This window comes from Trachypithecus francoisi, unplaced genomic scaffold (genome assembly GCF_009764315.1).
Source record: "Trachypithecus francoisi isolate TF-2019V2 unplaced genomic scaffold, Tfra_2.0 Lachesis_group10, whole genome shotgun sequence".
NCBI classification, from domain to species: Eukaryota; Metazoa; Chordata; class Mammalia; order Primates; family Cercopithecidae; genus Trachypithecus; species Trachypithecus francoisi.
This window is the reverse complement of record NW_022681455.1, coordinates 29,910,573-29,976,927: the sequence shown is the minus strand read 5'-3', so window position 1 is coordinate 29,976,927 and position 66,355 is coordinate 29,910,573. Positions and strand designations below refer to the sequence as shown.

At 44.2% G+C, this 66,355-nt stretch overlaps 1 long non-coding RNA gene and 1 pseudogene across 1 annotated transcript; both read right to left on the bottom strand.

Annotated features, from left to right (window-relative positions):
* Positions 1-30,740: 30,740 nt before the first annotated feature.
* Positions 30,741-32,374, bottom strand: LOC117088435. Its single transcript, XR_004439223.1, has 2 exons — positions 31,929-32,374; positions 30,741-31,730 (listed from the first exon to the last, which is right to left on the bottom strand). It is a non-coding gene; the product is annotated as an uncharacterized LOC117088435 (long non-coding RNA).
* Positions 32,375-53,100: 20,726 nt separating this feature from the next.
* LOC117088515 lies at positions 53,101-55,825 on the bottom strand (annotated as a pseudogene).
* Positions 55,826-66,355: the final 10,530 nt, after the last annotated feature.

Here is a 66,355-nt window from a genome sequence, read left to right as displayed (position 1 = left end):
TTTGTCAGATTTTGTTGCAGATCACATGCTTGCAGATGTGTAGTCTTATTTCTGAGTTCTCTATTCTGTTCCATTGGTCTGTGTGCCTGTTTTTGTACCAGTACCATGCTGTTTTGGTTACTGTAGCCTTGTAGTATAGGGTTTTTTTGTTTTGTTTTTTGTGTTTTTTTTGACGGAGTCTAGCTCTGTTGCTGAGGCTGGAGTGCAGTGGTGAGATCTCGGCTCGCTGCAAGCTCTGCTTCCTGGGTTCAAGCCCTTTTCCTGCCTAGCCTCCCGAGTAGCTGGGACTACAGGCACCTGCCACCATGCCTGGCTAATTTTTTTGTATTTTTCATAGAGACAGGGTTTCACTGTGTTAGCTAGGATGGTCTCGATCTCCTGACCTGGTGATCTGCCCAACTTCGCCTCCCAAAGTGCTAGGATTACAAGCATGAGCCACTGTGCCTGGCCTAAACTTTTAAAATAAGTGTGTAATACTTGATATTGATGACGTGTTCTGAAAACAGAGCTGAAGGAATTGAGTTAAAAGCCACTGTCCTGGCTGCAGAATCATAGCAGGGAGTTTTATTCAGACTCTGTTAGTAACTTCCTGTTGGTTGTTTCTCATACACCGTGGCAGTGTACTTTTGACATCTAGATTCAGAAAATGCTTACTGATAGCACAATCACATAGGGTTATTTTATATGCTAGGAATATTTCATAATAAAAAGGAAAAAATGGAGGAAGGGAGTGAAAGAAGGAGGAAGAAAGGAAGGAGTGAAAGAAGAAAAGAAGGAAAAGGAAGAGGAAGAAAAGGGAAGGAAAAAGGAACGAGAAGGAGGGAGAGTAAGAGCTTAAATGGAAATAAAGAAGAAAGAGAGGGAGGGAGAGCAGAAGGAAGGAGAAAGGGAAGGAACGAAGGAGAAAATAAACTAAAATAAAGAAAAGAATAGGTGTTGAGAAATGAGAAACCCTATGTATGGTTAATATTATCAAAGTGGGAGGAAATAAAACAGGTGTAGTTAACCTCTATAGAATAATGGAAATGTAAGAGGACTTCATTAGTTATCCATTGCTGCATAACAAACTACCCCCAAATTTAGTGACTTAAAGTAAGAAATATCGTCAAACTCAAAAACATAATACAAATACCAGCCAAATGGAGCCAATGCAGGTAGAAGAAGTTCAATAAACAAAAGGATTTTACAAATTGGAATAAATAAGAGATCACTGGTGTGCAGATGAAAATGATTTTGTAGTACAAATACTCCAAAAAGCAAGTGCCATCATGAAATTAAAGTTATAGCATTTTATTAGGGGACACACCTGACAGAGATGATGTGGCAAGGGAGGTAGGTTACCCTGGGAAAGTCAACAGACCAAGATCCAAGTGTCAGTGACCCCCAGTGATGGACAGAAGGAGAGAAGGTTTAACGGACGTGTCCTAGACCACAGGCAATCTAAGGAGAGTTGAGCAAGGCCATGGAGGAGTCCTGGAGCTACAGCTGGCCATCAGAGGAGTCCCGTGTCTCCCAAGAATGTCCTGCCTTAGTGTCACTGGTATGACCCATCACTGTTTGGGAACAGCCCATGGAAAGCAGAGCCTCAGCACCAATGCTACTGAGGGTGTCAGAGCACAGGAGCACGGCCTTGGAGGATTACCCAAGAGTGTGACTCAAACCTTCTGCCCTGACAGGTCTGGGGCCTTGGAAATCAAATCCTCTCAGGCTGAATTGCTGGATGATTCTGCTCATACTTACAATGGGGCAAGGGAAACCAGAAGGCTCACAGGTGGACCTCTGGTTTCCACACACACTTCTACCCTCATTGTGTGAAAGTAGCCATGCCTCCTCCTGGGGATGAGGATGTATTACCTGGGCCTGGAGAGGAGGAGAATCCTCTTCTCACCAAGTGGTCTCTGGGCACACACTGTCCAAACTTCTCTGGTGACAACCGTAATGTGTATTTCTGTGAGCTGTCTTTTGTCTCCTTTAAAGGGTACCCTCCTTTGGAAACCAGAACCTTGTGTCTTGCACAGCCCAGTGTTGGGAGATAAAATATGCAAAATACCCAATTGAGTGAATCTAAGAGATTGGACATGGAGCCAAACTTGCTTCCACCTTTTGATTTCTGGACCCACATGTTCTTCCTATTGAGATCACAGCACTGTAGAGATGTCTCTGATTCAAACAATGCACCGTGTCCTGAAAGATGGCACCCACCCCTCAGAGTGCTTCCTTCAGGCTGGCACTGGGTTATGCCTGTAGAAGACCTGTCCAGCATTCTTTGTGGCTGGCAGCCCCTGTGGTGCAGATGGTGATAGGATTAGTGGAACCCATAGCCATGGAAACACTGAAACTTTCCCTGCCAAGTGGGTCCTTCAGGCAGATAATGGGCTAGGAGCACTGCCTAGCCTGCGGATCAGGAATGTCAACAGCACCCAGAGAGTGGTGCTGGCTGAGTGTCTGAGAGCAGGACAGGAAAACCCACCCATAGAATAGGTGCCTAACCCTGTGAAGATGAACCTCTGGCCCTGCCAAGATGGAAGTAGTTAAAAGTAGTCAACTTGTCACTTAGTAGGTAGTCACGTAAAGAAATAGTGCCCCACTGGGGCACATCATGGGACTCAAATGCTGATGAGTTGGACATTCAGAGGTGGCAGCAGCTGGATCTGCAGTAGTGGGGAGTCAGTGCTGCTGGCCCCATATGTAGCCTGATGCCTGCCACTGTGGTTGCTCCATTCATGCGCCCATCCTACCAGGCCTGCACTGACCCATGGTGAAGGTAGCTAACTTCCATTTGTCTGTTTGCTTGTTCAGTGCCACTTCAGACTTGGGTGTTTTCTGGGGTGTCAACATGGGATTCAAGCACAACCCAGCTGGACCATTTTCACCTCATAATGGATGCTGTTGGGCCTGTGCAATCTATGACTTTGTGGGTCACACAGGCACTTGGAACCCCATAGTTGCTTGGTGTCCCGTGGTCAAACATTCTATGGAATCAGGGCAAGGAACACTAAAAGTTGCTTCTAACATGTGGCATATGTCTCTGCCATAGATGACATGATCTTACTCCAGAATCCCAGGCCAGAGACCCTACTGTCCTCTCCTGAAGGGCAGATGGTCACATTCCAGAATGAGCGAGTCTCCTACCACTTCTGTTCAACTGAGGAGGAAACATGACACAGTCAGAATAAGGCATGTAAAGGACAAAGCAAGGCAGGAACACACAGCACACATGCAGACACTGGTGTACTGCCTGGGTTCAGAGGATGGACTTGCAGGTGGGGGGAGAGATGTAATATGATGAGAGAAAACAGAGACCCCACATGGAGGCCAGGAAAACATCCCAAGACAGCATCAAAGGCCAGGGGGCATGAACCAGTCAAGTGTCCATGATGCATTAGGTGATCATGCCCTACATGATGGGATTGAAGACACAGTAAGGAATAGGGAGGACCTAAGGGTTTCATGAAATCAGCACTCACTGTGGAGGAGACGTCTGTCTCATCAGGCAGCTCCTAACACTGACCTCAAAGCGATGCGGCCCATCACTGAGAATCCTGCATCATTCTCATCTGACACAAACATGATGGCCAAGCCCTGTTCCAAACCAGCCTACTCTAGTCACCTGGAAGGAGACAGGTGGTAGAACTAGAAGACCCCAAAGTAGGAAGACAGCCAGAGGGAGGGATGATGATGTGAAGTGTGAAAAGACACAGAAAATAAGTGGGTAGGAGAGTGGATGTCCCTATGTGTGGAGCTTACCTCATTCACACAGGTCTCAGAATCCTCAGGCATGTCATAGGTAAAGGCAGTTTCACCTGCTCCATGTCCATGCCTGGGCAAAATGGGGTTGATAGCCAAGAATTAGTCTTTAAAAATCTTTTGGGGTCATTCTCAGACAAGTGCAGAACAGCAAAAACTGTTAGTCACCTGAGGTTCATTCTCCTTCTCAGGTTCAGAAATGAACCACATGTAAGAGAAACCAAAGGCTGTAATTCTCATGGCATCCAGAAAACTGGACTAGGGACCTGGAGAGCCATGTGCTTCTCATTGCTCCACGACTCACGTGCTGTGTAACCTCAGGACAAGCTCTCTACTCCCAGGGCCTCTTTGATTCATCTGTGAATCATGGACAAACACCTCCATTCTAGCAACCTTACTGAAATGCAGGGAGGGCCAAGTGATCAATGCGGAGGAAAAAAGTGATGACATTTACTCCTAGACAAGACTCTTTAGGAAAATGTACTTTAAAAGCAGGAGAAAACATAGTACCTGCCATCCCCTGCCAAAAAGCCTCTTTGTTTAGCAATTATGATTGTTCATCATCTTTCTATAAAATTAGGGCAAAACTAGCTCACTCAATATCTCAAATAACTTAAACACAATTGTGATTCTATGTCCACAACTTTTGCTCTGTGTGAAACTGAAGAGAAATGGGGACACATCCATGTTTGTGTGGTGGCCACAAAGGCTTGGAAATGACCCTGTATCATCCATTTTTCATTGTCTCACTCTATGCTTGGAGTCCCAGGTAATTCATACTCTTAAAAAAAATCACATGTTGATACATAGGACAGGGTAGAAAAGGTAATATTTCTGTTTTAATTTGTTAGGGCTGCCATAACAAAGTACCACAGGCCGGGTGAGTGAAATAATAAATATGTATTTTCCCACAGTTCTGGAGCCTGCAGGTGCAAGGTCAACGTGCTGCAGGGTTGTTTTCTTCTGAGGCCTCTCTCCTGGGCTTGTAGATGGCCACTTCTCTCTTCTCAACATAGGACTTCAACATATGAATTTTGGCTGGGGAGGGACACAATTCATCTCATAGTAGCGTGGATCATACTGGTGGTGGATATTCTAAAATATAAAAAAGAGTATATCCTTTGGCCTGATGCTTCTCTTAGTTTTCTGAAATTGTGGTCTTACAAAAAAGGACAAGAAGCAAAGTTTTGTTTTTCCCAGAAGGTGAACCCTCCCTAAGTCTGGGTAATCCCAGACACCAAGAAGAGGTGTATGCAGTTCTCCAAAGTCTTACTTTCTCCAGGAATTCTGTTTCTGCCTTTTTAACTGGGAAGAAGATTCTCTCAGGAGAGCCACCTCTTCTGATGCTGTATGGGCTTCATTCTGCTGGGACTTACAAAAGATAAAAGTTGATATTAATAAAAAGAAAATATTTGCAATTTTTTATCATGGTCATATTTTCGTACTGTTTAAAATGTCCCATATTGTGTTGAGTTTGTTGTAAAGTAATACATAACATTTGTACATGTTTATGGGGCACATGTGATCATTTGACACATGCTCAGAATGTGGAGTAATCAAGTCAGAGTGTTTAGGGAATCCATCGCCTCAAGCATTTATCTTTTCTTTGTGTCGGGAACATTTAAAATCCACTCTTCTAGCTATTTGAAATACACATAAGTTTTAGCTTTAGTTGGCCTGCTGTGCTTTAGAACATTAAAACTTATTTTTTGTATATAACTGTACATTTGTACCCATTAATCTACCTTTCTGCATATTCCCACCCCTACATTCTTCCCAACCTCTGGTAACTGTCATTCTACTCTCTACCTCCGTGAAATTAACTTTTTTAGCTCACACATATGAGTGACAACATGTGATATTTGTCTTTTCTTGCCTGGCTTATTTCACCTAACATGACCTCTGGTTCCATCCATGTTGCTGCAACTGACAGGATTTCATTCTTTTTTTTTTTTTTTTAATGGCTGAATTGCATTCCATTGTGTATATACTGCAGTTACTTTACTCATTCATCCATTGATAAATTCACCCATTAATTTCACATCTTTGCTATTGTGAATAGTACTTCAACAAACATGGGCATGCAGGTACTCTTTTGATATGTTGATTTCATTTCCTTTGGATAAATACCCAGAAGTAGAATTGTTGCATCAGATAGTAGTTCTATTAATAGTTTCAGTTTGTTGAGAAATCACTCTACTGTTTCCCATCATGGCTGCACTAATTTACATTACCACAAACAATGTATAACAGTTCTCCTTTGTCCACTTGCTCACCAGCATCTATTTTTATTTTTTAACAATAGCCATTCTAACAGGGTAAGATATATCTCATTGTAGTTCAATTTACATTTTCCTGGTATTTAGTGATGTTGTGTGTTTTTCACACACCTGTTGTCCACTTGCATGCCTCCTCTTGGGATATGTCTATTCAGATCCTTTGTCCACTTTTTAATTAGAGTATTTGTATTTTTTACTGCTAAGTTTTGAGTTCCTTGTATATTCTAGATATTAGTCTAGAATATAGTAATTGGATGGATATACTAGTTGGATGAATACTTACTGAATATTTTTGCTATTCAACAGGTTATTGCTTCATTCTGTTGGATGTTTCCTTTGCTGTGCAGAAGCTTTTTAGCTTAATATAGTCTCATTTGTCTATTTTTACTTTTTTTGTCTGTGCTTTTGAGGTCTTAGCCATAAAATCTTTGCTGAGACTCATGTCCTGTAGTGTTTCCAGTATGTTTTCTTCTAGTAGTTTTATAGTTCTGGGTCTTGTGTTTAAGTCTACAATCCCTTTTGAGTTGATTTTTGTATATGGTGAGAGACAGGGGTCTAGTGACATTCTTCTGCATTTGGTAGCATTTTCCCAACACCGTTTATTTAAGATATTGTTCTTTCCCCAGTGTATATTCTCGGTTCCTTTGTCAAAGGAACTCCTTTGAGAGTTCTCATTAAGAAGCAATGTTTAGTTTCACCAAATACTTTTCTGCATCTGTTGAGATGATAATATGGTTTATGTCCTTAATTCTGTTGATGTGGTATATCACATATTTTGATTCACATATGTCAAACAATCCTTGCATCCCTGGTATGAAACTCACATGATTATGATGTATTGTTTTGATGTGTTGTTGGATTTTGTTGCTAAAATTTTCAATTGCCATTTTTTATTACTAACATTTAAATTTTTATTGTAAGCATTTTAAACTTGTAAAATTTACATATACTGAAATAATCAGATCTGTATCAAATTCATCAATGAATTTTGACAAATACAGTCATATCACCCATGCCACTGTCAATATACACAATATTCTCCTTTTTCTGCCTTCAACTTAGCCCCCTTTCCCCAGTAGCCATTGATCTGATGACTATCATGATAGAGTAGCTCTTCCTGTTTCAAAACTTTATACATATCCACTCATCCCAGATGGCCTCCCTCATGTCTGGCTTTTTGCAGTTGGTGTAATATCTATGTGGTCTACCCAGATTGTTGCATATATCAGTAGTTCATTCATTTTTAATACTGGTAGTATTCCATTGTATCATTGAGTCACAATTTTTTTGTACATTGTGGGGATATTCCCGATTTTTATTGTTACAAATAAAGGAACTATGGACATTATTGTACAGGGATTCTTGCACATAATCTTTATGTCTCTTGAGTAAATACCTAGGAGTGGAAATGCTAGCCATAGAGTACTAGCTCGTTTAGCTTTATTAGGTGATATAAAACTGATTTTCAGAGTGGCTGTTTTATATTCTTATAGGCAACGGATGAGACTGTTTCACATCCTTGCCAACATTTATATTTATTAATCATTTAAATTTCAGCCTTTCTAATAAGTGCTTAGTGGTTTCTCACTGTGGTTTTACTTGGCATTTTCCCCTGATGACTATTGGCTATTTGTGTGTCTTTTTTGTAATGTTATAGAAGATTTCTCTAAAGATTGTGGAAGGAGCTAGATAAACATTATTTCTCTTTCCCTAAGTGCTAGACCTAAAGCGGAATGTTTAGAATCCATCCACACTTCCCAGTCTGGCCCCCCACTCAATCCTATATTTGCCCCCTAAAATCCCCACTCCTTCATCCCTCTTTTATATTCTATCCTCTTCATTCTGGCTCCAGCTCACACTCCTCCAGGAAGTCTGTTACTGTGAAGGTCACTAACATGCTCACTATTGTCATCTCTCCATCTGTCTGTACCTCTCCACAGCTTTCCTCACACTCAATAACTCTTTTCTTATTTTGCTCAGTTCCTGTGGATTCACTTCACAAATATTAATTCGAAGTAGTCCTAGCTGGAAGAAGGAATAGAAAATTATAAAAAATCTTTGTGAAGGCACCACCCAGGTTTGTCAATTGGTGACATTTTAATGTTATTGGCTGTATGTGGTATACACAGAAGAATGATAGAAATGTATGTAGATAGCCTTGATTTTTCACAGTTCTGACATGCATGTGTTTCAGTTAATACTGTACTGAGCAAATCAAGAATTGCAGGTGGATGTGTGTCTTGAATTTGGTGTATTCTGTTATATTTTTACTAAGTTTTAGGAAGTCTCCTTGTTTGAAGTCTTTTAGACTTGTTATTTTAGACCGGTCTCACTCTGTCACCCATGCTTGACTGCAGTGGCACAAACACAGCTCACTGTACCTCAACCTCCCAGGTTCAAGTGATCAACCCACCTCAGCCACCCAAGTAGCTGGGAGTATAGCTGTGCTCCACTACACCGGGCCAATTTTATGTTTTTTGGAGACAGGGGTTTTTGCCATGTTTCCCAGGCTGGTCTCAAACTCCTGAACTCAAGTGATCTACCCACCATGGCCTCCCAAAGTGCTAGGATTACAAGTCAAGGCCATCTTGCCTGGCTTTGCTTTTAGACTTCTTTTAAATAGTTTCTTTCTGATTTTATCATTCATTTGCTTGCTTTTTCAGTTAACAAGCATGAATCCATGTTCTATGGATTGAATCCATGAGAACTATGGATGATGGTCTCCATATCTATGAGATATGATATGAGATTAATCCATGTTCATACAAACAGTTAATTTGTTTTCATTGCTGGATAGTATTCCATGGGAGGAATATGCTACAATTTATCTCTTTCCCTCTTCATTGACCTTTAGGTTGTCTCTATTGTAGACCTCACTGCAATGAACATCCTGGGACATTGCCTCCTGCTCTCAGGGATATGTGAGCTCCCCTAGGATATGCATCTAGGAGTGGGCTCACTACAGTTTTTCACATGATGCTACATGATGCAGAATTGTTCTGTGAAAGAAATAATCCAAATGCTTATCAGGAGGGGGCTGGTTAAAAAGCACTGCACTCAAAAGGAGCAATCTCTACTTTTAAATATTGCATATCTATACAATGGAGTATCATGAAAATTTCAAACGAAGACATGAAGATGTAGGAAAGCTTTTGGTATTTCTTCATGGGATGGTCTTTGTGACACAATGTAAAGGGAAAAGGCAAGTTGCAGGAAAGCAGATGTAGTTTGCTAAAATTTCAGTGAAATGGGAGAAAGATTATATACATATACATTTATATTTGCTTGCATATGCACAAAATGTCTTTGAAAGAATAAGCAAGAAACTGATATAAATGGCTACCTGTCAAGATAGGGTAGAATAAGAGAGAGTCTTTTAAATTTTGAATTTTGAGCCAAGTCAAAACATAAAATAAAATATAATTCCAAAGGAGAGAAAACAAACAAAACCAAATACTTCAAAATAAAAAAACTTAAAAAAAAAAAAAAAAAAAAGCCTCCGGCCACTGCACTCCAGCCCGGGCGACAGAACGAGATTCTGTCTCAAAAAAAAAAAAAAAAAAAAGCCTGACAGAATTAATTCTTTTACCCGTTTCCTGCCACTTAATTCAGTATGTTGTTTTCTTTTTTATTGCACTATCTTTCTTTATATGTGTGTCTTTCATTCATTAAAAGGCAAAATGAGGGCATGGTTAATTAACAAATGCAATTGGCTTGGTAAAGGAAATTTTGACCAAATCCTGATGTAAATGGTGAAGCCCAATCTACAAGGAATTTTTTGGGGTCCAGTGCGCCAATTGTGGCTTCAGCGTGCTCAGAACTCCCTCTACTGTCCATGTGGGCTCAAGGATGTGATATTTAAAAAAGAGAACACTTGGGTAATTCTCCTGGAAAACACGTGACTGAACCCTTTGCTGAATTTGGAAGGTCCTCATTATGAGCCCATTCTAAGTATGTGTCATGTGAGGTCACCCTGTATTTGGATCAGAAGGTACAGTCAGAGCTCCTAGGGTCACATCCCAGGCCCAAACATCCCAGGACAGCAGAGCAAGGCCCATAGGTCAGTTTCATAAGGGGTGTGAAGGATTGAGGGTGTGGGGGCCAGTTGTGAAGTAGTGGGAGCCCCAGATGCTGTGTGAAACTGAGCCTCTGGATTGCTCTGTAATCCCACATTTGGTTCATTCCTGGATGTCTGCCATTCCCGGGATCCCAAGGAAATCAAACGCTGCAGCCTTGCCTTGGGTGGGGTGCTGTCCAGGATGGGCCAAGCATGTTCTAGTGTATCCTATACCTCTGCCTCTCAGCCCTCTTCTGATATTAGAAACCAATATGGATTGCCATAGGGTACTGATTCTCAAAGTGTGGTCCTGGGACAAGTACCATTGACATCACCTGAGAACTTGTTAGAAATGCAATTTTCAGTCCCTGCCTCGGACCTACTGAATCAGAAACTGCATTTTAACAGGCCCCCAACAGAATTCTGCATTTCAAATCAGGCCTCTCTCTCTCTGTCTCAAGACTCAATATTGAGCAGCTGTGACTTCTGGATGGTCAGAGGTGGGACACACTTCCTTGCCAGGAAGCTTCTGGCTCCTCAGTTAGCTTAGTCTGAGTCCTGGCCTGGCCTAGGGGAGAAAAATTCATGTTCCTGGGTTCTGAGCAATGCTCTCCTATCCTGGATGCCTGTCGGGCTCCTACTTATACTTCAAAACACAGCTCAAATGTTGTCTCTTATGAAACTTCTGTGACTCGTTGGTCAGAGCAGTTGGTCTACTTGTGCATCTGCAAAGCAAGTTGCATGTTCTGTCAACCATTTGTGTAAGAATTTCCTTACCGATCTCTGCCTGAGCAAGACTGGCTCAACCGTGAAGACAAGGGTGTTTGGTTCCTCTTACCTCAGCCCCAGCTCCTTTAACAAAATGCCTAGCACATGGTAGGTGTCTGATAAATGTTTACTAAATGAAGGGATTGCCTGCAATGACCTGGCAGACAAGAAGGAGGAATAAAAACCCACAAGCTGGGCCAGGTGGGCCACTGTAATCCCAACACTTTGGGAGGGTGAGGTGGGCAGATCATGAGATCAGGAGTTTGAGACCACCCTGGCCAACATAGTGAAACCCCGTCTCTACTAAAAATACAAAAAATTAGCTGAGCATGGTGGCATGCACCTGTAGTCTCAGCTACTCGTGAGGTTGGGGCAGGAGAATCGCTTGAACCCGGGAGGTGGAGGTTGCAGTGAACCGAGATCATGCCACCACACTTCAGCCTGGTGACAGAGCAAGACTCCGTGTCCAAAAAACAAAAAATAAAAAAATCCCACAAGCCAAAAGTGACTGGGAGAAGATTTTCCAAATCCCAGTGCTGTGTGAGCACAGGGCCCACTGAAATCCACTTTTAGAAGCTTCCCAGCTGTCTTGTTCTCTTCTCATCATAGACATCTATGCTCCCCCACCAAGGCCCACTTAATAACACATTACCTTTCAGGAACAACTTTCAGATTAGCCAGGTGGAAACCCCACACCAACTTCCTGCCTAGGTTCCAAATACTCAGCGGCAGGCCTGGTGTGGGGCTTCATGCTAATCCTAACACTTTGGGAAGCTGGAGTATCAGATCGCTTGAGGCCATGTGTTAGAGACCAGTGCGGGCAACATGGCACAACCCCATCTCTACAAAAAACACAAAACATTAACTGGATCTTGTGGCGTGTGCCTGTAGTGCCAGCTATTCAGGGGTCTGAGGTGGAAGGATCGCTGCAGCCAGGGAGTTCAAAAATTTACAGGAAGGAAAAGTTTATTTCTTCTTTCTGAAGTCTCCATCATCTGGAGATTTTGCCCTGTGAAGTAGACAGGAGAAGTTGCGTGAAGTTGACAGGAGAAGTTGCTTGAAGTTAAGTTAGGACTGGGCACGGTGGCTCATGCGTGTCATCCTAGAACACTGGAGAGGCCAAGGCAGAAGGATCACTTGAGCCCAGGAGTTCAAGATCAGCCTGGGAAACATAGTGAGACGTCTTCTATACAAAATAAGTTTTAAAAATAGATGAGCATAGTGGTGCTTTCCAGTAGTCCTTACTACTCAGGAGGCTGAGGCAGCAGAACCACTTGAGCCCAGGAGTTTGAGGTGGCAGTGAACTATGATCGACTCACTGCACTCCAACCTGGGTGACAGAGCAAGTCCCTATCTTTAAAAAGAAAAGAAAGTGACCTGAGTTGGGACACGACATTGGACTTTTTCATTAAAATTGTATTTCAAATGTTATAAAACTTCATAATCAGCATTTTATCCTTTTAGAAAGTAGAATCTGCTCAATTACAGAAAATATTAAAAATGTGGAGAAGCAGAAATGTGGAAAACACTTGCCTCCCCACTGGGAGGATCAGGATGAACCTCTGCCTGGCAGAGCCTCAAAGCCTTCAGTGAAGAGGGGCCCTGGAGCTGTGCTTTGCAGCCGCCCCCTGAGTTTCCATCCCTGGTATCTGTGCATGTGGTGTCTGTGCAGGACGACTTAGTGTAGTCACACTGTGTGAGTTACTTTGAATCTTGCTTTTTCAAACTTCATTATTATCAAGAAGCAACTTTATATGTTATCACAAACTCTTCTTAAACAGTACTTTTCCTGGCTGTATACTATTTCCAAAAAAAGACCTAGCTACTTTTCTTTTGCAAGTTTTTCTTCCTTATTGTAAATAATAATATCTGATTAATATCCTTATACCTAAAGATTCTTCTATATTTTGGATTTTGTTTTGGAATCATAGATTTCTGAAATATAAATTATATGGTCAAAGGGCATGAATATTTTAATGCTCCTTATACATATTATGAAATTGCTTCTCAAAAGCAGCATCCCGATTGAATTCACCCATCATTCACCCCTTATCTGTCAAGCCCCTCCTCTGTACTGGGATGTTCTAGATGCTGGGGATTTTGTGCAAGTGGTGACTGCACAAAATGCTGGCCTCAAAGAATATGTCTCAGTGATACAGACAACAACTTTAAAAATTATTCTAATATCAGTGGCAATTGTTATGGAGAAAATATACCTGGGTTAGAAGACTGGCATTGAGGTGAGGATGGCAGGAGATACATTTTGTTGGGTAAGAGGTTCCTGAGAACTTGACCAGGGGACATTTGAGCAGAGACCTGAAAGGTGTGAGGAGTGAGCTATGTACATCACCCGGGAGCAGGTGCATGTGGGAGTCACAGTAGGGGCCCATGGCAGAGACAGGATGGAGCAGTGACAAGAAGTTTGTGTGAGTGGAGACAAGTGAGCTGGGCTGACAGTTGTGAGATGAGGCTAGAATGGCCAGAAGGGCCCTGTGATGAGGGGCCGATAGGAAATGGTGAGAGGAAGGGAAGAGGCTGGAGCGTCTCTGGGACGTGGTGTTGAGGATGTGCTCTAATTCCCATTTGAAAGGTTCACTTTGCCTGTTGTGTGGGTGATGGACAGCTGCATCAGAGGCCACAGGCAGCCCAGCTGGAAGGCCCTTCTGGTTTACTATCCTACAGAGGGTGGCTCTGGGGAGGAGGCAGTAGAGGAGCGAGAAGTGATTGGATTTGGGGTTAATACATTTTTTCAGATGGTCTTAGCAGTTGTTTAATAGAGAACCACACATTTATTTACTGAACTTCATTCCACAGTTGATTCCAGATGGCTTACTGCAACAACTCTAAATAATAAATGTACATGAATTATTTAAAAACCAACAGCTAGGAAAATATAGACTTAAAATATTAAGACTGGGGTAAAGCTAGAACGTTACTAGGCAAGAAGGAACATCTGAAACATCTGGTGAAATGGAGTTGACTGTTTACCTAGCCGTGGATTTGTTGGCTCACAATTTTATTGCATCAGGGAGCCACAGAGGGGGGTGACAGTGCAGGTCACCTGGCCCTTGTTTCCTGTTTCAGGAACATTTTCCTGTTTTACACTTAAAGTCAAAGCAAACTACGTAACTGTAATTTGTTCAAAAATGAAGTCAACATCTAAAAAGTCAGAAAGTAAATGTACAAACCCCAGGGGACTAAGGAGAGTCTACATTTCTCACCGAAAATTGCCTCACCCTGCACTATCGAATGGAGAGGGTCCTTTTCAGGGGCCCTAAGATGCAGGGGCGATTGGGCTGCAGCCCTAGCTAGAGGTGTCCTTCTTCATACCTGCAGTTTCCTTACGCCTGGCAGCCAACTTCAGTGATCTCACCTGAGCTAGGAATTCATTTTTTTGATAGTGGTTCTATTTGAGCCATTGTGTAGATTTAAAAATGTGACATGGAAATTTTGCTATAATAGTTTTTCTTTGATGGAATTTGACATGCACGGTGGCTCTGGCTTCCCTGTTGGTCCCAGGAGGGAATGTAGTGTCCTGCACTTCCTGTGTAGAAGGAATCAGGAGACTTGGAGTCAGGGGCCCCTCCAATCTCACCCTCCTCTCTAATGCTTTCCAGTGTGGGGGCCTTGGCTCTCTGCACATCTGATTAATATAATTGTCCCAGCTCCTGAAATAAAAGCACAGGTGCACATAACACTGACTCCTGCCTGCAGTGCCAAGGTGGGGAGGTTTCCTGGATGCCAGTTTAACACTTTGACTCCCATTCACAGACACACACACACACACACACACACACACTCTCTCTCTCTCTCTCTCTCTCAGACACACATGCTAACTCATACACACAGGCACACAAAATCGCACACACATTCACACACATACTTAGATTCACACACAAGGGCACACACACAGAGGCACACACTCACACAGCCTGGAGGAGCGTTGCGGGATGGGCTGACTTCAGGGGCGGAGTAACAGAATGTCTCAGGTCCCTCTAGGTGGCCTTTGTCTCTTTTCCCTGGAAGTGGAGGAGTCTGTACTCCATGAGGGGACGTCCTCTGAAGAAGGGGGGAGATACTCAGGAGTGGGGTCCAGAGATGGACAGGGATGGGGAAGTGGAGACAAAGTGGAGGGGGCGGGGCAGGAGAGAGCACGCGAGGAATGGGGAGGGGGAGGACCTTCTAGCGATCAGAAATATCACATGCAGAATTTGGTTCTTGGTTTTTGTGTTTTATTAAGATGGATTTAGTAAACCAGCCGAAGCGCGAGATACGGAGTCTACATTGCAAAGGACGAGTCTTAGTCTCCCCCTAGTTTGAACTAATCAGGAGTAGCTGGGAGAAGGGTGCCAGAAGCCTTGTGTGGGGCGCGCAATGCCGTTTTGCAGCGACCCCATTCTCTGCACCCCACGGACCATGCTGGTCCCCTCCAATCCAACTGGAAGGAAAGGAAGGAGAAATCTGAAGGCTTTGGATCCTTCCTAGCGCGCCTTTTTCTCTGCCACTTATTCCCAGAGTGTCCTTGCCTCTGCTCCGCTACCCCAGCCTCACTATAACAAAGCACATCCTGCGCCCTCTGGCCAGAAATCCTCCTTTGGCCTCTGACTCACTGGTGCCATTTCACTGTGTACTGGCCATTGTCACTGGGTGAAGCTCCAGAGAGCTTGGAGCCCGAGAGAGCTGGATTCTTAGAGCATCGCTGTCTGCACAAACATTCTTGAGATTCTTCAGATCTGAAAATCAGCCTGAGTTTTTAGACTTGCTTGGAAAGGCTTTGGCCCTTGGAAAAAGGAAATCAACACTCCAGGAACAAGATTTTCCTCGACTTTGTCTCAACCCAAAGACACCATAGCAGTGTAGTTTTCAAACTTGCTTTGAAAATAAATGGGACAGTCAGTGTTTCCCCACTGGATTTTGCGTTTCCCTTTTTATTACAGCCCCCCACTTTTGTAAAATTGTCACATATCTCCCTACTGCACTAAAAACAGCTCTATCAAAGACACTTTGAGGAAGATTTAATGACATGAAAATATGAAGTCCCCTTAAAAGAGAGTTTCTGGAGTTGTGTTTTAATTAACACTTCGGTTTTTAAAATCCTGTAACTATTTGGGTGTGCAGCTTACATTCATAATATTTTCAAACAAATATTTTTCTTAACCACCATACAAATCCAAGTTTATTATTTTTATTTTTAAATTTTCTTTATTTATTTTTGAGACAAGTCTCTTTCTGTCACCCAGGCTGGAGTGTAGTGGTGAGATCCTAGCTCACTGCAGCCTCGAACTCCTGGGCTCAAGCTACCCTTCAGCTTCCAGAGCTGGGATTACAGGCCTGAGCCATTGTGCCTGACCAAAATCCGAGTTTATACTGTAATATAAAATTCCAACATTTCAGAGAAAGCGAAAGTCACAATGTTACCCCAGTTCCTGGGGTCCCTGCCAAAATTTTGGTGAGTAATCCTCCGGGTTTTCCCTACTTAAAATATATATTATGTGAGTGGCATTACTGGTACATCCTTACATCCATACATCCTTATCCTTTTTAAAATGGGTAAAAGTAGGCAGGGCACAGATCTTCTCATAACAATACTTAAAAATTCATCCTCCTCTTTTTAAGGACTGCATGGAATTTTAACGCATGACTGTTCTTTAGAAGACTATGGAAATGTTATTTCTTTATCTCCATTGTGGTAGCAGATATGTGGTTGTGTAAAACAGCCAAACAATACAACTCCATGAGCTGTACATTTCAAATACATACATTTATTGTATGCAAAGTATGTCCCCATAATGGTTTAAAATATTATCCTATTTGAGGTTTGTACTTTGACTTTGTAAAACAAAACCAACCCCTTTTTTTTTGTACCCAAGAGATATACCCTGGCACATCTGGAGGTAGAAGCTCGTGTTCTCTGCAGCTTGACCACCTCTCAGGCTCTGAAATAAGAATAATAAGCCATATAGTTACAGATTCACACACAGAGGGGAAAAAAAGCTATGGTAAAAATGTTCATAAATAACAAAACTAGATAAAGGACAAAATTAAAAGTTAGAAATATTAAAACTACATCTTTCAAATATTATTCTCACCTTCACCTTTTCTCTCCCCTTTTCTTCCCCTCCCTTCCTTTCTTCAAACGTCCCCCCCCCCTTCTTCCCTCCTTTCTCCATTCTCTACTTTCGATCCCCATGTATTCCAGCCTGGAGGCCAATACACTTCACCGCGTCCGCCTGGGGCAGGTCAGGGAAGGGACGTGAGGCAGAGCTATCACCGGATTCCGTGAGCCGCAGCGCCCTGGGCCCCGCTGATCTTGTATCATTTCAGTGACCTTCGCTCCAGTCTTTGATGGGGCCACACTCGGGGAGTAAATTAGGATCCTCACTGAAGGGCAGGACCCTGGGAGGCTTTTTCCTGGCCTGTTAGTTGTGGTTTTCCTTCGGACGGTGGAGCCCCTTTCCATCAGAACGGCCCAGAGGCGGGCGCTGCCTTCCCGGGGAGACGGAGCAGCAGGAAGCGTTTCGGATCCTGGAATCCGTTGGCGGCCCGTGGGAGGGACTGAGGCGCATTTTCCTATTCACCCGGCTCGGAATCCACCGCGGTGCTGTTTCAAGCGAGTCAGATTCCAGATCGCGCTCCAGCCCGGACTCGGAATTCCTGCCCTGCGGGTCCGCATTTTCACAGCGGCAGGTTTGAGTGACCCGCAGCTGAAGACCAGAAGCCTGAAGGCAGCTCCGCCCTCCCCAGCCCACAGCGCCGTTATTCCGTTTCTATATCAGTAAACGCATTTCATTTTCCGTAGACCAGGGCGGGGTGACGGGTGATCGCAGTCCTTGCAGTGAACTCCGGGCCACAGACTTGAAAACGCGCGCGGACGCCCAGCGCAGCCTCGTCCTGAGTTACACAAGCGACCCGCGACCGTGCTGGGACGTTTCTCTTTCTTTTCCGGACCCAGCAGTGGCGCCTAAAGTCTGCGAGGAGAAAATGTCCTGTGTGCTGGTAAGTCCAGGAATCTAAGGCAAGTGCTGGGGTGAAAGCGTCGTTGATGGGCCTGAAGAGAAGAGGCTGGAGATGGGATAGAGGGGGAGGGCTTTGGACAGAAAAGACCTGAGAGATTTGTTTGGGGAGGGCAACCAGGCCTAGACCTGGGGAGCGACTCACCCAAAGTCCAAGATTATCAGGGCCTCCCCTACCCCAAAAAGGGAGGGATTGGCTTCCCGTCTTGTCGTGATCACCTCTAAATGCGTAGGAACAAACTTTGCGTATTATTATTATTATCGTCATTGAAGTATTAAAACTCTTTTGGGGGGTTAGCTGAATAAGACCCTTTGCTGGAACTGGCACAGGGAGAAAAAGTCCTCCAGACAGGGTAGACACTGTGGAGGGAAGGGCTTGGGACCAGTGTCAGGAGAGCTGGGTCTGTCTCCCTCTCTACCCTCACTACCCTTGTGACCTTTAGCAGTGTAAATAATCCCTCTAAGGTGGGGACAGGACCCCAGTCCCTGCTGTGCTCAATAAATTATGATGATCAAAATAAATAATCAGTGAATGTAGATGGGAAAACGGAGTAATTGTTAAAACTCTGATGTATGACATTTTCATCTACAGAAAAGTGCAGGCTAGGGGTCTTGGGGAATCGTTAGTAATCATAGGTAGAGTTCCATTTAAAAAATAATGTTCGTAAGGCTGACGAAGATGGAATGGACACAGTTCCTGATCATGGATGGTTCAGTGTCTAATGGGGGTTGGTACCAGATAGTAAATGACAGTTGGACGTGGTGGCACTCGCCTACAGTCCCAACTACTCAGGAGGCTGAGGTGGCAGGATTGCTCCAGCCCCACGGCGGAGCGGGAGCGGCGTGGCGTTTCTGTGGTGTCCGAATGTGTCGCTGCGAGCGCTCTGCGGTCGCGTCGGGGCTCAGGTGCGATGTCGGGGGTGGCGGAACTGAACGCGGCTGGTTGCCGCCACTCCTCAGCCCTGCTTTCTCCTCTCTTTTCAGTCCTCCTCGGGGTCGCGCATCACCCGCCCCCTGCACTTTCTGGTCTCTTCTTGCATTTGGTCTCCTCACCTCTCTTCCACCTCCTCTCACTTTTCGGACAAACCAGCCCTTCTGACGTCCCTGGGTCCCCGAGCTGTTCCTGTGAATGGCATTCGAGGGCCCTTCCAGCTCTGCCGCAGAGGCAGCCACATTTCCCGGTGCTCGGAGCGACTTTCGGGTCCCTGAAGCCCTGTCGTTTCCCTAGAATCCGCGTGTTCTCAGCTCCCCGGCGGGCCGCAGTTCCTGGAGTTGGGGCCCTCCTTTTTTCGGGACCAGGAGCTGGTGCTTCCTGTTGCTGTGGGGACTGTGGGGCTCCTGACTCTCAAACTGAGGGGTTGGAGTCTGCAGGCTCTGGGCAGAGGATTCTTCATGCGACTTCTCCTATCCCCAGCTCATTCTCCCCTGGCCTGCCCTTCCCAGGGTTGTTTCCTCTCTGGCAACCCTCCGCGCTGCTGTGGACTCCAATGATCTAAGGACACCAGGTTCCCTCCAACCTCCTCCCCGTCCCATCTCAGGGCCCCCTGGGTCCTGTTGTCCTCCCTGCTTCCTGCTACCCCTTTCTGTCTGCAGTTCTCTGATCTATTTGTAGGATATCCTCTGCCCTCGTTCCCTGCCCTGCCTCCGCAGGCCCCTCTTGCCTCCCTTATGGGCCATTACTACAAGCAGCCTTCACCCAGTGCTGCCCCTATGCCTCCCCCTTCCCAACTGTCCCTGACCCTAATTTTCTGGTGATGCCTTTTGTCCCGTGGTCTTCCCTCCATCCCACTTCCCTCCAGGCCACTTGAGGGGAGCCCTGGTGCTAATGAAATTTGGGCCTTAGGCAGGGCACAGGGCAGCACAGATGCTTCCTCCCCTCCAGTGCAGGTGTCTGCTCTGGGCCCTGCCTCACGGTGGCCCCTTCCCCACTCCATCCTCAGCCTCACCCTCTTGAGGACCCCACCCTGCAGCACACAGGTGCTGGACCATCCCTCCCTGGTCCCTCTGCCCCTCTCCACCTTGGGACCTTGTGCTGCTCCCACCTCTTGCCCAGCTGCCTTGGGCCCTCAGCAAGTTCTCACCTTCCCCAAACCCCACCCTCCCCCACAGAACCCCTCCCTTCCTGTTCTCAATTTACCCCAAGTTCTCCCAGGGTCTCCCCCACTCCATGCTCATGCCATCCTTTAGTCTTTGCCCTGCCCATCTCCTCGCCCCCACCCAGACCCAACACAGGCTCTCGTCCAAGGGCTCCTTGACCTTCATCCTCTTGGTTCCTTGACCCCAGTGGGCTCTCAGTTCCTAGACTTATCCAGAATCTTCACTTACCACATAGTGGCTGTGGTCATCTCTTCCTCTGGGCCTTCTCCCAGCACCACCTTCCTCCACTGAGGGTTTTGTAACCTGAACTCTCTTTTGGAGTGTGACTGCTCCCCTTCCAGCACCACTCCCCTCTGAAGGCCCTTCCTCAGGCGTGAATCTCACCTCTGCCTTGGTTTTTTTCTCTCTGACCAGGACCCCAACCACTTTCTAATTCTATATTATTGTTTGGTACACTGTGACAATTTTATTTTGTTGTTTAATTGTGGTAAAATATACATATAAACTTCACTATTTTCACCATTTAAAAGTGGACAGTTCAGTGGCATTAAGTACATTCTCATTTTCGTGCATCCTGAAACTCTGTGCCCATTAAACAGTAACTCCCCATTCCTCCTTCCCCCGGGCCCCTGAAACCACTGTTCTACTTTCTATCTCTATGAATTTGGCTATTGGGAATTATGCTGCTATGAACATGAGTGTTCAAATATCTTTTTAATGTTCTGCTTTCATTTCTTTTGGATAAACATCCAGTTGTAGAATTTCTGGATCATATGGTAATTCATTGTTTAGTTTTTGGAGGAACCAACACACTGATTTCCATAGCAGGTGCCCCATTTTGTCTTTCCCAATGTAGTACACAGACATTCTAGTTTCTCTACCTCTTTGCCAGACTTGCTGTTTCTCTCTCTCTCTCTCTCTCTCTCTCTCTCTCTCCTCTCTCTCTCTCTCTCTGTGTACGTGTGTGTGTTTGATTATAGCCATCCTAGTTGGTGTGAAGTAGTAGCCCATTGTGGTTTTGATTTGCATTTCCCCAATAACTACTGATGTTGAGCGTATTTTCATGTGTCTGTTGGTCATTTGTATATCTTCTTTGGAGAATTGTCTATTCAAATTCTTTGCCTACACAGTTTTTTTGAGTCTTGTGTTTGTGTTATAGGAGTTCTTTATGTATTCTGGATATTAATCTTTTATTAGATATATGATTTGCAAATATTTTCTTCCATTCTGGTGGCTGCTTTTTCACTCTGCAGATTGTGTTTTTTAATGCTCAATTTTTCTTTTTATTTTGATGAGTCCAACCTACCAATTTTTCCTTTGTTGTCTGTGCTTTGGTGTTATATCCATAAATGCGTTGTCAAAACCTATGTCATGAAGATTATTCCCAATGTTTCATTCTAAGAATTTTTCAGTTTTAGTTCCTGAGGATAGGTCTTTGATTTATTTGGAGTTAACTTGTATATGTGGTGTAAGTTAGGAGTCCAACTTCATTTCTTTTTGTATGTGAATGTCCAGTGTTCCTAGCACTGTTTCTTGAAAAGATGCACTGACCCTCCCTTACTCCCACCTTGTCCACGATGAGCCTTCCTCAAAGGCAGCGGCCCTCGACTCCATCTCACCCTCACCTGTGCAGCACAGCCATGCTGGTCATGGGTCACCCTGAGCCTGGGTCCCTTTCCATTTCCACTCTCTTCTCTGGCAAGACCTTCCTTCCACCACTGCCTTCATGCTCCTCCCTCACCACTGCAGGGCAGCCTCTCTCCTTGGCCTCCTCCCTATACCCTTAGGTGGCCTGTGGCTGCCCCGCCTTGGCACCTGGCCTACATGTTTGCCATCTCCATTCCCCCATCTTCTGTTCCTCAGTCTGCTCCTCCATCCTCCTGCCCTCCCAGTTTTCCTTGTATCTAAAATCCTCATGCTTGTTCCTTTGCCTGTGTGCATTTCCTGCCTCCTCAGGAAGGTCGGGACAGCAGACCTATGTGTTAACTTCAATGTAAAGTTACTTCCAGGAAGAAGTTTCATCTGTGGTTTCCTCTTCCCCAGGGCCCCACAGTCTTCATTACAACCTCACAGTGCTGTCCCGGGATGGATCTGTGCAGTCAGGGTTTCTCGTGGAGAGACATCTGGATGGTCAGCCCTTCCTGCTCTTCAACAGGCGGAAAGGCAGGGCTGGGTCCCGGAACAGTGGGCGGAAGCGGTTCTGGGAGCTGAGACCTGGGACACAGAGACTGAGGACTTGACAGAGAACGGGCCGGACCGCAGAAGGGCCCTGGTATATATCAAAGGCCAGAAAGGAGGTGAGAGTAGGCAGCGGGCAAGAGTGATGGGAGAAGCCTTTTCCAGGAGAGCTGGGGCAGAGAGCAGGGACCTGTCTGTTCCCACTGGATCTGGCTGGGGTTAGGGGTGAGGAATGGGGGTCAGCGGAGCTCAGCGGGGAGGTGAGCTAGCACTCAGCCCACACAGAAAGGCATGGAGGAGGGCCAGCAAGGGGTCCCCTCTGGTCTGAGTTCCTTACTTGGACTGGAATGGAGAAGTCACTGCTGGGTGGGGGTAGACTTGCATTCTCTCCAGGAGATTAGGGTTTGTGAGATCAGGAAGCCAGCAGCACCAGGGGCTTTAGGCATTCCTACTTTTATGGGTAGCTCTTCCTCTCTCTCACCTGGAGACTCAGGAATGGACAGTATCCCAGTCCTCCAGAGCTCAGACCTTTGCTATGAACATCACAAATATCTAGAAGGAAGACGCTATGCAGGCCAAGACACACTCCCGCCCTGTATGGGCAGACTTCAGGCAGAAACTACAGTGCATCTGGAATCCTGTGTGGGTGTCAGGAGAACAGGTACTGGGCCTGGGTAGGGGCTTTCCTCTCCGCTATTCCACTAGAGTCACCCCTACCTCCAGCTCCGTCCAGGGAAACTCTCCTTGTGCTATGAATGCATGTGTTTTCTATTGGTGTGTTATATCCTGATTTTTCTCTCTTGTTAGAGCCACTGGAAAAAGACAGTGGCTCAAGGATTGAAGAGTCCAGTGTCATAATCTGGGGAAGCAGTGGGCCCTCTGACAGAAGCCTGAACCTGGGTGGGTGTCAGGCAGGAGAGGAAGCCCCAGGGCCAAGGCTGCCCCATCTGCCTCCCAGCCTGCCCATCCCAAAGAGTTCCTCTGGCCCCACGTACCAGGAGCCCAGGCCTGACCTTCCCCTCCTCAGCATCAATACAGGGATCCCAGAGTATAAACACACAGTCTTTAGGCCCATCCTTCTGCCAGCCTAGAGGAATTGGGCCCCAGGGTGAGGACAGACTTGCAGAAAGTCTGGGGTCCGTGAGGACTTCTACCAGAGTTGGAACAGTGGAGTGGACCAACCCTGTTCCCTGCATCTCCATTAGAGGGGAGCAGGGTTTGGCCACGTGCCTCATTGTCTCTGCCCTTTCTTCTCCAGCCTCCCCTCCCCCACCATCAATGTGACCCGCAGTGAGGCCCTGGAGGGCAACATGACCCTGATATGCTGGGCTCTGGCTTCTATCTCCAGAATATCTCTCTGGCCTGGTGTCAGGATGGGGCGTCTTTGAGCCAGGATGCCCAGCAGTCTGGGGGTATTCTGTCCAATGGGATGGGACCTACTAGACAGAGGTGGCCTGCAGGATTCCCCAAGGAGAGGAGCAGAGGGTCATCTGCTCCATCGGATACAGTAGGAATCACAGCACTCACCTTGTGTCCTCTAGTGAACCTGGGACCACCCTTGGGGTTCCAACATAAAGAGGATCAGGCCAGGGTGGGGGAAGCAGGAATGACTGTGGCTTTGGTTACCTGGTATGTAACAGGCCCTTTTTTCCAGGGATGGCCCTGGTGCTTCAGAGTTGATGACAAGCCATTCCATATGTTGCTGCTTTCATCATCATTAGTATTATTAGTAGTATTATTATTCTCTGTGTCCTTTGATACAAGAAGAAGACAATATCAGGTGCAGCGGGTCCAGGTGAGAAAAGGGGACAGCTGCTAGAGATGGGAAGGTCCCTGGCTGGGCAGTAGGGTCCCCTCATACCTTCTGTACAGATAGGCATGTAGGTGACAAGGCTTCTGGAACAGGCGATGAAAGTTGGGGTATTTGCGAGGGGAATGAGAGCCACTTTGCCATCTACACCCCTGTGAGAAAGAAATTCACCCATTCAAACCCAAAGAATAGACTCAGAGACCCAGAGAACAGTGAAAGAGAGACTTTTAATGACAGTCTTGCAAGATCAGGTGTCTGGAGTGCAGACACACCTGGGACAGTTTCAAAAAACAATTTATTCCCTAGTGTGCAAGTCCCTCCCCCAATTCCTCATTAGCTGAATACTATGGGGTTACAGTCTTCCTGGGCATCACCTATTGGTAGTTGGATTAAGATTTCAAGTATGTTCTTCAGAGTCTTTTTGCTGCATTTTTTGCTGCATTTTGTTGCAGCCCATAATGCCTGGTGACTGTCTCAGGACTCTTTTGGCATTTGACTTATGGCCCTAGTGGCTGCACTTAGGCAATGGCAAGCTAGCCCAAACTAAATTCTTTGGTGAGGTGGGGAGGGGGGTCATTGAAGGGGTCCCGACCAATAAGCTCCTGGACACTGGGTCAAAGGGAAAGCAGGAAGGAGGGGATTGTGGCTTAGTACATTTTGCTTCTTTATCTCTTTATTTCCATGTGGCCTGCTTAAACATATTCTAAGGCACTTATGAAAATGAACCATCGTGTGTAGGTTATTTTTTACAGTTTCCTCCTCTTTTTCTTTTTATCCTTTTTGGTCTATTTTCACTTAGATATCTGGAAGTTTTTACTTTCTTCATTATAGGAGGAGGAGTTTAGTTTGACTTTTAATAATAGTAAGTCATTCTGTTGGGACATTAGCGGCATTTGTTTATTAATAGCTGCTTTCATTAACCTTTGTGTTAAGCCCTTCGCACAAGGGATGACACAACATCCTATGGCTGTTAAGACCCCAGCCTTAGGGGTTTTATGAGAGATGTAAGAACTGAAGCTACCATTCCTTTCCATTTTTCAAACCAACCTTCTAACCAGTTAGTAAAAGGGTCGTTTACTCCTGTGTTTTCTGCCAGCTCATTGACTAGAGTTGTTAGTCCCTGCAGTCCCTTTATGATGCTTCCATTTGAGGCAGCATTGTTGTGAATGAAAGTGTCACATTTTCTGCCCAGTATATCGCATGTACTACGTTTCTCTGCTAATATTATGTCCAGTGCAATTCTGTTTTCCCAAGCCATTTAGCTAGTGACCTTTAGTTGTCTGGCTTCTTCCTTAAGGGCATTTGGAGTGTAATTGATGAATCTTTACTGATTATAAGACATGTAATTAATCCAATTTACATTCTTGTTAATAGTTGACCACCAGAAAAGTGCTGACTCAAATCCAGCAGGTATTTGGTTTCATGCTTTAAATTTATTAGGCTGTCCTCTAGGTACTCCTATGGAGTTTAGATAGATAGATAAATAGATAGATAGATGATAGATGGATAGGTAGATGAATAGATAGATAGATATACAAAGTTTTCATCCCCTGATCCGGAAGCCTTGTGTGTATGTGTGTGTGTGTGTGTGTGTGTGTGTGTGTGTATATATATATGCGTGTGTGTGTGTATATATATGTGTATATATATGGGTTAAAATAAATTGCTAAATTTCTCTGATCTCAATGACCATGTGTATTTTTAGCTATTTTATGGAATGCCAGGGTGAATGGAATGGCCAGTTGTACTAAAGCACAAGTCCCGGTCCAATTGGACGGTAACAAGTTATGGAGGGTCCCTTTCCGGATGAGTGGTTGCCTCATTCTGGGTTCCCAGTGACATTTAGGATGTGGGTGCAGGTTGAGAGTTTTCCCACGGGTTTATCGAACTTCACCTTCTGTCTAGAGAGACACAGGAGTGATTTATACTCCCTATAGAGAACGAGGGGATCTGATCTCTGCAAAGTGGGAAAGAGCAATGACAGATTTTACAAGTCTTATTTCCCCATGCATCCTCGTCTTGGTATACAGCCAACATGCAATGCATTCCTTTGGGATTAGTATCCCATCCAAGGGGAAACCGGACCACCTGTGCCTGAGGTTGACCAGCGGCGCACGCATAACAGTTACTTTTATTGAGGGCTTGTGCTGAAAATTCCACCCATTTAACCCAGGCATTTATGTCTCTATATCCTTTTAATTTTTAAAGTCTGCCTTAAGTCAGTTATTTTAATTATTTTTACTCTCTTAGGGTTATTGTTTGGTAGGTTAAAGGAAGTTAATGGGACTGGAGTTATAGTAATTCTGGGTGGGCTTGGGGTAGAGTTGGTGACTAACCTAAAATCTAACTGTTCCATGGAGTTGCTTTTTGAGATATTTATTTTTAATTTATACCTTCAAGTTTTCTGGTTTAGAGTAGCTGGGTTCTTTATGGTAATTAATATAGGATTGCATTTTAAATTTTTACAGTTAGGTGGCATGTGGTTCCTATACAATACTTAAGTTTCCTTTCACCCCTTGTGTTAGGATTAATTCTAACCATATCAGCCCCCAATGTTGGAGCCTGCGTATAGCTTCCTTTTAGGTTTTCCTTAGAATTAGCTTAAAGGGTATCTTAGGTGATCTATACACTTCCAATTTACCTTCCTTCTGTTTTTTTTTTTTTTTTTTTTTACCAGTTTCTTGACCCGAGTGTAACGTGTCCACCCCCAATCAGCTGTTTGTACAGCTGTCTCATTTGATAGGGACCTTCCCAGCTTGGGTGGAGCTTGTCTTCTTTCCAAGTCTTAATTAGCACTGAGTTGCCTGGCTGGAAATAGTGAACTGTGAACTCAAGAGGTGGGGTTTGAGTTACAATTTCTTTTAACCCAAGTTGTTTCCTGGGAGTTCACACAATTCCCACACACTTGTTTAGCAAGGGTGTACATTTCTACACACCCATAATTCTTTCGTATTTCATCACACATGGCCTGGGGACCCCAATGACTTCCCTTACGCAATATAGACATTCGATTTTTTATTATGGGTTTATTTATTATTTCTCTTCCATCAGGGAGCACTTACCTTCCATTCTTAGTATGAGTGGCACCTCATCTTGCTTAGCTTTTCCTCCTCTTTTGAAAATTGGGGTTTTAATATCACCTTAGGGATATCTGAGCTAAACAGTTTAAATTTTTCCTCCAGGAAGACTTACTTAGCAGCCTTATCTACAAGTCTGTTCCCTACAGCTTCCATAGTGTTTCCTTTCTGATGGCCATTTGCATGAACTATGGCTATCTCTGCTGGAAGCAGGAGGCTTTCTAAAACTTGTCTCCACGTACCAATTCTTTTGCCCTGCTATTGACTAGTCCCTGCTCTGTCCAGATTTTTTCAAAGGTGTGTACTACTTTATAGGCATATTGTGAATTAGTATATACAGTGTTTCCTTGGTCTTCTAGGAGCTTTAGGGTCTGGTTAAGAGCATATAATTTACAGGTTTGGGCTGACCAGTTATTGAGTAATTTATCTTTTTCACGTAAGGATTGTTTGTTTTTATTAATGACAGCACAACCATTGTGTCCTTTACCATTTATTCCTCAGGATGTCCCATTCACAAACAACCTCATTGCATTATGTAGCAGAGTTTCTTAAAGGTTTGCTACTAACTTGAGTTTGATACTCTATGATCTCTAAACAGTTATGGTCTGATGCCTTCTTATTCTCCTCTCTTTTTCATAAGAAACTGGTTGGCATTAGTTTAGGAACCTCCCCAGGGTCCATGGACCCCAGGAGGAACTTGGGGAGGGCAAGAGACTGACCAGCTGGCGTCCCAGAGTGCCCTTGGCCGGGCCCTGCTGGGTTTGGCTTTGGGCCAGCAGCTGCTGGTTTGAAGAGCTGCCAGCCTGTGGCGCCTTCCCTGATGGCACTCTCATTAGCAAAGGCATTTCTGGCTCCGCCCTCCCTTCCTTTTTTTTTTTTTTTTTGCTTCAAAGGCCATTCCTCTCCCCGGCAGGCCTAGAGCTACCCTGCTTGTGTTTCATGCAACTCCCACTGGTGACCCAGCAACTGCAAAGTGTCTCCAGTTTGTCCCGCCCTGGGAGGGGACTTACTGCTTTTCCTCCTCCTGGGCTGCAAGGACCCTTCCCTGGCCCAGCCCAGCTCTGGGAAACAGAACTTTTATACATGACTCCTTGAAGTGTTTTGGCAGACTTTTCCCCAGCATGAACTCTCTCTACTTCAGGGATTGCAAACTGGCATCCTCTTTTGCCTGTGTTGGGTTTTTGAGTTATTTGAACTGATTATCAGTATTTAAAAGTTATATTTTACATAAAAAGTCAGAATTTTGTTCTCTAACAAAGCAGACAACGCGGGATGGCACTGTGAGAACAGCTGAGCAGCTGCCACAGTTCCCACTCAGCCCTGCAGCCCTCCTTTTTATTGTTTGCCAACCCTGTAGTCATTTGAGTTTACAACCCTAGTGCTGATTCTCCTTATGTAGCCTCCCCAGCTCTTCTGCAGCCTTACTGACAGCTAACTGCCCCTGGTGCCCTTACAACCTCTGAGTAAAACAACAACAAAACCTTAATATCATCTTATTCATTTACTCTTCCATAACTTGAATCCTTTTGACCACCTCCTGACAAATATCCATCTAGTTTTTGCTGTAGGCAACCCATTACACCTCAAGCAGCCTGATCCTAAACTCTTCCACATCCCTTTCTCCCTTATATCCCCCAGTTCCCAGGCTCTGTCCTTCTCAGTGGTTGCACTGCATGCACCCTTTCCTTGCAGCTCCTTGTTGCTTAACCCCCCTGAAACCTCCCCCAGCCCTGCCAACCTCTCTGCATTCTCTCACTTCATCGTATACTCTTTTTTCCTTTTACCTTATTTGTCTCCCCAGTTTTACCTTCTGTGTTTCTCTTTGATCTCTGTCTCTTTTAGTTTCTCTCGCTAATTTTCCTCTTCTATTCTCTCTGTCATCCCGTTTCCTTTCTCTCTCACACTGAGTTTCTTCCTCTTTCTCTCTCTGGGCATGAGCCGAGCCATGCTGTGCCCTGGCCCCCCTGGTCTGTCTGCAAAAACAGGCAGCTCAAAATGTCCTCACCCTGCGCTATTGAATGGAGGGGGTCCTTTCCAGGGGCCCTAAGATGCAGGGGCAATTGGGTTGCAGCCTAGCTAGAGATCTCCTTCATACCTGCAGTTTCCTTATGCCTGGCAGCCAACTTCACTGATCTCACCTGAGCTAGAAATTTGTTGTTTTGATATTGGTTCTATATGAGCCTTTGTGCAGACTTAAAACTGTGACATGGAAATTTTGCTATAATGTTTTTTCTTTGATGGAATTTGACATGCACAGTGACTCTGGGTTCCCTCTTAGTCCCCAGAGAGAATTTAGCGTCCTGCACTTTTTTTTTCAAGATCCTTGTGTGTAAGAGGGATCAGGAGACTTGGAGTCAGGGAACCCTCCTATCTCACCCTCCTCTCTAATGCTTTCCAGTGAGGGGGCCTTGCCTCTCTGCACATCTGATTAATATAATTGTTCTAGCTCCTGAACAAAAAGCACAGGTGCACATAACACTGACTACTGCATGCAGTGCCAAGGTGGGGAGGTTTCCTGGATGCCAGGTTTAGCACTTTGACTCCCATTCTCACACACACACACACACGTACACACACTCTCACACACATGCTAACTCATACACACAGGCACATACAGTCGCACACACATTCGCACACATATTTAGACACACTCACACACACAGGCACACACACATAGGCACACACTCATTCACACACACACAGCCTGAGCGAACCCTGGGACAGGCTGACGTCAGGGGCGGAGTAACAGGAGTCTCTCAGGTCCCTCTCAGTGGCCTTTGTCTCTTTTTCCTGGAGGTGGAGGAGTCTGTACTCCATGAGGGGACGTCCTCTGAAGAAGGGGGAGATACTCAGGAGAGGGGTCCAGAGGTGGACAAGGATGGGAAAGTGGAGACAAAGCGGAGGGGGCGGGGCAAGAAGAGAGCTCGCGAGGAATGGGGAGGGGGAGGACCTTCTAGCGGTCAGAAATATCACACGCAGAATTTGGTTCTTGGTTTTTGTGTTTTATTAAGATGGATTCAGTAAACCAGCCGGAATGCGAGATACGGAGTCTACATTGCAAAGGACAAGTCTTAGACTCCTCCTAGTTTGAATTCATCAGTAATAGCTGGGAGAAGGGTGCCAGAAGCCTCGTGTGGGGCTCGCAACGCCCCTTTGCAGTGACCCCATTCTCTGCAACCCACGGACCTCTCCTTCAGGGACCATGTTGGTCTCCCCTTCCAACTGGAAGGAAAGGAAGGAGAAGTCTGAAGGCGTTGGATCCTTCCTAGCGCGCCTTTTTCTCTGCCATTTATTCCCAGAGTGTCCTTGCCTTCGCTTCGCTACCCCAACCTCACTAAGACAAAGCACATCCTGCGCGTTCGGGTCAGAAATTCTCCTTTGGCCTCTGACTCACTGGTGCCATTTCACTGTGTCCTGTTCTTCCTGCCATTGTCACTGGGTGAAGCCCCAGAGAGCTTGGAGCCCAAGAGACCTGGATTCTTAGAGCGTCGCGGTCCGCACAAACATTCTTGAGATTTCTTCAGATCCGAAAGTCAGCCTGAGTTTTTAGACTTGCTTCGAAAGGCTTTGGTCCTTGGAAAAAGGAAATCAACACTCCAGGAACAAGATTTTCGTCGACTTTGTCTCAACCCAAAGACACTATAGCAGCGCAGTTTTCAAACGTGCTTTGAAAATAAATGGGACAGCGTGTCCCCACTGGATTTTGCGTTTCCCTTTTTATTACAGCCCACCCCTTTTGTAAAATGTTTACACATCTCTCTACTGCACTGAAAACAGCTCTATCAAAGACACTTTGAGAAGATTTAATGACATGAAAATATGAAGTCCCCTTAAAAGTGAGTTTCTGGAGTTGGGTTTTAATTAACACTATGGTTTTTAAAATCCCGTAATTATTTGGGTGTGCGGCTTACCTTTATAATATTTTCAAACAAATATTTTTCTTAACCACCATACAAATCCAAGTTTATTATTTTTATTTTTAAATTTTCTTTATTTATTTTTGAGACAAGTCTCTTTCTGTCACCCAGGCTGGAGTGTAGTGGTCAGATCCTAGCTCACTGCAGCCTCCAACTCCTGGGCTCAAGCTATCCTTCAGCTTCCAGAGCTGATTACATACCTGAGCCATCGTGCCTGGCTAAAATCCAAGTTTATACTGTAATATAAAATTCCAGCATTTCAGAGAAAGTGAAAGTCACAAAGTTATCCCAGTCCCTGGGTTCCCTGTCAAAATTTTGGTGAGTAATCCTCTGGGTTTTCCCTACTTAAAATATATATTATGTAAGTGGCATTACTGGTATTATAATTCCATACATCTTTATCCTTTTAAAAATGGGTTGAAATAGGCTGGGCATAGATCTTCTCACTTAAAAGCTCATCCTCCTCTTTTTAACGACTGCATGGAATTTTATTGCATGGCTGTTCTTTAGGAGACTATGGAAATGTTATTAACTTTCATTGTGGTAGTGGATACGTGGGTGTGTAAAACATCCAAAGAGTAAAACTCAATGAGCTGTACATTTCAAATAGATACATTTATTGCATGCAAAGTATGCCCCAATAAAGGTTTAAAAATATTATCCTATTTGAGATTTGTACTTTGATTTTGTAAAACAAAATGAAACCCTTGTTCTTGTACCCAAGAGACACAGCCTGGCACATCTGGAGGTAGAAGCTCATGTTCTCTGTTACTTGACCTCGCAGCGTCTGAAATAAGAATAATAAGCCGTATATTTACAGATTCACAGAGGGAGAAAAAATGCTGTGGTTAAAATGTTCATAAATAACAAAACTAGAAAAAGGGCAAAAATAAAAGTTAGAAATGATAAAACTACATCTTTTAAATATTATTCTCACCTTCACCTTTTCCCTCCCCTCTTCTCCTCCCTTTCTTTCAACACTCACCCCATCTTTCCCTCCTTTCTCCATTCTCTGCTCTTGACCCCCGCTGTATTCCAGCCTCACACAACACCAACACACTTCACCGCGTCTGCCTGGGGAAGGTCAGGGAAGGGACGCGAGGCAGCGCTGTCACCGCATTCTGTGAGCCGCAGCGCCCTGGGCCCCGCTGACCTTGTATCATTTAAGCGAACGTCGCTGTAGTCTTTGATGGAGGCCACACTCGGGGTGTAAATTAGGATCCTCACTGAAGTGGCGGGACCCTGGGAGGCTTTTTCCTGGCCTCTTAGTTGTGAGTTTTCCTGCGGGCCGCAGAGCCCGTTTCCATCAGAACCGCCCAGAGGCGAACGCTGCCTTCCTGGGGTGGCGGAGCAGCAGGAAGCGTTTGTGGGTCCTAGAATCCATGGGCGGCCCGTGGAAGGGGCTGAAGCTCATTTTCCTACTCGCCTGGCTCCGAAGAGTCAGATTCCAGATGGCTCTCCAGCCCGTACTCGGAATTCCTGCCCCGCGGGTCTGCATTTCACAGCGGCAGGTGTGAGTGACCCGCAGCTGGAGACCAGAAGCCTGAAGGCAGCTCGGCCTTCCCCAGCCCACAGCGCCCTTATTCAGTTTCTATATCAGTAAACATATTTCATTTTCCGTAGACCAGGGCGGGGTGACGGGTGATGCCAGTCCTCGCAGTGAACTCCGGGCCGCAGACTTGAAAACGCACGCGGGCGCCCAGCGCAGCCCTGACCTGAGTCAGCAGGCGACCGCGCTGGGCCGTTTCTCTTTCCTTTCCGGACCCAACAGTGGCGCCTAAAGTCTGCAAGGAGAAAATCGCCTGTGTGCTGGTAAGTCCAGGGATCTAAGGCGAGTGCTGAGGGAGAAAACGTATTGATGGGCCTGAGAAGAAGAGGCTGGAGGTTGGATAGAGGGGGAGGGCTTTGGACAGAAAAGACCTGGGAGGTTTGGCTGGGGAGGGGCAGCCAGGCCTAGACCCTGGGGAGCGACTCACCCAAAGTCCAAGATCATCACAGCCTGCCCTACCCCAGAAAGGGAGGGACAGTCTTGATGTCCCGATCACCTCTAAACGCGTTGGAACAAACTTTGCATATTATTATTATTATCATCATTGAAGTATTAGAAGTCTTTTGAGGGGTGAGCTGAATGAGACCCTTTGCTGGAACCGGCACAGGAAGAAAAAGTCCTTGACAGAGGGTAGACACTATGGAGGGAAGGGCTTGGAACAAGTGTTGGGAGAGCTTGGTCTATCTCCCTCTCTACCCTCACTACCCTTGTGACCTTTAGCAGTGTAAATAATCCCTCTAAAGTGGGGACAGGACCCCAGTCCCTGCTGTGCTCAATAAATTATGATGATTGAAATAAATAATCAGTGAATGTGGATGGGAAAACTGAGTAATTGTTAAAACTCTGTGATGTATGACATTTTCATCTACAGAAAAGTGCAGGCTAGGGGTCTTGGGGAATGGTTAGTAATCATAGGTAGAGTTCCGCTTAAAAAAATAATGTTCATAAGGCTGACGAAGATGGAAGGGACACATAGTTCCTGATCATGGATGGTTCACTGTCTAATGGGGGTTGGTACCAGATGGTAAATGACAGCTGGGTGTGGTTGCACTCGCCTGTAGTCCCAACTACTCAGGAGGCTGAGGTGGCAGGATTGCTCCAACCCAGGCATTGGAGGCTGGTGTGAGCTGTGATCACGCAACTGCGCTCCGACTGGGTGGCAGAGTGAGATCCCCCAGCTCATTCTAAAAAAAAAAAAAAGAAAAGGCAGGCTGAGTTGGTACAATCAGGGATGTTCAAACCATGGACTAGAATAGTGGTTCTAAAACTTGACTACACATTGGAACCACCCAGGGAGCTTTAAAAGATGCTGAGGCTTAGGTCTAACCTAGGCTTACTGATTCCATTGGTTTGGGCTGTGGCCTGGGACCGTGGATATTAAAACCTCTCCAAGTGGTTCTGTGAAGACAGGTTTGAGGACTCCTGGCTAGATGCTCTGAACACAAAGAAGTGTGTGTTTGGGAGGAGGCAGTTCTCTCAATTGAAAGAGGCTTTCTGGACAGCGTTATTATTAGTAGGATACAATTCATGTGCCTCATAATTTACCAGTTTCAAGTGTACAGTTCAGTGGCTTTTAGCATAATCAGGTGGTTGTGCCAGAGTCGCCATTACCTAATTGGGAAGACGTTTAACTTTTTTTTTTTTTTTTAAGCAGTAGGAGTAGAAAAGGAACAAAGAAATCTATAATTGGTCGTGAACTTTCTATTTGGCGTGTGGCCCCGCCCTCCCCGCTTATGATTGGTCCTAGGATCCAGGCGTCCATTTTCACTGGGTGAGCAGTCGCTGGGATGGGGCTAGGTTACTGATGAAATTTCAGCGGGGCCTTCTTTCTCTACATCCCGGCTGAGTCCCCGCTTCTTTTTTTTTTTTTTTGATATGGAGTCTCGCTCTGTCGCCCAAGCTGGAGTGCAGTGGTGCAATCTCAGCTCTCTGCAAGCTCCGCCTCCCGTGTTCACACCATTCTCCTGCCTCAGCCTCCTGAGTAGCTGGGACTGCAGGTACTTGCCACCACACCCCACTAATTTTTTGTATTTTCAGTAGAGAAGGGGTTTCACCGTGTTAGCTAGGATGGTCTCGATCTCCTGACCTTGTGATCCGCCCGTCTCGGCCTCCCAAAATGCTGGGATTACAGGGGTGAACCACCGCGCCTGGCCGAGTCCCCGCTTCTTGAGCCATTGTTAGGTTGGCAAAGTTGAGGCCACGGAGCTGGGACCTGTCCTGCTATTCCTGGCAACACAGTGCCGGCACCGTAAGAACCGCTGAGCAGCCGCCACAGTTCCCACCCAGCCCTGCAGCCCCCCTTTTTATTATTTGCTGACCCCGTAGTCATTTGAGTTTATGATCCTAGTTCTGATTTTCCTTATGTAGCTCCCTTGCTTTGCTGCAGCCTTACTGAGAGCTAGCTTCTAAGAGTGACACCATTTCCATTTTAAAATTCCTGACCTCAGCCGGGCGCGGTGGCTCAAGCCTGTAATCTTAGCACTTTGGGAGGCTGAGATGGGCGGATCACAAGGTTAGGAGATCAAGACCATCCTGGCTAACCCGGTGAAACCCCGTCTCTACTAAAAAAATACAAAAAACTAGCCAGGCGAGGTGGCGGGCGCCTGTAGTCCCAGCTACTCGGGAGGCTGAGTCAGGAGAATGGCCTAAAACTCAGGAGGCGGAGCTTGCAGTGAGCTGAGATCCGGCCACTGCACTCCAACCTGGGTGACAGAGCGAGACTCTGTCTCAAAAAAAAAAAAAAAAAAAAAAAAAAAAAAAAAAAAAATTCCTGACCTCAGTACTTGTTAAAGGTGTACTCACAAATCTAATTATTCCCTGTCCCATAGGGACTTTTCTAAGTGAGTATGTGTTAGACACCTGCTGTTTAGAAGGAATAGGGAAATTCTTAATGTCCCTATTCTTACATTGTTCCAATACTTTCTTTAAGTTTGTACAAGGATTTAAGGGAGCACTGGGTTTAGCTCCTTCATGACCTCTAGATTTCTTTTCCTCTGACCTTCTTGTTACCCCCTGATCTCCTTGTCCTCTACTTTGTGAGATGTTTGGGCCAGGGAGCAAGTGTTATGGGATCCCAGGTCTTTTCATTGGGTGAGGGCTCTTTACTAGGCCCTCCTTGCTAGTTCCCTAGGGGGAACATGGGGGTTAATTCACTAATCCAACAAACAGCATAACCCTTCTCCTCTTGTGAGGATGGGCTTGTATCATTCACATAGAGAATTAAAGCCGGCATACCCAATCCTTACTTGAGCTAAACTTAGGCTCAAAGACCAAAGGCTGACTGATGGGCTCTTTAAGCCGGCTAAAACAGCAATACTTTATTATTTTTTGTTTTTCCTTATTCCTGGTTCGGGGGTTATGCCCCCAAGCCTGTAACATCCTCCTCAGTGGACTATCTGGGGGGATGCTGGAGGGGTCCTCCTTTCTTTGTTACCTAGGCCTAGAATTTTTGCTTCCCATTTTCAACTGCTCCCTGTGTCTTAGTTTCCCTGTGTACTCGACCCCCCTTACTGGAGGTCTCTTCGTACCCTGCGAATCAGCTGCTTTTTCAGTCTCTGGCTGTTTCCCTCATGGGAGAATGGAACAACGGTTTAGGACTCCACCCTCGCTTCATATCTAAGATGTCTCAGTCACACGCACTCAAACTCCGAAAATGTCCAACCACCAAGACAGTGTGCATAGTCCAGTCTTCCTACCCGGGCTCATGCATGAGGTTGCCTGATTGCCACAGTGCCTGCTTCCCCTCCACACAGCCCCCGTCACTTTCATCGTCTCCTGAATAACAGTTTCAAGTTTGTCTATGGCTTCTGTGGGAAGCCGGGACATCCGGACAGAATGGACCACATGTGTCAAGTGGTACGCATATCCCCTTTCAGCCAGAGTCTCACTTCACACAAGCACAGAGAACCCCATACAGGCCACTAGATTTTGAGAAACAAACTCACTCATCCAAACCCAAAATATGGACTCAGAGACCCAGAGAACAGCAAAAGTGAGACTTTTAGTGACAGTTTTGCAATATCGGGTGTCTGGAATGCAGGCACCCCAGGGACGGTTTCAACAATGTATTCCCTAGTGCTCAAGTCCCTCCCCCAGTTCCTCATTAGCTGAGTACTGTGGGGTTACGATCTTCCCAGACATCATAAATTGGTACTTTGATTAAGACTTTGAGTATGTTCTTCATGTCTTTTTGCTGCATTTTGTTGCAGCCCATAACACATTGCAATTGTCTCAGGACTCCTTAAACATTTGACTTATGGCCCTAACGGCTGCACCTAGTTGATAAGAAAGGGTACAATTATCTACGCTGCAAGCTAGCCTAAACTAAATTTTTAGTGAGGTGGGGAGGGGGTTGTTGAGGGGACCCCAACCGATAGGCACCTGGTTGGTGCATGAAAGGGAAAGCAAGAAGGAGAGGGAGTGGTGGCTTAGTACATTTTGCTTCTTTATCTCTTTATGACCATGTACCCTGCTTAAACCTGTACTGAGGCACATAGAATTGAACATGAACCATCACATACAGGCTATTTTTTATACTCTTATGTCCTTCCCAAGCCAGGACTGAGCCAAGACAATCCACTGTCCAACTGTGACCTCTTCCTACTGCAGGTGAGGGGTGGGCAGTAGGGAGGGCCGTGGCACCTGCTCTGTCCCCATCCCGCTCTCTCTGTCTCTCAGGCTGACCAGGGCGCATCCAAGTGGATGAGTTAGGAATCGTTTGCTGATTGCTGAGGGCCTGGATGATCACTATCTCAGAGGGAGCAAACAGTAAAGGCGGCTGTGATCTGGTGAGGGGTTAGAAACTGGAGAGAAATCGAGGACAGGCAGAGCCTCTAGTCCCTCCCTCTCTGCATCCCTCACCCATGTTTCTCCAGCCATCAGAAGGATACCAAGAAAAAGACCCACGAGGCTGACTGAGGGCCCCTGCATGTGCAGTTCCCTTTGTGTCCTCCCTTGTACCAGGGAGGGTCCTGAGTGCACACGGCCATCCTCTTCCACTTTGCAGCTCCCCATGCGCCTCATCCGGGAGCTCTCTCTCAGGGGTGTTGTGTCCTCTGGGTCACTTGAGGCCGTGCTTTTTCCAGGTTCCCACCATGTGGCCCCTGCTGCCCTGTGTTTCCTTGCAGATGATATGGATGAGTAGATAAGCAGATGTCCCTCGGCTGTTTGGGGAGTGGGGACCAGCCCCCTGTCAGGGCAGCTGTGGTCCCTGTTTTCATCCTATGTCCAGGTATTACTTTTTCTAGCCCCCGAGGGTCATAATCCCCAGGGACTGTGTTTTTGGGGCTTTGTTCTGTGCTTTGTGGCCTCACCTTGCCTTTCCTGAGCCAATGTTTTTCTTAACATCGTCATTGCCTGGCAAGTTTAAAATAAGAGACAGTCAGAATTGTTTTCCGCACAGTCAAGTTGTTTGAGGGTAGAGGAAAAGCAGAAAGTTTTGTGTTTTTGTAAAGACAGAGGCAGTGCAGGGGACAGTGAGAGGCTGGGGTGTCCAGGAAACCCGAGTCTTTCTGCCATTTCCCCACTTCTGTGTGTCTGGCCAGTGGGGTGGTGGTGACTCACCCTTGAACCTAATGGCACTGTCAGTCAGCCCCTCAGGCCTGGGCAGATGGGATGGTTCATCCCCTGCCCTGCAGCAAGAGGGCCCCGTCCAGGAGGCACCACAGCAGGGGCAGTGCAGGTCTGTGGTCCCTCCTGCTCTCACCTGTAGTGTCTCCCGTAGAGGGACTGTCAATTCTGCTCCCTGTAGGCAGGAATGGTTTCCCCACAGGTCACTGGAATATTGGCCAGAAAAAGGGTATGAAAATCACATGTTAATTTCTCAAAATTCCTGCTTTAAATGTTGATGTCCATCAACATAATTTCAGCTGGATAATCTTAATAGGATGTCCTCCAATACTGATGCTGTAAAGCATGTTGAATGGAATAGGAACTCAAATTTGGAGCTTCCCTTCTTAGAGGGTCCATGTGGGAGATTGTGGCTGTGGCAGTGGCAATAACCAGGTGCAGAGGGTGGAGGCAGCCTCAGGATGAGGCGTCTGAAGAAACCCTCTGCTCCACAAGGAAAAGGAGAAGATCCCCTGTGAGCTGCAATGGCAGTGGCCTGGGTGGAATCCCTGCTAGGAACACGGCAGGAAGGCTTTGCACAAAACAGCAGTTCTGGGATGGAGCTGCGTTTCCAGGCTGGGGCAAATCACAGCCCAAGTGTAGGTTATGGGGAGGGGAGGGCTCCTTGAGCAAGGGGGTCCCCAGCATCAGGTCAGGTGCAGACTCCATCCAGCCATGTATTTCCATGCTGGGCCTGTGAGCTCCAGGGCTTCCTGATGGGATCTCCAGTTAGAAGCTGCCTGCTCAGAGCTGGGAGGGGAGAAATGCTGAGCTGCAGGTGGAGGGTAGAACCCACAATGTGCAGGGTCTGCCCTGGTGTGCAGGTGCCTCCGCAGATGAGGAGGGCCTGGGGACTGAGGGGGAGAAGGACTGTGTGTGTGACCCAGGCCAGGACTGGAAGGACATGGAGATAGGGCCAGGGCCTCTCTTTGGGGAGGCCTCCCACTGTGTCAGGGCTGGTCAGGCGTGAGAGGAGGAGAGGGCACTGAGTTTCCTCCTGGGTCTTGTTCCTTAGTCCTGGGGTCCTCTCACTCCCTGCACGATGGGTGCTGGGCACAGGGCAGGTGCTGATGCTGATGGAGTCATGGGAGGGGACTGGCAGGGGCTGGGAAAAGTGCCATGGGAGGGAGAAAAAAGTGGGGACGTCATCTTCCCTCAGAGAAAGGGTGAATCTGATTTTGGAGTTACTGAGGAGGGAGAAGTCCTCAGAGAACAAAAGCAGCGCCCTGCACCCAGTGGAACATTTACTGTTTTTCTCTTTTCTCCAGAGCATGGGAACCTACAAGGCCCAGATCAACATCTGGTTGGGACAGGAGACCACCAGGGCAGTGCACAGCTGGGATTTCAGTCTCCCGCGTCATCTCCTGGGTCCACTGGCTCCACTGAGGGCAGCTAGACTCTGCAGCCAGGCGGCCTGGATTCAACTCCCTGCCTGGGTCTCACCAGCACTTTCCCTCTTGGTGCCTCAGTTTCCTCATCTATGAAATGGAGAAATTAACAGCATTTATTTCTTGTGGTTGCATGAATGAAAAGGGTTAGCATATTTGAGGTGTTTGCAGCTGTGCCATATTATTTTTGTTATTTTATTATATTTTAATATATCACATGTGCAGTAATTGTATTATTATAGGTGAGCTTTATGAGTGAGTTTCCTGGTGATGGTTCCTCCTGGGGTGCCCAGGATCAGCTTTCCTGGCACCTTGAGGTCCCCTCATCCCTGTTCCACTCTCCTGCATTACCCTATTCTACTTTGTTTTCATATTTTATACTATAGATATTTAACTTTTAAATAGACATTTCTAGTCTGCGTTTTATTTCAAGTGTCTGGGAAGGGATAGAGTGTGAGGTTCAGGAGAGAAGGAGAGGTCTGTCTCGATGCCTTGACACAGCACAGAGAAATCTCCCCTCCTCCCCCACATCTCCACACCAGTTCTCAGTGAGGGACAGATTCACAGCAGCACCGAAAGAGCTGGGAAGGGATGGGGGAACATCTGGGGCCAATGTTCAGGGGCTGACCCTGTGGGGGAACATCTGCCCTGCAGAGTTGGAGCTCACATGTGATGATGTACAGCTGAAGATGATATCAGGGAGGTGACAGAGAGTGCTTTGGGGTTTCCTGATTATGAAGAGTAGAGGTCAGTGCTTCTGGGGTGAAGTGACTGTTGGGGACATGTGGACTGAATTAATGCAGAATAAATGAGCTGGGAATGAGGATGAGTAAAGCAAGCATCAGTATCTCCTGCCATCAGTTCAGACTGATTGGGGGGTGGGAGAGTTACTGACCCTGTTGCATGGTTCCTCCTAACTTCTTGGTTTTGGGGGCTCAGGTGGGTGGTGCTGTTCTTGGTCAGGGCAGCCTGAGCTCTACCCAGGTAAAGCAGTGGTGGCAGAGAAAGTTAGGGGAGCACCTGTGAAACAGACCAAGGCAGGATGGGAGCCCTCTGTGCAGCAGTAGCAGATGCAGGACCTGCCTGGATGCAAAAGAAAGATTAGGAACCCTAGCTGGGTCCTGTTCCCTGCCTGCCTGTGTTCACAGGGTAACCAGTAAGGGAGCTGGGGTAGGGAATTCGTTCATAAGCTATCTATCCAGAGATGTGTTTATAGACACATTCTCTCATGTTTGTATTCAGGTTTGTTGTCACAGACACATTTATCCATGTGTGTTTTATGTTTAAGTTACTTTAGAATGGCTCAGTCACAAAATCTTCATTGGTGCTGCCTCTCTCTCCACACACACACACAGACACTCATACACACACACACATATTCACACACATGCTATACAAACATACCTACCTGTATCTATAAAGATATATGTTATTTTATTTTTTAAATTCGTATACATTCATGGGGCACCAGTGCAATTTTGCTACATTGCTATATTGAGTTGTGGTAAAGTCAGGGCCTTCAGTGCATCCGCCGCTGGAGCGGGCACATTGTATCCACCAAGAAACCCCTCTCATCATATGCCCACTACCAACCACCCTTACCCTTCTGGGTCACTATTGTCCATCATTCCACATGCTGCTTTCACGTATATAAAGAGATATGAAGCAAATATATCAGAGTGGTAACTTGAATTTTACTGCACTATTCTTTCAGATTCTTTGCACATTTGAAAATTTATACAATTATAAGTTGGAAGAATGAGGGAAAACAGAGAGAGAGAGGGAGAGAGAGAGAGAGAGAGATCTGAACTGGAATAGGCTAGGGGTTGTGTCCCACTAGGACCCATAATTGATCTTTGCCATTTTGAAAGTGTGTCCCCTGAGCTGCCTTCAGAGAGTCCTGGAGGGAAACCTGTTTTCACAGAAATACCAAGATGCCATCTGCCTGTTTCATTATGTTGACTTTTCCATTAATGTTGCAAATGCCACGGTAGGTAACACAGCCAGCACCTCAGCAGAACCAAGGCAGTGTCACCAAACCACAGTCCCACTTCAGATTATCTTTGATGGAGCAGTAAAAATTTATGTTTATTAAATTTTGATCCCTCAGTACATGTCTTTAATATTATTTGAGAGAAAGTGGGAAATATGCATAAAACACTCATTGTAGAGAGAAGCAGGGTGGTAGCCTTGAGGAAGGGCACTTGTGTAGACTCAGTTATGAGTTCAACCACCAGATCTCCTTCACCCACTGAAAGACAATTTCATTATTTCCAGTTTGAAGGTGTTATGGATAAAGCTACAAGAGTATTTGTGTACAGGTGTTCTGTGAACATAAAGTTTTCCCTTGTTTGAAATAAGTGCCTAGGAGGTCAGTTGCTAGTCATAAGGTAAATTACATGTTAAGTTTGAAGAAAACTGCAATATCCATTTCCAGAGTGGCTGTACCATTTTAAAATCCATTCCTACCAGCAATATAAGAGTGACGCAGTTTCTCTGCATCCTTGCCAGCACCTGTTGTTACCTTTATTTTGTATTTCAGCCATTCTCATGATTGTGGTTTTAATTTGTATTTTTCCTACTGGATAATCATGTTGAGTGTCTTTTCATTTGCTTGTTAGCCTAGTGTTTATCCTCTTCAGAGAAATGTCTGTTCATGTCTTACTCATTGCCTATTTTGTATTTGGATTTCATTTTTACTGTTGGGTTTTTAAGTTTCTTCATACATTCTGAGTGCAAGTCTTTACAGAATATGTTGTCTGTAAATATCTTCTCTCATGCTGTAGCTTGTCTTTTTATGCTCTTCACAGGTCTCTCACAGAGCAACAGTTTTTAGTTTTGGTAAGATCCAATTTATTAACTTTTTCTTTTATGGATCATACTTTTGGTGTTATGTCTAAGAACTCTTTGTCCAGTCTTAGTTCAGATGACTTTTCCTTCAAAGTTTGTAATTTAAAGTTTTTAATTTATTTATTATTTATTTTAGAAAAAAAATTTTGCCTAGGCTGGCCTTGAACTCCTGGGTTCAAGGGATCTTCCCACCTCAGCCTCCCGAATAGTTGAGAGTACAGGCCTGTGATACCATGCCTGGCTCAATGTTTGTCATTTTAACTCTGTGTCTTGCATTAAAGCTTGTGATTCATTTTGAGTTATTTTTTGTATAAGTGTGACATTTGGGCTCAGTTGTCCAGTTGCTCAGCACCGTTTATTGGGCAAGCTCTCCTTTCTTCATTGAATTGCTTTTATTCTTGTGTAAAAGTCAGTTGAGCATATTTGTATGTTTTGCTCACTTTCAGTTGAGTTGCTTCTCTTCTTACATTGAGTTTAAGAACTTGTCACATGTTCTGGATACATGTTCTTCATCACAAATGTAATTTGTGATAAATTGTGAAATATTTACTCCCAGTCTATGGTTTGTCTTCTCATTTTCTCAATGATGTCTTTTGGAGCACTCAAGTTTTAAATTTTAACTAAGCCCAATCTCTCTTGCTCTCTTTTTTTTCACTTGTAGATCATGCTTTTGGTATTTTATCTAAGAATCTTTTGCCTAACTACCCAAAGTCACAAAAATTTTCTCCTATATTTTCTTTTAGAAATTTTATAGTTTTAACTCATAAATTTTAGCTCTATAGGTCTCTAATTTGTTGAGCTGATATTTTATATGGTGTTAAGTGTCACATTGCATTACCTATGCAAATTCATTGAAAATCGATTGACAAAAAAAAATGTAGGAAGGTCTTTCTAGATTTTCACTTCTGTTCATTTCTGTTAATTGATCGCTATGTCTCTTAGTTTCATACTGTCTGGATTTTTATAGTTTTAGATGATATTCCTTTTTTTTTTTTTTTCAAATTTGTGTTGGCTCTTCTGCATTCTCAGCATTTTCATATACATTTTTAGGCTTATTTTGTCAGTTTTCTATGAAATGTCTGCTGGGATTTTGATACCAATTGTGTTGAACCTATAGATCTATTAGGGGAGAACTGCCATCTTAACAATATTATTGGGCTTTCCAACCGCATCTCTCCATTTATTTAGACCTTTAATTTCTCTCAGTAATTTTTTTTATTTTCAGTGAACAAACACTGCTCCTTTCCTAAATTTATTCCTATTTTGCCTTTTTTTAACTATGATAGGAAAGTTGAGATTTTCATTGCTTGTATAGATAAATATGTTAATAATTAATTTTTATATGATTTTATATACTATGGGCCCTTCTGGATTCATTTCTTAGTGCTAGCAGACTTTTATCTGCTTGTGAATTCTACAGACAAGGTCATGTTATCTGTGAATAGAATTTTATGTTTTCCATTTTATCTGGATGCCTTTAATTTTTAATTTTCTGCCTTAGTGCACTGGCTACTATCTCCAGTACAATGTTAAGTGGAAGTGGTGGAAGACTGGACGTCCTTGCATTGATCCCCATCTTAGGAGAAAAGCATTCAGTCTTTCTTCATTAAGCGTGATTTTAGCTGTGGGTGTTTTATAGATGCCCTTTATCAGAGTGAGGAAGGTCCCCTCCATTCCTATTTTGTTGAAACTTACGAACATGAGTGGTGTTAACATACCTGTCAACTGTTTCTTCTGCATCTTTTGAGATAATTATATCTTTTACTTCATTAATACAGTGCTTTCCATTCATTGATTTCAAATGTTAATCCAACCTTATTTTCCTGGGATGAATCTCATTGGTCATGGAGTATAATCCTTTTTTATGTGGCATTTTATTGCCTGCCAATGTTTGTTGAGGACATTTTCATTTGTGTTTATTGCTGATATCGGTCTCTGGTATTCTTTTCTTGTGAGTCTTGGTCTGACTTTGATATTAGGGTAATGCCAGTTCCGTAAATGCGCTGAAAAGTCTTCCCTCCTCTCTTCTTGTCTGACAGAGCTTTTGAAATATTTGATAGAATTCACCAGTGAAGATATTTGGGTTTTGGCATTTCCTTGTGAGAAGGTTTTTAAATTACTGACTTAGTGTACAGTTCTATTCAGATTTTCTCTTTACTTTTGATGCAGTTTTGAAAATTTCTTTTTATTTTATTTTTTATTATTATTATTTTTTTGAGACAGGGTCTCACTCTGTCACCCAGGCTGGAGTGCAGTGGTGCATCTCAGCTCACTGCAAGCTCTGCCACCTGGGCTTAGCCATTCTCTTGCCTCAGCCTCCCTAGTAGCTGGAAATACAGGCGCCCGCCACCACGTCCGGCTAATTTTTTTTTGTATTTTTAGCAGAGATGGGGTTTCAGCGTGTTAGCCAGGATGCTCTCGATCATCTGACCTCGTGATCCACCTGCCTCAGCCTCCCAAAGTGCTGGGATTACAGGCGTGAGCCACCGCACTCAGCCAGTTTTGGCAATTTCTATCTTTGTATGAATCTGTCCATTCTGTCTAAATGGTCTAACTTGTTGGCTCCAGATTTCTCAGCCTATTCACTTATAATGCTTTTTAACTTCCTAAGGGTCATTAGTGATAATCTCTCTTTTGTTCACAATTTTGGTAATTTATCTCATTTCTCATAATCTCTGTTTTGACTGTTGGTCAAGAAAACAGACAGAGGCAGCAGATGGCTCTGTGACAGGTTCTCTAGTGGGAAGGCTTTGATCATATCATATATACTGGCAAGTCAGACTGATGCCAGGAACCCCAAAGGAGCTGTCAATGGATCTTGACAGGAAAGTCACTGATCCTGGATTGGGCTATGCTCAATCAGAGGTAGATGTCAATGCTTCAAGGGCCATAGAAAAACAAGAAAAGAAGAGATTGCACCAATTTGGATTGCTGTGTCACATTTCTTTACACAGGAAAACACACTTTACAGCCTCAGATAGCCAACAATGCACAGGGAGATGTCCTCCTCAGGAGAAAACTTTGATAGAAAATTGAAATGGTCAATTGAAACATTGATTGTCTAAAAACTGCCAACATAATGGTTGGGCAATATAAACACGAATGACTGGCTTTTATATCTCCATAAATGTGCTCACTGTCAACATGGGTGGGGCTGCAAGAGTGACTCCACTAGGCAGCTTCCTCTCTTTGTCCTGATGGATCAGGATGATGCTGTTATGACTGTACATACAATTTTTCCTAATGGGAGAGGATGCTGGAGTAATGACTACACTTCACCTCAAATTTCTTTTTTCATATGTGATGCCGTGGTACTAGGAATAGGGATGTAAATAAAAGTGCCAGAAACTGGAATTATCCCTAAGCCAAAAACCATAACTATATTTTTACACCTGTATGAAAGAATCCCCAAGCAACTCAAGGATTGTGCTATGCCTTCATTTCATCTGGCAAAGTCAGGTTTAACTGTAAGTAGAGCTATGTAGCCTGGTGGTCCAATAGTCCCAACTAGTTCCTTCCCTATGTAACCTACCCTCTATGATCAAGAGTAGACTGAGGGAAGACATGCTAGAATACTATTGCTGCCTGAAGTCTAGACCAGCACAGCAGCCAAACCTAATGTCACTTCCAAAACCTGAAAAGACTGATATAAAGGGACAGAAGGAGGAATAGTGGCTGAGGGTAAGTGAATAAATCAAAGGGTTATGTAGTGAGGAAAATTCAGTATTAGCTTAACTCCTCAAAAGTAGTGTGAGCAAGATAAGATACTGTCTCTTAGTTCAATTATACCAGATGCCTAAAAGGGTGAAGCCATATGTCCCTGAGACCATTCTTGTTTGTGGAACCCGGTAAGATCGAGTGGTGCCTGCAAAGCTCAGTGACTTCATTCTGGGACACATATTCGTATAAGAGGATGATAAACTGGCCTAATTTTGAATGACTGAATGAGACTCTGATAATATGCCAATACCTCTTTACTGTCATAATTCTTTTCCTATAAAAGATATGTGGGCAAAAAAAAAGGTAATCTGAGATATAACAAAAACATTTTGTCCTTTTCCGTGGTTTATCCTAAAAACCTTACAATCTCTTGAGTGATAAGAGTGAGGGCCTCAGGCTGCTTCCACTCATGGCAGAAGGCAAAGGGGATCTGCTATGTGCAGAGATCACATGGTAACAGAGGAGCAGAGAGAGTAGGAAGTTGCCAGGTGCTTCTTAACAACTGGCTGTCTTGGAAAATAAGAGAGTAACAATTCATTCACTCCATAGAGAGGGCAGTATCTCTCTATTCATAAAAAATTTGTCCCCATGACCTGAACGGCACCCATTAGGCCCCACATCCCACAGTGGGCATCAGATTTTAACATGAGGTATCAAGGGATAAATATTTATATCATTGCATCCTGTCGCTAGCTAGCCAAAGCTCATGTTCTTCTCACATTGCAAAACACAATAATCTCCCAATTGTCCCAAATTATTTTAGGTTGTTCCAGCATCAACTCAAAATTCCAGAGTCTCATCTGAGACTCAAGGTGAGTTCTCAAAGCTATAAGCTTTGAGCCAGTAAAATTTTAAAAAATATGTTATTTACCTCTAAAATATTAATACAACAGTGGAAAAGACATTTCTTATACATTTCCATTCCAAAAGGAATACGTGGGCCAAAAGAAATGAATGCAGTCTTCTTACAGGCTGAAACTCATCATAGCAGAGATTAAAACTTAAAACTCTAAAATAATCTCCTTTAACTCTATATTTTGAATCCTGAGCACATTGACTGGTTCAAGTTCTGGGCTCATAACGCCATTTGTAGCCCCACATTTATGGCTTTGCTGAACATAACCCATATAGCTGCTCTCATGGGTGAAAATTGAATGCCTATGGTTTTCCAGGCTGAGGTTGCACATTGCCAGTGGCTCTACAATTTAGTAGTCCTGGCAGGGGTCCTGCTCCTGCAGCTGCACTAGGAATTGTCCTGGGTATTAAATTTCCCCTTTAAATATCAGTTCCAGTTTTGGGTCATTTCTTTGCTCCCACATATGTGCAAAGGCTATTACAAGCAGCCAGGCCAAATCTTGAATGTTATGCTACTTAGACATTTCTTCCATCAGATACCCTTAATCATCACTCTCAGGTTCAACTTTCCACAGATCCCTAGGGAGGGGGCACAATGCCTCCAAGTCCTTTGCCAATGCATAACAAAAGTGACCTTTTCTGTAGGTCCCAATAAGTTCCTTGTCTCCATCTGAGACCTCATCAGCCTGGACTCTATTGTCCATATCACTATCAGCATTTTGGTCACAACAGCTTAACAAATCTCTAGGAAGTTCCAATTTTCCCTTATTTTCTTGTCTTCTGAACTCTCCAAAGTCTTCCAACCTCTGCCTGTTACCAGTTCCAAAATCATTTCCATATTTTCAGCTACCTTTATAGCAATACCCAAGTTCTGGTGCCAATTTTCTGAATTCATTGATTCTCACACTGTTATAAATAAATACCAGAGCAGGGAGGTTCCAAGATGGTCGAATAGGAACAGGCCCAGTCAATAGCTCCCAGCGTGAGTGACGCAGAAGACAGGTGATTTCTGCGTTTCCAACTGAGGTACCAGGTTCATCTCACTGGTGCTTGTTGGACAGTTGGTGCAGCCCATGGAGCAGGGCGGGGCATCGCCTCACTTGGGAAGTGCAAGGGGTCAGGGAATTCCCTTTCCTAGCCAAGGGAAGCCGTGACAGACGGTATCTGGAACATCAGGACACTCCCACCCTAATTCTGTGCTTTTCCAATGGTCTTAGCAAATAGCACACCAGGAGATTACATCCTGCACCTGGCTCAGAGGGTCCCACACCAACAGAGCCTCACTCATCCAGGAGAAATTCTCCAACCTACCGAGGCAGGCCAACAATCAAATTCAGAAAATACAGAAACCACCACAAAGATACTCCATAAGAAGAGCAACTCCAAGACACATAATTGTCAGATTCACCAAAGCTGAAATGAAGGAAAAAATGTTAAGGGCAGCCAGAGAGAAAGGTTGGATTACCACAAAGGAAAGCCCGTCAGACTAACAGCAGATCTCTTGGCAGAAACTCTACAAGCCAGAAGAGAGTGGGGGCCAATATTCAACATTCTTAAAGAAAAGATTTTTCAACTCATAATTCCATATCCACCCAAACTAAGCTTCATAAGTGAAGGATAAATAAAATCCTTTACGAACAAGCAAATGCCGAGAGATTTTATCACCACCAGACCTGCCTTACAAGAGCTCCGGAAGGAAGCATTAAACATGGAAAGGAACAACCGGTACCAGCTACTGCAAAAACATGCCAAATTGTAAAGACCATTGATGCTAGGAAGAAACTGCATCAACTAATGAGCAAAATAACCAGCTAACATCATAATAACAGGATCAAATTCACACATAAAAATATTAACCTTAAATGTAAATAGGCTAAATGCTCCAATTAAAAGACACAGACTGGCAAGTTCGATAGTCAACACCCATCAGTGTGCTATTTTCAGGAGACCAATCTCACATGCAGAGATACACACAGGCTAAAAATAAAGGGATAGAGGAAAATCTACCAAGCAAATGGAAAACAAAAAAAAGCAGGGGTTGCCATCCTAGTCTCTGATGAAACAGACTTTAAACCAACAAAGATCAAAAGAGACAAAGAAGGCCATTACATAATGGTAAAGGGATCAATTCAACAAGAAGAGCTAACTATCCTAAATATGTATGCACCCTATACAGGAGCACCCAGATTCATAAAGGAAACTCTTAGAGACTTACAAAGAGACTTAGACTCCCACATAATAATAATGGGAGACTTTAACACCCCACTGTCAATATGAGACAGATCAAAGAGACAGAAAGTTAACAAGGATATCCAGGAAATGAACTCAGCTCTGCATCAAGCAGACCTAATAGACATTTACAGAACTCTCCACCCCAAATCAACAGAATATACATTCTTCTCAGCACCACATTGCACTTATTCCAAAATTGACCACATAGTTGGAAGTAAAGCACTCCTCAGCAAATGCAAAAGAACAGAAATTTTAGCAAACTGACTCTCAGGCCATAGTGCAATCAAACTAGAACTCAGGATTAAGAAACTCACTCAAAACAGCCCAACTACATGGAAACTGAACAACCTGCTCCTGAATGACTACTGGGTACATAACGAAATGAAGGCAGAAATAAAGATGTTCTTTGAAACCAATGAGAACAAAGACACAACATACCAGAATCTCTGGAACACAAATAAAGCAGTGTGTAGAGGGAAATTTATAGCACCAAATGCCCACAAGAGAAAGCAGGAAAGATCTAAAATCGACACCTTAACATCACAATTAAAAGAACTAGAGAAGCAGGAGCAATCACATTCAAAACCTAGCAGAAGTCAAGAAATAACTAAGATCAGAGCAGAACTGAAGGAGGTAGAGACACAAAAAACCCTTCAAAAAAATCAATGATTCCAGAAGTTGGTGTTTTGAAAAGATCAACAAAATTGATAGACCGCTAGCAAGACTAATAAAGAAGAAAAGAGAGAAGATTCAAATAGATGCAATAAAAAATGATAAAGGGGATATCACCACTGATCCCACAGAAATACAAACTACCATCATAGAATACTATAAACACCTCTATGCAAATAAAGTAGAAAATCTAGAAGAAATGGATAAATCTCTGGAGATACACCCTCCCAAGACTAAACCAGGAAGAAGTTGAATCCCTGAATAGATCAATAACAAGCTCTGAAATTGAGACAATAATTAATAGGCTACCAACCAAAAAGCGTCCCAGACCAGATGGATTCACAGTCGAATTCTATCAGAGGTACAAAGAGGAGCTGGTACCATTCCTCCTGTAACTACTCCCATCAACAGAAAAAGAAGGAATCCTCCCTAACTCATTTAATGAGGCCAGCATCACCCTGACACCAAAGCCTGGCAGAAACACAACAAAAAAAGAGAATTTTACACCAATATCCCTGATGAACATCAAGGCAAAAATCTTCAATAAAATACTGGCAAAGCAAATCCAGCAGCACATCAAAAAGATTATCCACCACGATCAAGTTGGCTTCATCCCTGGGATGCAAGGCTGGTTCAACATATGCAAATCTATAAATGTAATCCATCATATAAACACAACGAAAGACAGAAACCACATGATTATCTTAATAGATGCAGAAATGACCTTCGAAGAAATTCAACAGCCTTCATGCTAAAAACTCTCAAAAACTAGGTATTGATGGGATGTATCTCAAAATAATAAGAGCTGTTTATGAGAAACCCACAGCCAATATCATATTGGATGGGCAAAACCGGGAAGCATTCCCTTTGAAAACTGGCACAAGACAGGGATGTCCTCTCTCACTACTCCTATTCAACATAGTGTTGGAAGTTCTGGCCAGGGCAATCAGGCAGAAGAAAGAAATAAAGGGTATTAAATTAGGAAAAAAAGAAGTCAAATTGTCCCTGTTTGCAGATGACATGATTATATGTTTAGAAAACCCCATTGTCTCAGCCCAAAATATCCTTAAGCTGATAAGCAACTTCAGCAAAGTCTCAGGATACATAATCAATGTTCAAAAATCACAAGCATTCCTATACACCAATAACAGACAGACAGCCAACTCATGAGTGAACTCCCATTGACAATTGCTTCAAAGGGAATATAATACCTAGGAATCCAACTTACGAGGGATATGAAGGACCTCTTCAAGGAGAACTACAAACCACTGCTTAATGAAATAAAAGAGGACACAAACAAATGGAAGAACATTCCATGCTCATGGATAGGAAGAACCAGTATCGTGAAAATGGCCATACTGCCCAAGGTAATTTGTAGATTCTATGCCATCCCCATCAAGCTACCAATGACTTTCTTCACAGAATTGGAAAAAGCTACTTTAAAGTTGATATGCAACCAAAAAAGAGCTGGCATTGCCAACACAATCCTAAGCCAAAAGAACAAAACTGGAGGCATCATGCCACCTGACTTCAAACTATGCTACAGTAACCAAAACAGCATGGTACTGGTACCAAAATAGAGATATAGACCAATGGAACAGAACAGAGCCCTCAGAAATAATACCATACATCTACAGCCATCTGATCTTTGACAAACCTGACAATAGGATTCCCTGTTGAATAAATGGTGCTGGGAAAACTGGCTAGCCATATGTAGAATGCTGAAACTGGATCCTTTCCTTACACTTTATACAAAAATTAATTCAAGATGGATTAAAGACTTAAATGTTAGACCTAAAACCATAAAAACCCTAGAAGAAAATCTAGGCAATACCATTCAGGACATAGGCATGGGCAAGGCCTTCATGACTAAAACACCAAAAGCAATGGCAACAAAAGCCAAAGTTGACAAATGGGATCTAATTAAACTAAAGAGCTTCTGCACAGCAAAAGAAACTACTATCAGAGTGAATAGGCAACCTACAGAATGGGAGAAAATGTTTACAATCTACCTATCTGACAAAGGGCTAATATCCAGAATCTACAAAGATCTTAAACAAATTTACAAGAAAAAATCAAACAACCCCATCAAAAAGTTGGCAAAGGATATTAACAGACACTTCTCAAAACAAGACATTTATGCAGCCAACAGACATATGAAAAAATGCTCATCGTCACTGACCATCAGAGAAAAAAGTTAGGAAACAACAGGTCCTGGAGAGGATATGGAGAAATAGGAACACTTTCACACTGTTGGGGGGAGTGTAAACCAGTTCAACCATTGTGGAAAACAGTGTGGCAATTCCTCAAGGATCTAGAACTAGAAATACCATTAGACCCAGCCATCCCATTACTGGGTGTATACCCAAAGGATTTTGAATCATGCTGCTATAAAGACACATGCACACGTACGTCTACTGCGGCACTATTCACAATAGCAAAGACTTGGAACCAACCCAAATGTTCATCAATAATCGACTAGATTAAGAAAATGTGGCACATATACACCATGCAATACTATGCAGCCATAAAAAAGTATGAGTTCCTGTCCTTTGTAGGGACATGGATGAAGCTAGAAACCATCATTCTGAGCAAACTATTGCAAGGACAGAAAACCAAACACCCAATGTTCTCACTCATAGGTGGGAACTGAGCAATGAGATCACTTGGACACAGGAAGGGGCACGTCACACAGTGGGGCCTGTCATGGGGTGGGGGGAGCAGGGAAGGATAGCATGAGGAGATATACCTAATGTAAATGATGAGTTAATGGGTACAGCACACCAACATGGAACATGTTTACATATGTAATGAACCTACACACTGTGCACACTTAAAGTATAATAATAATTAAAAAAAGAAATACCTGAGAGTTCATAATTTATAAAGGGGTTTAAATTGGCTCATGGTTCTGCATTCTATACAGGAAGTATGATTCTGGCATCTGCTCTACTTATGAAACGGCCTCAGGAAACTTTCAATCATGCTGGAAGGTTAAGGGGAAGCAGGCATGACTTACATGCCTTGAGCAGGAGGGAGAGAGAGCAGAGAGGTGCCACACACTTTTAAACACCAGATCTTGTGAGAACTGTCACAAGAACAGCACCAAAGAGATGGTTCTAAACTATTCAAGAAGGAGCCATCCTCATGAGCCAATCACCTCCCATGAGGCGCCATCTCTAACACTGGGGATTGCAACCGAACATGAGATTTGGGTGGGGACACAGATCCAAACAATAACAGGGGTCATGATGGACGTGAGGGTGGGCTGGTCTCCCCACTTCTCACATGTCATCAGGGACGTAGACACATTTAGATGCCTTGGTATAAAGAGAAGCCAGAGTCCCTTAACATCACAAAGGGGAGGCATGAACAAAGTTTGCATCTCAGTCCCTCACAAGGCAGACTTAGAAAAAAATAGTTATGCACAAATTAGGTCAGTCATGGTAAGTGGTGACACTGAACAGTCCACCACACACTGAAAAATTCAAAGAATCTCCAGAGCCTAGTTTTATCCCCTCTGCCCCAACTCCTCCTTCACTTCAGGCCCTCTAAGGTGTCATTTTACAAGCCTTGAGAGACACATCAGAGCCCTGGGTACTGTCCCTGTTTGGGGTGGAATAAAAACAAAATCTGTTCAGAGCCCACAGGTGATGTGACTAAAGGAGGAATTGTGGGGTGGGTGAGCTCCCCCATGGGCTCCTGTCTACACTATCCCAATGATCTCAGGGATCACTCTCCCACCCCTACCACACTTACATGAAGCCTGAATACGGCTGCCTCCTGTTCCATCTGTGGAAAGAAAACAAACTGTGAGAGGCCAGGGAGGTGGCAGGGCCATGAGATCCCAGAGGAGTTTCCGGAACTGTGACTGTAGACCGAGGTCAGGATCAGGAAACCCAAGGGAAGAGGATGTGTTGAAGCTGGACCAATTGTCCTCCTGAGGTCTGTCCTCAGCAGGGACCTTCCCCTGACCTGTGACTGCTGGGAGCCAGGTTCCCACGACCCCAGTCAAGGTGATAAATTTGTCCTTCATTTTCACAGGTGCTTTACAAAAGAGTAAGTATTGATAGGGCCTCTGACCAGGGTAAATGTGTGTGGAGATGGTGCCTCACAACAAGGCAGGATACGAGCCAACTCCCATTATGGGGCTCGAAATCCACCAGTGGAAGAAAACTTAAAAGCTTACCCCTTTCCTACCCGGCCTCTTATTCCTCCACATCACAGCAGTGACCACAGCACCAAGAACAACCAGGCCAGCTACGATGCCCACAATGGGGATGGTGGGCTGGGAAGACAGCTCTAAGAAAGGAGGGGAACGTGAGGGGCCCTCACCCCCAGGCCTTAGCCCTGACTTTGCTGAAGGGCTCCAGAAGGACTCCTGCTTTCCCTGAGAAGAGACGTGACCCCACATTCGTCTCCTTACCCCATCTCAGTGTGAGGGGCTCTGGCAGGCCCTCATGTTGCACATGGCATGTGTATCTCCGCTTCTCTCAGGAAGTCACCACCATAGCTGCCCACTTTTAGAAGGTTCTGTACTCTGCAGGTCTGTCTCCACAAGCTCTGTGTCCTGAATTTGTTCTCCCCATTCAGCTTCTGGGTCAGTGTGATCTCCACAGGGTAGAAGCCCAAGGCCCAGAACCTCAGGGTGGCCTCATGGTCGGAGATAGGGTGCTGGGTCACGTTTGTCTTTGGGGTATCTGAGGGGAAGAGTCAGAAAATTCAGCCACTTTGCATTCTTCATGGGATACTCCAGCAGCACCCATGTGACCATCCTGAGAATGGACAGGACACCTGGGGTGGGGAAGGGAGCACAGAACCCAGACACCAGCCTGGACACAGGCACCTGGGTAATCTATTCCTTGGAAAGTTCTAGTGTCTGAGGCTAGAACAGAGATTTCTGGTCCTGAACTGAGGGAGGCCGAGGGGCTCAAAAAAACTGGAATCAGACCAACAGATACACGTTGAGTGTGAGGCACAGAACAAGGCCTGAGAGGAAAATTTCTGGTGCCCAAGCCTGTTGTGGGGTCAAAGGGAATCACGGATCAGTGTTCCAGGGATTGTCTTCCCTCCTTTCCCTCAGAGACTTCATCCTTTAATTGTCCCAGAGAGCAGGGCGAGCCCTCAGTCACTCTCTGGTGTAGGATCTGAAACCCAGGAGGACTCTTCTTCCTCAGGACAAGAGGGAGAGGGATATTTTAGAGTTGGTCTCATTTTCCTCCCCTTCTTTTGGAAGGTGGCTCGAGGAATCTGCAGGAGATCAGGGAGGCGCCCAGTGGCCGCTGGTACCCGCGCACTGCAGCGTCTCCTTCCCATTCTTAAGGCCTTTGCTGAGCCGCTCCGCTCACCTTCCCTGCAGGTAGGTTTTGAGGAGCTCTGCTTGTTCCTCAGCCAGGACATCTGAGCTGCCTTGTCCGCTGCGGTCCATCAGCACAGTTCCTGGTTTAGGACGAGGTAACCGTGCCATCGTAGGGTGTGTTCATACCCGCAGAGGAGGCTCCAGTCCGGGTCCAGGTCACAGCTGTGTATTGGAGGGTGTGAGACCCTGTCCCCGTGCCCGCGGTCAGCCCAGGCCACTGAGCCCAGCCTCCCTCCCTACCAATCCCCCGGGATTTGAGCCACAACTGAAAATGGAATTGGGTATAGACACCTGGGGCTCTTGTCGGGTCAAGGGTCTCCGCGAGGGTCTTGTGCTACAGCGGGTAGCACAATGTTGCTAACCCCTGAATTATCACGAATCTAATTTGTAGAAGAGGTGATTTTTGGCACCTTTATATATAAATGTGTGTGTCTAAATGCATTGCGATTAGACTCACAAAGCTAAGTTTCACTTTCCCAGACTATGTATGTGTGACTCTGGTCTGTTGTATTTTTACATTATCTTTATTTCATAGCCCTGAGTTTGTGTGTGTGAGTCCAAGACATCTCAATACAGACCTCAATGTGTTACCGTATATTGCCACCAGGAGCCTGTACAGAATTTAATCACCTCAAAATTGCAAGTGCTCAGTGCAGCCAAAGTGCCCTTCACCAGGGCTCGTGAACTCTTTATTTATCATTTATTATTTATTTATTTTTAGACAGGGTATCACTCTTACTCTGGCTGGAGTGCAGTGGCACGCTCATGACTCACTGAAGCCTCAACCTCCTGGGCTCATGCGATCAGTGCTCCACCCTCAGCCTCCCACGTTTCTGGCACCACAGGCCTGTGCAACCACTCCTGGCTAATTTTTCTAAAAAAATATCTGTAGAGATGAGGTCTCCCTATCTTGCTCTGACTGGTCTTGAACTCCTGGACTCATGCGATCCTCCCAGCTCAGCCTCCCAAAATGCTGGTATTATGGGTATAAGCCACAGTGGCTGGCCCATGCACCTGCCAATTTTTATGAATTATTCACATCTAAGCTTTGTGCATGTTTTATTGGGACACTTGATATCCTTTTTTAACCTGTTTAACATAGGGAGGCAATTCGTTTTTGGACAGTCCCACAGAACGTATTAAAGACCAAGGTGCAAATAACAGTGAGTCATGCTCTGTGGATAAATGCATTACAAATCTATAAAACATTGTTTTTAAGTCTGAGAATTCCATTGCTTTAGAATTCTTTCTCTCTGTTCCTTTACCTCACCTCCTGCTTCTCCAGCCCTTCTCTCTGTCTCTGTCATCCCACAGGCCCTCCTCTCCCCTTAGTCTCTATTACCCTTTCACTACTGAATTGTGGCCCTAGCTCTGTCCCCTCGCTTGCTGCTCATGACTGTTCTCCCCACAATGGTCAGCAGTCCTGCTAATGTGAGTCAGATTGTGTCATTTCTTCACTTAAAACACTTGAATGACTCCATCTCATTCTCAAGGAGCCTCTAGAATGGAAGGCACATGAGCACAAGGGCTTGGGTTGTTTTGATCAAAGTTGTGTCTGCAGCATATAAAAGCATATCTGGCACACAGTAGGCACTAAGTTAATTTTGTTGAATAAATGAATGAAATATGATTGTGTCAAAAATTGTGTCATACAAAAATCACAAAATGTAAAATGCAAAGCAAGTTAGGAAACATTTGGTTTTATGCAACTACTGTGCATATCAGTTCTCTAATTCATTCTAGTGGAGAAAATGTCATATGCTTAGCTGTTGAATCTGTTTATTGATTTTCTTTTTTAAATTATACTTTATGTTCTAGGGCACATTTGCACAACGTGCAGGTTTGTTACCTATGTATATATGTGCCATGTTAGTGTGCTGCACCCATTAACTCGTCATTTACATTAGGTATATCTCCTAATGCTATCCCTCCTCGCTCCCCCCATCCCACAACAGGCCCCGGTGTGTGATGTTCCCCTTCCTGTGTCCAAGTGATCTCATTGTTCAATTCCCACCTATGAGTGAGAACATGCGGTGTTTTGGTTTTCTGTTCTTGAGATAGTTTGCTGAGAATGATGGTTTCCAGCTACATCCATGTCCCTACAAAGGACATGAACTCATCCTTTTTCATGGAGTCTGTTATTGATGGTCATTTGGGTTGGTTCCAAGTCTTTGCTATTGTGAATACTGCCGCAGTAAACATACGTGTGCATGTGTCTCTATAGCAGCATGATTTATAATCCTTTGGTATATACCCAGTAATGGGAAGACTGGGTCAAATTGTATTTCTAGTTCTAGATCCTTGAGGAATCGCCACACTGTCTTCCACAATGGTTGAACTAGTTTACAGTCCCACCAACAGTGTAAAAGTGTTCCTATGTCTCCACATTCTCTCCAGCACCTGTTGTTTCCTGACTTTTTAATGATCGCCATTCTAACTGGTGTGAGATGGTATCTCATTGTGGTTTTGATTTGCATTTCTCTGATGGCTAGTGATGATGAGCATTTTTTAATGGGTCTGTTGGCTGTATAAATGACTTCTTTTGAGAAGTGTCTGTTCATTTCCTTTGCCTACTTTTTGATGGGGTTGTTTTTTTCTTGTAAATTTGTTTGAGTTCTTTATAGGTTCTGGATATTAGCCCTTTGTCAGATGAGTAGATTGCAAAAATTTTCTCCCATTCTGTAGGTTGCCTGTTCACTCTGATGGTAGTTTCTTTTGCTGTGCGAAAGTTCTTTAGTTTAGTTAGATCCCATTTGTCAATTTTGGCTTTTGTTGCCATTGCTTTTGGTGTTTTACACATGAAGTCCTTGCCCATGCCCATGTCGTGAATGGTATTGCCTAGGTTTTCTTCTAGGGTTTTTATGGTTTTAGGTCTAACATTTAAGTCTCTAATCCATCTTGAATTAATTTTTGTATCAGGAGTAAGGAAGGGATCCAATTTCAGCTTTCTACTTATGGCTAGCAGTTTTCCCAGCACCATTTATTAAATACGGAATCCTTTTCCCATTTCTTGTTTTTGTCAGGTTTGTCAAAGATCAGATGGTTGTAGATGTGTGGTATTATTTCTGAGGGCTCTGTTCTGTTCCATTGGTCTATATCTCTGTTTTGGTACCAGTACCATGCTGTTTTGGTTACTGTAGACTTGTAGTATAGTTTGAAATCAGATAGCGTGATGCCTCCAGCTTTATTCTTTTGACTTAAGATTGTCTTGGCAATGCGGGCTTTTATTTTTGGTTCCATATGAACTTTAAAGTAGTTTTTTCCAATTCTGTGAAGAAAGTCATTGGTAGCTTGATGGGGATGGCATTGAATCTATCAATTACCTTGGGCAGTATGGCCATTTTCACGATGTTGATTCTTCCTATCCATGAGCATGGAATGTTTTTCCATTTGTTTGTGTCTTCTTTTATTTCATTGAGCAGCGGTTTGCAGTTCTCCTTGAAGAGGTGCTTTACATCCCTTGTAAGTTAGATTCCTAGGTATTTTATTCTCTTTGAAGCTATTGTGAATGGGAGTTCATTCATGATTTGGCTCTCTGTCTATTATTGGTGTATAAGAATGTTTGTGATTTTTGCACATTGATTTTGTATCCTGAAACTTTGCTGAAGTTGCTTATCAGCTTAAGGAGATTTGGGACAGAGACAATGGGGTTTTCTAAATATACAATCATGTCATCTGCAAACACGGACAATTTGACTTCTTCTTTTCCTAATTGAATACCCTTTATTTTTTTCTCTTGCCTGATTGCCCTGGCCAGAACTTCCAACACTATGTTGAATAGGAGTGATGAGAGAGGGCATCCGTGTTTTGTGCCAGTTTTTAAGGGGAATGCTTCCAGTTTTTGCCCATTCAGTATGATATTGGCTGTGGGTTTGTCATAAAAAGCTCTTATTATTTTGAGATACGTTCCATGAATACCGAATTTATTAAGAGTTTTTAGCATGAAGTGCTATTGAATTTTGTCAAAGGCCTTTTCTGCATCTATTGAGATAATCCTGTGGTTTTTGTCTTTGGTTCTGTTTATATGCTGGATTATGTTTACTGATTTGCATATGTTGAACCAGCCTTGCATCCCAGGGATGAAGCCCACTTGATCATGGTGGATAGCTTTTTGATGTGCTGCTGGATTCCCTTTGCCAGTATTTTATTGAAGATTTTTGCATCGATCTTCATCAGGGATATTGGTCTAAAATTCTCTTTCTTGTGTGTGTCTCTGCCAGGCTTTGGTATCAGGATGATGTTGGCCTCATAAAATGAGTTAGGGAGGATTCCCTCTCTTTCTATTGATTGGAATAGTTTCAGAAGGAATGGTACCAGCTCCTCCTTGTACCTCTGGTAGAATTTACATTTAAGGTTAATATTGTTATGTGTGAACTTGATCCTGTCATTATGACGTTGGCTGGTTATTTTGCTCATTAGTTGATGCAGTTTCTTCCTAGCATTGATGGTCTTTACATTTTGGCATGTTTTTGCAATGGTTGGTACAAGTTGTTCCTTTCCATGTTTAGTGCTTCCTCAGGAGCTCTTGTCGGGCAGGCCTGGTGGTGACAAAATCTCTCAGCATTTGCTTGTCTGTAAAGGATTTTATTTCACCTTCACTTATGAAACTTAGTTTGGCTGAATATGAAATTCTGAGTTGAAAATTATTTTCTTTAAGAATGTTGAATATTGGCCCCCAGTGTCTTCTGGCTTGGAGGTCCCCTGTTAGTTTGTTGGGCTTCCCTTTGTGGATGACCCAACCTTTCTCTCTGGCTGCCCTTAACATTTTTTCCTTCATTTCAACTTTGGTGAATCTGACAATTATGTGTCTTGGAGTTTCTCTTCTCGAGGAGTATCTTTGTGGCATTCTCTGTATTTCCTGAATTTGAATGTTGACCTATCTTGCTAGGTTGGGGAAGTTCTCCTGGATCATATCCTGCAGAGTGTTTTCCAGCTTGATTCCATTCTCCCCGTCACTTTCAGGTACACCAATCAGACATAGATTTGGTCTTTTCACATCATCCCATATTTCTTGGAGACTTTGTTCGTTCCTTTTTACTCTTTTTTCTCTAAACTTCTCTTCTTGCTTCATTTCATTCATTTGATCTTCAATCACTGATACTTTTTCTTCCAGTTGATCGAGTTGGTTACTGAAGCTTGTGCATTTGTCACGCAGTTCTCACGTCATGGTTTTCATCTCTATCAGGTCGTTTATGGACTTCTCTGCATTGGTTTTTCTAGTTAGCCATTCGTCAAATCTTTTTTCAAGGTTTTTAGTTTGTTTGCACTGGGTTCATAGTTCCTCCTTTAGCTCTGAGGAGGTTGATCGACTGAAGCCTTCTTCTCTCAACTCGTCAAAGTCATTCTCCATCCAGCTTTGTTCCGTTGCTGGCGAGGAGCTGCGTTCCTTTGGAGAGGCGGAGGCGCTCTGATCTTTTGAATTTCCAGCTTTTCTGCACTGCTTTTTCCCCATCTTTGTGGTTTTATCTACATTTGGTCTTTGATCATGGTGATGTACAGATGGGTTTTTGGTGTGGATGTCCTTTCTGTTTGTTAGTTTTCTTTCTAATAGTCAGGACCCTCAGCTGTAGGTCTGTTGGATTTTGCTTGAGGTCCACTCCAAACCCTGTTTACCTGAGGATCAGTAGTGGAGGCTCAGTTGGAAATGCAGAAATCACCCGTCTTCTGTGTCGCTCACGCTGGGAGCTGGAGGCTGGAGCTCTTCCTATTCAGCTATCTTGGCGCCCGGTCCTTTTATTAATTTTCTATTAGTGCATAACCAATTACCACAAACTTAGTGGCTTAAGACAGCACCCATTTATTTGTGTACATTTCCTTAATCAGAAATCCAGGCCAGGTTTGATAGATACTTTATTCAGGGTTTCGCAAAACTGTGTCCTCATCTTAAGGCTGGGATTCTCCCCAAGCTTATATAGAGCTCGTTGGCAGAATTTGGTTTCTGGCCATTGTAGGACTAAGGTCCCTGTTTCCTTCGGGCTATCAGAGTAGACGGTGGGGAGGGCCTCTCATTCCTGTTGGCCACCAGTGTTCTTTCCCCATGATCCCTCCATTTTCAAAGCTCATGGTGGTGGAAATCCTTCACGCTGAATCCCTCTACACTGTGAGTCTCTATTCTCAGGAAGAACCCAGTCCTTTTCAGAGCTTACCTGATTAGGACAGTCCAAGCAGGATAATCCCCATCTTAAAGTCAACTGACTGGGGACCTGAAATCTATCTGCAAAACCCCTTCACAGCAGCACCTGCATTAGTGTCAACTGAGTAACTGGGGTAATGTGAATAACCAAGGGTGGTTATTGAGGTGTCATGATAGAATCAGCCTAGCATAGCATAGATCTTCCTTTTGTGTTTAAATAGAACATACAAGTTGAAGATCAAAAAATAGATCATTGTTAATGATAATAAACTATATCTTATATAGCGATGGAAATTATTCTAAAATATTAAAAGCAAATGATATGTTTAGTATCTTATAATGAATTTAGAGCAAATGAAAAAGTTCATTGATTCATCCTCTTTTGTGAAGCTGTATTAGTTATCTACTGCTGCATAACAAGTCACCTACAACTTAGCAGCTCAAATCAACAAATATTTTTCATCTCCCACAGTTTCCAATGGTCAGGAATCCAGGAGCGGTTTCTCTGAGTGCTTCTGGCTCAGGGCCTCTCACAAAGTTGCTGTCTAGTTGTCCTCCAGGGCAGAATCATCTGAGGGCTCAATTGGGACTGGGGATTCACAAGACACAAGAATCTCTCATGTGGCTATTGGAAGAGGTTTCAGCTTCTTATTGTTTGATCCCAGGATATCTCACTTCCTAGTCACATGGACCTTTCCACAGGCCTCCTTATGATATAGCAGCCAGCTTCTCCCAGGGCTCATGATCCCAGAGAAAGAGAGAACCACAGTGAGTCTTTTTTTTTTTGAGATGGACTGTCAACCTGTTCCCCAGGCTGGAGTGCAGTGGCTCGATCTTGGCTCACTGCAACCTCCGTCTTCCGAGTTCAAGCGATTCTCCTGCGTCAGCCTCCCAAGTAGCTGGGATTACAGACGCCCGTCACCACACCCAGCTAATTTTTGTATTTTTAGTAAAGATGGGGTTTCACCATTTTGGCCAGGCTCGTCTTGAGCTCCTGACCTCATGGCATACCTCAGCCTCCCAAAGTCATGGGATTATAGCCATGAGCCACCGTGCCCAGCCTTAGTGAGTCTTCTGTTCTACACCCAGAGTCACAAACTCTTATATCAGCATTACTCTATCATTTAGAAGTGAGTCATTAAGTCCAGGCCACACTCACAGGGGGGGAATGAAGCTGTACCTCTGGAAAGGAGGAGTATCAGAGAATTCATATACACGTTAAAAGCAAAATTAACATTATTGTTTCAGGATTTTTGTAAATCAAATACTTCTTATATTGGACTAATTTTCCCTAATACATTAAAATTATCTTTACTAAAGTAATGATTAAAAATTTGAGACAGAGAAAGGAGATACAACAATATCTCAGTTTTTTTTTGCAAATGCCTTTAATATTAATATTCTCTTTGACAAGTTGCAACAAAGTTGAGAAAATACAGTAGCTAGATCAAAGAGTCCCAAGACTTTGGTGCCATACAGTAATGCCTTTACAATCATAACTACCTTTGTTTTTCCTCAGAAGTTTCTAATGCAGTTTAAGAATGCTCAAAATGCAAATTTTCTGACTCAAGCGTCTACAAAAATATTTGCTTAATTAGGGTGCTTTGCAGTTAGAAAAATGTGAGTCTTACATCTCTGTCTATACACTAGCTTAGCATCATGACAATGATTTGGTTTGATGTGGTAGGCAGAAATGGTTAACTCCAGTCTAGGAATAAGATTTTTCAATAACTGGCTATTCAGTGGACATCCTATAATTAGTTTAACATCTTTCACTATGTTTTTAAATTAGATGTGGTAGAAGTGATTTGGACTCCAGTATGATTCTGAAAAATGCAGTTATTTTGTGCTTCTAACAGTGCTTTAGAAGCAGCTCTTTTGTGTTTTTGTTCTTATTGCTATTTCCTTACCAGTTATTCCTTTGTCTTTTAATTTAATTTATTTTGTTCAACAATGCTTTTTTTTACGATTCTGTAAAAGTTTAATTATGTGAGCAACATTTCAAATTCTCAAATTCTTTGCAAGATACAATTGCCTTGCACATCAGATTGAATATTGTATATCAGAAAATGTACAGAGCTGTCAATTAGCCAAGGATCAAATGACCTATTTCTAGCCAAGGCTATTTTTCATAGCATCCTGGTCCTCTCTGTCACATGGTTCCTTACCATTGGCTGTGGCTTGTTTTGTTTTTGTTTTTGTTTTTTTTGATGGAGTCTCCCTCTGTTGCCCAGGCTGGAGTGCAGTGGCAAAATCTCAGCTCACTGCAACCTCCGCCTTCTAGGTTCAAGAGATTCTCCTGCCTCAGCCTCCTGAGTAGCTGGGATTACAGGTGCGCACCAACACGCCCAGCTAATTTTTGTATTTTTAGTAGAGACGGGGTTTCACCATGTTGGTCAGGCTGGTCTCGAACTCCTGATCTCGAGATCCACCGGCCTCAACTTCTCAAAGTGCTGGCTAGCCACCGTGCCCAGCCAGCTGCGGCTTTGTTTTACAATGAGTAGTTATCGCTGAGGATCCTTGTGGTGAACTTTGGTATATTCCTTTATCTTACATTTCCAAATAATCAATCAGGAAAGGCAAGGTGCATTTTGAAAAATGCCACTTTAAAGATTTGTGGGCCAGGAGCAGTGGCTCATGCCTGTAATTCCAGCAATTTGGTAGGCCAAAGTGGGTAGATCACCTGAGCTCAGGAGTCCGAGACCAGCCTGGTCAACATGGTGAAACCCATCTCTACTAAAAATACAAAAATTAGCCAGGAGTTGTGGTGCGTGCCTGTAATCCTGGCTACTCAGGAGGCTGGGGCAGGAGAATCCTTTGAACCCAGGAGGCGGAGGTTGCAGTGAGCCGAGATCACACCACTGCACTTCAGCCTAGGTGACAAGAGCAACACTAAACAAATAAATAAAGTTTTACGATCAAGTAACTAACCACCTGGGCATCCCCTCCTGGCATAAGAGAGAGAACAAATGAAGCCACCCTAGACTGTTGTCCAATCCTATCCCCCAAAAGGAACCTCTGTCTTGAGTCTTGTATTTACTATTCCTTTGCACTGTCACTAAAGATTTTTACAATAAGTATATATATACCCAAATCACAGTTTGACTTGTTTTTTTTTTTTAACTCCCCATACAGAGAACTCACACTATAACTATTCTTCTGTGATGCACGTTATGTGTAGGAGAGTTATCTCTGATACAGGATGGTGTTTTTCCTTTAATTCTTTATTTTATTTCTCTATTTATTTTTTTGTGATGGAGTTTCTCTCTTGTTGCCCATGCTGGAGTGCAGGGGCACGATCTCAGCTCACTACAACTTCCGCCACCTTGGTTCAAGCGATTCTCCTGTCTCAGCCTCCCAAGTGGCTGGGATTACAGGCGCCTGCCACCACGCCCGGCTAATTTTTGTATTTTTAGTAGGGACAGGGTTTCACTATGTTGGTCAGGCTGGTCTGGAACTCTTCTTTTATTTTTTTATTTTTTTGAAATACAGTATCGCTTTGCTGCCCAGGCTGGAGTGCAGTGGGGAGATTTGGCTCACTGCAAGCTCCACCTCCGGGTTCACGCCATTCTCCTGCCTCAGCCTCCTAAGTAGCTGGGACTGCTGGCACCTGCCACCACACCTGGCTAATTTTTTTTTTTTTTGTATTTTTAGTAGAGATGGGGTTTCGCCGTGTTAGCCAGGATGGTCTTGATCTCCTGACCTCATGATCCACCCACCTAGGCCTCCCAAAGTGCTGGGATTACAGGCTGGTCTCAAACTCTTGATCTCAGGCAATCTGCCCGCCTTGACCTCCCAAAGTGCTAGGATTACAGGGGTGAGCCACCGTGCCCGCCTTCATTCATTTTTACTGCTAAAGTTTTACTTTTTGCGATTATACCACAATTTTGTTAATTCCCATTGATGTATATGTGATTGTTTCCAGTTTTTGCCATAAACATTGGTGTACATGTCTCCTGGATACATAGCCAAGAATATCCCCAGAGTATATGATCAGGAGCAGATGGTGGGATTATTTGGTGCATGGATGTTAATCATACTAGATAAGGCTAATTGATTTCCCAAGTGCTTGTACCAAGAATGGGAAATAGCTCATGGTGCTCAGGTGTTTTGAAAACATTCAATTGAAGGTGGAGATTAAATGTTAAAAACCATTGTCTTGGCTACAGAATCACCTTAAGCATTTTTTCATATTCCATTAATAGCTTCATTTTCTTTACTTTTATTCTATAATTTATGGCATTATACTTTTAGCATAAGATTAAAATAATACTTTTAGCCTAACCACATAGCATTTGTGAAAAAAATGGAGGGAAGGAGAAAGCTCTGAGGGAGAAAAGGAGTAAAGAAGGAAGGAAGTACAAAGAAAGGCGAAATAAAAAGTTTCAATAAAGAATAGCCGGGCCGGGCGCGGTGGCTCAAGCCTGTAATCCCAGCACTTTGGGAGGCCGAGACGGGCGGATCACGAGGTCAGGAGATCGAGACCATCCTGACTAACACGGTGAAACCCCGTCTCTACTAAAAAAACACAAAAACTAGCCGGGCGAGGTGGCGGGCGCCTGTAGTCCCAGCTACTCGGGAGGCTGAGGCAGGAGAATGGCCTAAAACCCGGGAGGCGGAGCTTGCAGTGAGCTGAGATCCGGCCACTGCACTCCAGTCCGGGCGGCAGAGCGAGACTCCGCCTCAAAAAAAAAAAAAAAAAAAAAAAGAATAGCCGGAAAGGACTGGAAACGGCAAGTATGGCTAACATTATTAAAATGCAACAAATTAAAAGAGATGTGGATAATATTCATAGAATAATAGAAACTTCAGAAAGCCTTAATAGTTATTAACTGCTGTGTCACAAACTACCTAAAAATTTAGTGGCTTAATACAAAAAATACCTGTTAACTCAAAGAGATACTACAAACACAAGCAAAATCAGTTATATGAGGGTGGCAGAAGTTGGATAAAGAGAAGGATTTACAAGTTGGAATAAGTAAGAGTTATTGACGTGCAGATGGAAATGATTTTTAGTCCAAGTCCTCCAAGGAGCAGATGCCAAGAT